The sequence below is a fragment of the Eleutherodactylus coqui genome, chromosome 4 (assembly GCF_035609145.1).
Source record: "Eleutherodactylus coqui strain aEleCoq1 chromosome 4, aEleCoq1.hap1, whole genome shotgun sequence".
NCBI lineage: Eukaryota > Metazoa > Chordata > Amphibia > Anura > Eleutherodactylidae > Eleutherodactylus > Eleutherodactylus coqui.
In genome coordinates this window covers 205,858,559-205,930,647 of record NC_089840.1, presented here as the reverse complement: position 1 = coordinate 205,930,647, position 72,089 = coordinate 205,858,559, and the positions used below count along the sequence as shown (strand labels likewise).

Genomic DNA, 72,089 nt, shown 5'->3' with positions numbered 1-72,089 from the left:
CGTCGGTCGTCTGCACTCTCAGTGAAAAACTGCCAGACCTTTGAGCACCTCGGCCTCTGCAGAGTGGCATGGCGCGAAGGGGCGCTTTCGGAAACAGTTGGTGGATTATTCGGTCTGGCCCTGCCTCTACCCCTGGCCCCCGCACTGCCTCTTCCAACCTGCCCTGCTGCTGCACTTGCCTCCCCCTCTGAAAACCTGTCATCAGTAGGCTTAGCAAACCAGGTGGGGTCAGTCACCTTGTTAAGGACCGCTAGGTCACATTAACCTTTCAAGTCTTGGGTTCCAAATCAATTCGTATCCGCTGCAGCACGGAGGCCAAGAACCACACAAGAGTCGGTTTCTAGTTCTCCTTAGATACGGAGAGAGAGCCACGGCAAGTATATAGCTCGCTCTGCTTAAGGCGTACGTACTCTGAGCGTTTATTGACTGAGTATAATTCTAAATACAGGAAAGCAATACGTCATCATTAGTCATGGGGTTAGAAAAAACATCAAGAATTGTGCTTTGTTCAACAATCAGCGCAGTGAGAATAAATATGTGAAATGTCCTTCAAATGATTACTCCTCCCGGACGTTATCCCATCCTCCCTTGTGGTGCTTGGATGATCGCAGCGTCTTATCAGCACGATTTGCTCCTTATCATAGCTCAGGACATTGGGGGAGTCTCCTTTGATAGCGACTGTACCAGGCAAATGTTCTCGGATGAATAGAAAAAAACAAATCATTAGACATTGCACCGAAAGCCATGCTCTGCAAGTTATCTCTGATCTAATCATTGTTTCACTACACACAAGCTCATCCACATCCTATAATGCTCCATTTTGTATCTAGCGGCCATTTTGAGACAGATTCTTTATTTTTTATGAACCTGTACTTTCTCAAATCTGCCTAGAAACTGTCTCAAAATAAACAATACCTTATAACTTCTACTGGGCGGGGTAAGGTTTGCTTTCCCTATCTCTAGTTTATGATCTATGCCCTACCTATCATTGTTGGTCAGCTGTCCAAGGGCTAATCCCTTCCCCGACAACTAATCCTAACTAACTAAACGCGAAGACCTAATAGACACAGAAGGGATCTACAACACACATGCTACTCTATTCTAATGGCTGGGAGACTAGAGTGGTCACCCCTGCTTCTGCTGAGACAGCTCCATAAGGGGACAAATCGCTCTGTTGTATTATAGGCATATAGCCATCGCCTGGGGTCTGTATATCTACGTATACGGGGGCGACAGGTACCATCTGATCTGTAAGCTTAGCACAGGAGCGTTTTATGCAGGGCACAATACAGACAGAAAGTAGCAGGAGTATGATAAGAGTAACCAGAATCCCTATACCTATCTGCACCAAGAATTGTTTCCATTGTCCGGTCCATACAAACCACTCATCCCAGGGGTTAGTTATCCCAGAATTACGCTTCAGCTCTTCTGACAATGTGGCCAATTTCTTTATTGCCATAGTCACTTTACCTGTGGGGCCTGTATTATCTGGAATATACGTACAGCAAGTTTTCAACAATCATTTTACAAACACCACCTTTCTCGGCTAGCATCATATCCAGAGCCACTCGGTTCCGGAAAGCCATGGTGGCCGTGGGGCCCAACTGATCAGCAAGCCCCTAAAGTGCATCTCTTGTATAGCTCACGAACCCCTGCTGGTTGTAATATATATACAAAAATTCTTATTGATGGTTACTATTCCAAACAGGGACTCAAATCCGGCCTTAACTTGATCCCTGGCCTCAAACCCATCCGGCACCCCCCTTGGCACTCCGATTGCATCTATATATATATACACATGTGGATCAAACCTGCCACCTGGTTTCAGATTGTGACGCTCGTCTGTAGGACCTGAGAGAGAAATAGAGACCACAGAATGCGTTATTGACAATTTCTTAGAGAGGCCTATGACAAAATTAACAAGAGAATCATTTCCCAAACTTGGCTACTGTGGCATGTATCCTCCGGAGAAAAAGAAAAACTAATGGAAGACACTCAATTCAAGATTTACCCGTTTCCTTCATTGCCCATGGATCTACTTTCCCACTACTCCGTGGACGGTAGGGTGTGTGAAAAGCCTGGAATATACCCAAAGCAGACATGATGTATTGCATTATTTCACCTGTGACATTTGTACCTTTGTTAGACTCAATCACTTCCGGAACCCCATATCTGCGGATTACCTCATTCATGAGCTTCTGTACGGTTACCTGCTTATTTACTTTGGTAACAGGGTAGGTCTCCAACCTGAAAAGAAATCAACAACACATCGTCCAGCTGCTCTTCCTCCGAATCCTCTGTGCGCTCCATCCTCGGACTTACTGCCCTTACTGCTCACTGATAGACAACTGTGTCTCATCATCATCGTCCTCCTCACCCACTGAAAGCTCTTGAGACAGTTGCCGGAAGTCCCCAGCCTCATCCCCCGGACCCCGGGAACTTTTCAAAGGTTGGGCATCGGTCACGATAAACTCCTCTGGTGGGAGAGGAACCATTGCTGTCCAATCTGGGCAGGGGCCCGAGAACAGTTCCTGGGAGTCTGCCTGCTCCTCAGAATGTGTCATTTTCATGGAGTGAGGAGGCTGGGAGGAAGGAGGAGCAGCAGCCAGAGGATTCAGAGTTGCAGCTGTGGACGGCGTAGAAGACTGGGTGGTCGATAGATTGTTGGATGCACTTTCTGCCATCCACGAAAGGACCTGCTCACACTGCTCATTTTCTAATAAAGGTCTCCCGCGTGGACCCATTAATTGTGAGATGAATCTGGGGATCCCTGAAACTTGCCTTTCTTCTAATCTTGCAGCAGTCGGCTGCGATACACCTGGATTAGGAGCTCGGCCTGTGCCCACACCCTGACTTGGGCCTCCGCGTCCTCGCCCGCGTCCACGTCCTCTAGGCCTACCCCTACCCCTCAGCATGGTGTATTACGAGTAGAGCAGAAACAAAACGCTGTAATTAAATGTGCCGCTCATTGGCCTGTGGTTGGAGGCTGACTTCGCTTACGGAACGCAAAGCAGAGCCAGGAAACAATTTTGCGCACGCCTGTAGTGAGACGTAGGTGCATATGACTGAGCTAGTGGAATTCACAGCGCAGAAGCAGTCAAGTGGCCAAAGGGCAGTGGTAGGCCTTAAGTATTTTGCTTCAATTTGTTTAAATGGTGAGCTGAAACACCAGACAGATACTGTATGCAGCGTATATTATGTATACTGTTTCCCTCTGGCGCTATGACGGCGGTGATGTAACGGGCAACGCAGAGCCAGGAAACAATTTTGCGCACGCCTGTAGTGAGACGTAGGTGCGTATGACTGAGCTAGTGGAATTCACAGTGCAGAAGCAGTCAAGTGGCCAAAGGGCAGTGGTAGGCCTTAACCCCTTGAGTGGCGGGTTTCCTACCACCCTGTCGTGCCCACCAGGGCAGGTTTTTTAAAATGGTCTAATCATTGAATTTCAACTAATTTTGCAGTTGCGTCTCAAGAGCCATAACTTTTTCATTTTTCCATTGACACGGCCATATAAGGGCTTGTTTTTTGCGGGACAAGTTGTGATTTTTTAAACAGGGGGGAGGAAAAAAAGAAATGGGGAAAAAAGAAAAAAAGGGGCCATGTCATTAAGGGGTTAAATAATGTATTAACTTCCTTCTCTGGGTCATTACGACGCATGGATACCACATGTGTGATTATATTTTTGATTTTTTTACAAAGTAAAGGGAGACAAGTGTTTTTATAATTTTTTACTTTTTTTTTTTTTTTTTTTCTTTTGTCCCTTTAGGGGACTTCCACAGGGACCCATCAGGACCCCCTGATCACATTCTGGGGGTCCGATGGTGACAGCCCTTTACATGCTGCAGTGACAGCCCTTTACATGCTGCAGTCACATAGACTGCAGCATGTAAAGGGTTAACACAGCAGAGATCGGAGGTTTTCTCTGATCTCTGCTGTAAGAGCTGGTACCTAGCTGTCCTCTGACAGCTAACAACCAGCTCTCCCTGCCACAGAGACCATCGGCTTGCTTCTGACAAGCCGATGGTCTCTATGGCAACCTGTAAACAAACCATTGCATGAGATTGCCGACATATCGGCAATATCTTCTGCTGGTTTTTCAAAGCCCTTGCACTGCTCTGTGTGGGTCTGTGCAGGCAGAGCACAATGTCACAGCTTGTGGCATTGTGCTCTGCAGCTCCCATAGTGATACATAGCCCGGAAATCTTCCGGGCTATGTTGCTATGAGCAGTGGAGCTCGTCCGGAAAATTTCCGGCCGTGCCACTCAAGGGGTTAAAGGGGTTGTCTCGTGCCGAAACGGGGGGTTTTTTTTTTCAATAGGCCCCCCTTTCGGCGCGAGACAAACCCAGGGGATGGGTTAAAAAAAAATAAAAAAAAATATATATAGTACTTACCCGAATCCCCGCTCTGCGACGACTTCTTTTTTCCTTCTTTAAGATGGCCGCCAGGATCTTCACCCACGATGCACCGCGGGTCTTCTCCCATGGTGCACCGTGGGCTCTGTGCGGTCCATTGCCGATTCCAGCCTCCTGATTGGCTGGAATCGGCACACGTGACGGGGCGGAGCTACGATGACAACGCGGGACCAGCTCTCCGGCACGAGCGGCCCCATTCACCAGGCAGAAGACCGGACTGCGCAAGCGCGTCTAAAAACGCCAGAAGACAGCGAATTTAGACGGATCCATGGTGACGGGGACGCTAACAACGGAGCAGGTAAGTGAATAACTTCTGTATGGCTCATATTTAATGCACGATGTATATTACAAAGTGCATTAATATGGCCATACAGAAGTGTATAGACCCACTTGCTGCCGCGAGACAACCCCTTTAAGTATTTTGCTTCAATTTGTTTAAATGGTGAGCTGAAACACCAGACAGATACTGTATGCAGCGTATATTATGTATACTGTTTCCCTCTGGCGCTATGACGGCGGTGATGTAACGGACACAGCAGAGCCAGGAAACAATTTTGCGCACGCCTGGAGTGAGACGTAGGTGCGTATGACTGAGCTAGTGGAATTCACAGCGCAGAAGCAGTCAAGTGGCCAAAGGGCAGTGGTAGGCCTTAAGTATTTTGCTTCAATTTGTTTAAATGGTGAGCTGAAACACCAGACAGATACTGTATGCAGCGTATATTATGTATACTGTTTCCCTCTGGTGCTATGACGGCGGTGATGTAACGGAGACAGCAGAGCCAGGAAACAATTTTGCACAAGCCTGCTGTAACGCTTAGCTGTGTATTAATTAGGACTACTACCCCAAGCAGACACGCAGTACACTGAAGACGGTCACAGGCAGCCGAAAGATAGTATTTTTCCCCAATTTTTTTGAAAAAGCCCACTGCGTATATAGCCTGTATATCTCTTTCCCTGCCTCACCAGTACTGCCCCTATACTCTGTACAATGACTGCAGACTGACGCAATGGTCTGCACGCCCGATATACAAAAAAAAAATAAATTGTGCAACACTGCTAAAAGCAGGCTCAACAGTACTGCACACGGTCAGATGTGGCCCTAAGAAGGACCGTTGGGGTTCTTGAAGCCTAAAATCACTCCTAACGCTCTCCCTATAGCAGCTCTGGCACCAGCAGCACTGTCCCTGATCTATGTCAGAATGCATCTGTGGCGAGCCGCGGGCGGGCAGATTTTAATACTCAGGTGTCACCTGATCTCCACAGCCACTCACTGCAGGGGTATAGGGCTGGAATGTCACAGGAGGAAGTTGTAATGCCTTCCATGTCTTTCTATTGGCCAGAAAAGCGCGCAAATGTCTCAGAGATGAAAGTGAAAGTAACTCGAACATCGCGTGGTGCTCGTCTCGAGTAACGAGCATCTCGAACACCCTAATACTCGAACGAGCATCAAGCTCAGACGAGTACGCTCGCTCATCTCTAGTTACTGTCCATCTAGGGTTAGTGTACATTTTTGTACGTTAGGGCGGTATATATATTATATATCTACATTAAGGCATTATGTTATTATCTATCTATTTCATAAGTTCCCTCAAGTTAGGGCATCTCATATTATTGTATATGTTTATCACCTAGTGTGCTGCATATTATATGCATTCACGCTCTGCAAAGCTTTTCATAGGCTTGCCTTGGAAAGCGCAGCGCCGGCGTCAACGAGTGGAGAATCATAGTGATTCTTCGCTTGCGGGATTGAAATTGCGGCATGCTGCAATTCTTCGCAGTTAACCCTCCTTGTCAGATAGGCTCATCTCAGACCTGTCAGGGCTCCCCTCTCCTCCCCCGCAGCAGAATATCGCTAGCGATAGTCCGCCTCAGCTGTGGACAGGGGGCTTTAGAGAAGACTTTATTTTTCTAATAATACATGTGGCCCAACCTTTCCCCTGCCCTACCCTTACCCTGTCTTCCTTCCCCCCATCCTAAGTTCTACAGTTTTATTTTATGTGTTATTATTTTTTAATGTAATAATAAGTGTTTGGCTTTCTTGTGGTACCAACAAGGTTTTATGGTAAAAGATGTATGATGTTCAGATGTGTATTATTGTCATCTATGCATTGACTGCCTTGTCAAAATATATATTTTTTAATGAAACTGAAGACCACCGGCTTTGCCATGAGTCTGAAGATGTCCAAAGACTAACAAAAAAACCCATTTTATTTGCTGAGTCATTTTGCTCAGCCAGTAAGACAAACTAACAGAAAAGATGCAGAGTGTGTAGCAAACACAGGAGACACAGTGGGTATTATCTTGACTCCACTGGAACTAGGGGGTGGAGACACGATGCACACCCACAATTAATGCCCCCAGCTGGATTGGCTGGCCAGGAGAATGGTTGGGCATCATCTCTCCAGCCTGCTCCTGTGAATGTGCCCTCCAGCGCTTGGGCTTAATGGGCTCCTGTCAATGTCCCCTCCGCCACTCTCCAGTCCGCTGCTGGCAATCCCCACTCTGGCACTCAGGCTTAATGGGCTCCTGTCCATGCCTCCTCCGCCGCTTGCCATTGTTCCCTTGAACTGGCCAAGGACACTGACAGCGGTTGAGCGACTGTGCTGGAGCTGGGAGGGGTGAAGGCAGAGCTGTGGCACCAGCCCCACTGACAGCTAAGGGCATGGAACTGTCAGGATTTTGACACTGCCGCCATTGGAAGCGGCGCACCCAGTGGAGAAGTCCGTGACATGAGCTCTGGCGGCCAGTGTTACAGCGGGGCAGGAAGCGGACAACATAGATCGACTGCGGGACGGAGGACCACGCTGCACACAGCCGTGGGGGTGAGTGTGAGTAGCAGACCACTTGGCAGCCGCAGCACCGCACACATCATCCACAGGACAACAATGAGGTGTACATAGCCAGATGTAATCGCTGTTGAACGGGAAGCAGGGACAATCACACACTGCAGCACTGTAGCACTCAGGGAAGCACTGTAAGGAGCGAGGGTGGGGACACTTACAAATGCCAGCTCCAGAGGTATCTCCACATACACGGCACATACACCACAGAGACATACATAGCAGGGCATCGGGGACAGCCAATCAAATCTGGGGGCGTCACCTGCATCTCACAGTAGAGGGGACATGGATAGGAGCCCATTAAGCCGGAGCGCTGGATGGCACATTCACAGGAGCAGGGGGGTGTTGGTTATGGGCGTGCATCTTGTCTCCATCCCCTAGTTCCAGTGGCGTCAAGATACAATAATACCGACACAGTGATTTCCTGCTGCTAATGCTCTAAGTGTCCCACAAAACCTGGCCTCCGCATCTTCCCATGTTTTGAGAGGTTCCACGCTCTTCCATATTGTTAAAAAAATCATTTTTATACAAATCCCATGAATTCCATTTTTTTTATTCACATAGTATTATAAAATCATATAATACTGTGCAAAATTGATACTTTTTGTTCTAGGCCCTGATACTTTCTGATAAGCAGCATATCACTAGGCATGACCAAAAATGATGGTTTAGCATGATGCATACTTTAAGTGTTACAAATTCAATTTTTTTCCATAATATAAACTTTCAAAATTTTCACTATTACCCATAGATGAATGCATTAAGGGGTCTACTCCTGCTACTGCTTTCATTCCGTGCCCTGCCATGTGTCCACATAGGATTATGGTGACAATAGGCATATTTCTAAATACAGGTGAAACAGGGATATCAGTTTTGGGTTGCATGTCTCTGTTTTCATGTGTGCTGTATGAAAAAATGACTTTAATATGACACATTTGCCAAAAAAATCAAAATCGTTATTTTTTTTCCAACTGCTTTGCATAAAATCAGTCTAAGGGTTTTCACGCCGGCCGATATACAGTGTCCCTCTCTGCAGGGGGAGGAGGCTGTAAGAGCCGGGAGCAGTGCTCTCAGCTCCCACCCCCTCTCTGCCTCCTCTCCACCCCCCTGCACTATTTTCAATGAGGAGAGGAGGGACAGGGGCGGAGCTAATTCCCAGAACTTAGCCCCACCCCCGTCCCGACTCCTCTCATTGCAAATAGTGCAGAGGGGCGGAGAAGGGGTGGAGAGGAGGCAGAGGGGGGACAGGAGCTCAGAGCATTGCTCCCGGCTCTTCCAGCCTCCTCCCCCTGCAGAGAGAGAGACGCCGTATATCGGCTGGCATGAATACCCCGCCGATATACGGTCATCTGAATGCGCACTAAAACAGTGGGGTCAAAATGCTCATTATTCCTCTAGATGAATGCGTAGGGTTGTCTAGTTTTCAAAATGGGTTCCTTTGCTGGGGGTTTCTCTTGCTTTAGCAGCGCGGTGCCTCTATGAGTGTGCAATGGGACCTGAAGGATTTACCAACAAAATTTGTGTTCTGATTGCCCCCGAGTGCTCCTTTCATTTCGGGCCCTGCCATGTGTCCCCACATAGGATTATGGCCACAGGGAGAAACAGGGGTAACAATGTTGTGGTGTATGCCTCAGTTTTCATGTGCTTTGTACAAAAAAAAACTGTCTTTAAAAAACCACATGAGGAAAAAATTCAATTTTAATATTTCTCGCATATTTGCATTAATTCCTGCAAAAAAAAAAAATGTGGGAAAAAAAATACCAACAACACCCCTCAATGAATACTTTAACCCCTTCTCACCACAAAACGTAAATGTACATCCTGGCAGGGGGGTACTTAATGTCTGGAGATCAGGAGAGATCCTGCGCTATCCAGCAGTGGGAACCTCCTGCTGCTACAGCGGAGTTGCATCGAGACAGCAACCCCCACTGTTAACCCCTTCCCTGCTGCGATCTATGTAGATCGTGGGATGTAAAGGGTTCACAGAAGGAGCGCGCTCCCTTTGTGACGTCATCGGACTCTCATAATGAAATCGCGGAAAGCCTGACAGTTTGCCATGGCCTCAGGACGCCACCTACAGGCATCCTGTATTACCAGTGCCTATAATCGCTATTACTAGCGATAAGGCATTGCAGGACTTCTATCCTGCAATGCTTTTATAATAGCAATTATAGTTGCTATTGTACAAGTCCCCCACAGGGACATAAATAGTGTAAAAAGAAAGATTAAAAAAATGTAAATAAAAGAAAAAATGTTAAAAAAAAGTTAGAAACCCTCTTTTTTGTGCTTTTCCCCATATTAGCATAAGTTTTTTTTTAAAATTAAATTCACACATATTTGGCATCGTCGTATCCGTAATGATGTGTACAACAAATTAAACATGATTTTTATCCTGCGCGGCAAAAAGCGTAAAAAGAAACCCTTACAAAAAAACGCAACAATGGCTTCTACGCACTAGTGTTTTTTTTAACGTTGCAATATCACAGCGTTTTTTTTCAATGGGACTTTCTCATACTAAAATCGCACCGCACAAAAATCGCAAGTTTGTGCTTTGAGATTTTTGTGCAATGCGATTTTAACATTAGAAAGTCCCATTGATAAAAACGCAGCGATGTCATAGTGTTAAAAAAAAACCGCTAGTGGGTAGAAGCCCTCAAAGTGATCAAAAAAACTATAGCACGCAAAGCCCTACACGGCCGTGTCGACGGAAAAATGAAAAAGTTATAGCTTTTGAAAGATGGAGATGAAAATCCACCAAAAATCATTGCGTCCTCATGCCCAAAATAGGCCATGTCCTTAAGGGGTTATGGGTTCTATTTTTCAAAATGGGGTCATATCTTGGGGTGACTATCAGTCTGACACCTATGAGCTTCTGCCAACTTGGGTTGGTGTATAAAAATAAAATGTACTTCAAAATGTTAATAATTACTGTTAGATTTGCAAATCTAAATTCGTCAAAAAAAAAATTTAAATATGCTTCCAAAATAAAGTAAACAGATGGGGATATATATTTAATTTAAAAATTGTACAGTATATATATTTATATGCATATGTGATATACAGCTGCTGAAAATAGAAAAACAACAATTTTTTAAAATTTTATGCAAATTTGGTACTTTCAATAAAAATATACAAATTGTATTGATCTACTTTTATCATGTAAATAAAGAACATGTGTCAGAAAAAAGACAATGTCAGAATTACTTGGATGTCCAAATCTCGTATAGAGTTATTCTTTGTTAACCCCTTAACGACCAGCCCATAGTGTTTTTACGTCCTCCCGAAGTGGGCTTTATTCTCTGAGGACGTAAAAACATGCTTCCTGCAGAGAATAGTGCCCCTCGGGCTGTGGACGTGACAGCTCCATGCTGTCGGTGTCCGCAGGTAGCTGACAGCATGGAGCTGTCATCCCGGACTGTTCGGACACCCCCCCGGCATTGCGATCGGCGCTATGCAATGGATAGCGCCGATCGCAAAAAAAGTAAATAAAAGTACACAAAAGTTAAAGATTCAGCTGCTCCGATGGATCGGATCCATCGGAGCAGCTGAAATTACTCACCCAGGTCCGGCACGCTGCTCCCCGCTCTCCTACCACTCCGGGGCCCGAAGCCGGTCTTCTGCGCATGCGCGCCAGGTGGCATTATGTCAGCCTGGCTCCCGGCTCCTGTAGGTAGCCGGAAGGCAGGAGATGTCAGCGGGGACTGCGGTGAGCGGTCCCCGGTACCGCGATCGTCGTTATCCAATGGATAGCGGCGATCGCGAAAAAGTTTTAAAAAAGTCAGTTTCACCTCCCCTCATGGATCGGATCCATGAGGGGAGGTGAAAATACTCACCCCCAGTCCTCAGCGGTGTCCCGATGTCGCGGGACCCGAATCCCCGTCTGCGCATGCGCGCCCGATGATTGACATCGGGCGCGTGCACAGACGGGCTCGAGCCCCGGGAAATTTAAAATCCCTCTGCTCCTGGCTGCCATGTGTAGCTAGGAGCAGAGAGATTATACCGGGGACATGATCACTGTCATCCAATGGATGACAGTGATCATGTAAAGTGAAAAAAAAGTGTAAAAAAGTAAAAAAAAAAAAAAAAGTAAAAAAAAGTTTTTAAAAGTTTAAAAAGCGTACGTTTCATATCCCCTCATGGATCATATCCGTGAGGGAGGATGAAAGTACGTACCTAAGGCCCCCAGATTTATCCGCGGACCTTACCACAGCTTCTGCACACGCGCCCGTCGCCAAAATGGCGGGCGCATGCGCAAAAGCTGTGGATTGCCAGGATAATTTAAATTCTCCCTGCTCCTGGCTACAAAACGTAGCCAAGAGCATGGAGATTTAATGGGGGGCCGCAGTGAGCGGTTCCTGGTCACGTGTTCGCCATTATCCAATAATGGCGATCACGTAAAAGTAAAAAAAAAAATTTGAATTTTCATCTCCCCTCACCGATGAGATCGGTGAGAGGAGATGAAACTTTTTACCGGAGGCCTGCGTATTTGAACCTCGACGCGATCTTCCTCCGTGGACCTTCCCGAATTCTGCACATGCGATTGCCGGCAAAAAGCCGGACACATGCGCAGCAGTCGGGGAGCCCAGGAAATTTAAAATCTCCTTGCTCCCAGCGACCAACAGTCACAGAGAGCCTGGAGCAGTGACGGGTGGCCTCGTTGAGCGGTCCCCGATCACGTGATAAAAAGGTAGCAATCTACCTTAGGCCGGTCTCACATGACCGCATAGGAATTACGGATTCTGCATGTGTCTGATCCACGGTATTACGCAGATCAATCGCATTGCTTTACACAATTCCGCTCACATTAGCGGGTCGGAATTGCGTAATCCACTCGCAGAAAAGAGAACGCAGCAGGTTCTATTTTACTGCGGATATTTGCAACGTAGAGCCCATTGTGCTCCATGGTCGTGGATATACCCGCTGCCCATACGCAACTACATTGTAAACGGGCTGCGGGTACCCCCGTCATCGCTAAGCGACGGTGCGGGAAATACAAAAAAAGGTGTACTGTGCATGACCGCCTGTGTGAGTAGGCAGTTATGCGCAGTACATTACGCAGCCGTACGCAGGGTCACAGCCGGGCTCACAGCTGGGACCCGCTGCAGGCCTCCGCAAGCAGATTCCGCCTGCACCCGCGTGAGCCCGGCGTTATTCAGACAGCTACCTGTGATACGTATTTTACAAGAAGCCCCAGGAACGCTCACCTTCCTGCAGTTCCAGGAGCACCTTGTTGAGCGCCTTCTGTGTGAGACCGCCGCACCTCATCAAGCATACGGAGGCTCATGGAACGCCACTTTTTACACCCCATACCCACCACTGAGGTCACGAAATACCCCCAAAAAGCATGAGAGGAGGGGGGGGGGGATACCCGGTTTTATTGCCCCATGGGCCCATTCCAACCAGCCTCCGTAATTACCCCTGTCTTCGGAAATACTACACAGTTCACATTTTTACTTTTATCTAAGATTTGCGAACGCCAAAAAGGGCGCGGAGGGGGGGGGGATTTTTAGGGAGTCAATCTTTATTCTGTACAAATAAGCAATGGGGCCTGGAATTTATTCAGTTGTGCCCTAAAATCCAACAGGTGTTCCGTCCTTTATTGGCCTTGCCATGCGTCCTGTAAGTAGATTAGGGCCACAATGGGTATGTTTCTGAACTCGGGACAAACGGGGGTATCCATTTTGGGGTGAACGTCTTCATTCTTATGTGCACTGTACAAAAAAAATGTTTTTAAATTGAAAAAATTGCCAAAAAAATTGAAAATCGTAACTTTTCCCTTCTGCTTTGCTTAGATTCATTCAAATACTGTGGGGTCAAAATACGCAGTACACCCCTAGATGAATTCGTTAAGGGCTCTAGTTTTCAAAATGGGGTCATTTGAGGGGGTTCTTTATAGTTTTGGCCGCTCAATGCCTCTATAAGTGGGCAATGGGGCCTGAAATTTATTCAGTGGTACCCTGAAATCCAACGGGTATTCCTTTCATTGTAGGCCTAGCCATGGGTCCTGTAAGTCTATTAGGGCCACAATGGGTATGTTTCTGAACACGGGACAAACAGGGGTATCCATTTTGGGGTGAAAGCCTTCATTTATATGTGTGCTGTACAAGAAAAACTGTTTTTAAATTGACACAATAGCCCAAAAAATGAAAATCCTATTTTTTTCCTTTTGCTTTGCTTGAATTTATTCAAAAACTGTGGGGTCAAAATATGCAGTACATCCCTAGATAAATTCGTTAAGGGGTCTAGTTTTCAAAATGGGGTCATTTGTGGGGGTTCTATATGGTTTTGGGCGCTCAAGAACTCTACAAGTGGGCAATGGGGCCTAAAAGGACTTCAAGCAAAATCTATGTTCTGAAAGCCACCGATTACTCCTTTCATTTTGGGCCCCGTTGTGCATGCGGACATAAGATTAGGGCCACAATGGGTATATTTCTGAAAACAGCACAAACAGGGGTATCCATTTTGGGGTGTAAGTCTTCCTTCATATGTGTGCTGTACAAAAAAAGCTGTTTTTAAAATGACAGAATTGCCAAAAAAACAATAATCCAAATTTTTTCCTTTTGCTTTGCTTGAATTTATTCAAAAACTGTGGGGTCAAAATACGCAGTACACCCCTAGATAAATTCGTTAAGGAGTCTAGTTTTCAAAATGGGGTCATTTGTGGGGGTTCTCTATGGTTTTGGGCGCTCAAGAACTCTACAAGTGGGCAATGGGGCCTAAAAGGACTTCAAGCAAAATTTGTGTTCCGAAAGCCACCGGTCGCTCCTTTCATTTTGGGCTCCGTTGTGTATCCAGACATAAGATTAGGGCCACAATGGGTATGTCTCTGAACACGGGACAAACAGGGGTATCCATTTTTGGGTGCAAGTCTTCCTTCATATGTGTGCTGTACAAAAAAAGCTGTTTTTAAAATGACAGAATTGCCGAAAAAACGAAAATCACAATTTTTTCCTTTTGCTTGGTTTGAATTCATTCAAAAACTGTGGGGTCAAAATATGCAGTACACCCCTAGATAAATTCCTTAAGGGGTCTAGGTTTCAAAATGGGGTCATTTGTGGGGGTTTTCTATGGTTTTGGGCGCTCAAGAACTCTACATGTGTGCTATGGGGCCTAAAAGGACTTCAAGCAAAATTTCTGTTTTGAAAGACACTGACTACTCCTTTCATTTTGGGCCCCGTTGTGGACTCAGATATAACAATAGGGCCACAATGGGTATATTTCTGAACACGGGAGAAATAGGGGTATCCATTTTGGGGTGTAAATCCTGATTTTCATGTAAACTATAGGAAACAAATATGTCTTTAAAATGACAGATTTGCAAAAATATGAAATTTTACTTTTTCTCCTCTAAATTGAATTAATTCCTGAAAAAAAACTGTGGGGTCAAAATACTCATGACACCCCTCAGTGAATACACTAAGGAGTGTAGTTTTTAAAATGAGGTCATTTGGGGGGGTATCTATTATTCTGAGCCTTTCCAATCTTGGCTTGGTATAGGAAAACAAAGTGTTCCTCAAAATGCTAAAAAGTAATGTTAAATTTGTACGTCTCCTAAATGGTTAAAAAAAAACGAAAGTTTTTCCAATGTGCGCCCAAAATAAAGTAAACGGGTGGAAATATAAATCTTAGCAAAAATTTCTATATTATGTTTGCACATATTTAAGATATTGCAGTTGGAAATGTGAAAAAAATGACGATTTTTTCAAAATTTTCCCAATTTTGGCGCTTTTAATAAATAAACACAATTTCTATCGGTCTATTTTTTCCGCCTAAATGAAGCACAACATGTGGCGAAAAAACAATGTCAGAATCGCTTGGATATGCAAAACCTTTCTGGTGTTTTTCCATGTTAAAGTGACACATGTCAGATTTGCAAAATTTGGCCTGGTCATTAAGGCGCAAACAGGCTTAGTCACTAAGGGGTTAAAGTAACACATTTCCAAAATTTGGCTTGGTCCTTAAGGTACAAACGGGATTGGTCTTAAAAGGTTAAAGACACCCATCTAGTTGGACCTCCTTTGGCCTTCGAAACCAAAGCAATTCAGTGTGGTATAGATTCCACTGGGTGATTCCGTGTCAGTTCAACCAACGCTCCCGGTCGACCATCTCAGATTTCAATGAAACTTTGCACAAAGATAGACCCTGACCCTAAACTAAGATAGCCAGAATATTAGGCTTCAAAGTGCTTTGGTTCACGAGCTACAGGTCTTAATCTAGGGGGTTGTCATGTGATTACAGCGCGCAACCTGAAAAAAGTGGCAATTTCAATCCATTGCCAAGCCAGTTCCAATGACTCTAGAGCAATGAAACTTCACACACTAGGAGAACTTTTGGTGCTGAATCCAGCTAAGCTCCTCAGACTGCCACTCTTATCATCATTCTGCAACCATTGCATGTCAAAGTAGCTGAAAAATTCTATCGCGCAAAATAAAACTCATATTTTAAGCAGTAATAACTCATAAGCAATGCAGTCCAACTCAGCTCTGAATTTATCAATGTGTACTCCATAGAAATGTTTCTCATTATTCACATTATGGACCCAAAAGGATGCATAGCTCTTAAGATACAATGAGTCAAAAATGGCAAAAAACACTTTTTTGCTAATTTTTCCCTTTTTCAAAGGCGAAAATCGGAATGTACTCCATTTTTATTTTTTTTCATTTTTGTTCTATTTGGAAGAGAATTTTTTTGCTCTACAAGATTCGATGTTTTTCATTTTGTTCCCAGACCTTCTAGATGGGAAAATATCAATGCCTGTGAAGGTCCTATGCACTCGCGGAGGTCAAATAATAAAATAAGTGTAGGTTTTGCATGGATGTATAATTAGTTTAGAAATCATGAGAAGGTAAATTATTTTTGGAATGAGACAACTTTTTGTGCTCAAGAAACTTATGTGGTCAAAAATTGCATGACGAGTTCAGGTGAGCCACAAGCTTTGGCTTAAGATGGTCAGAATATCATTGAGTGTTGCATAATGATTGTGGTATATTACAGTGATCACTGGGCTTATTTAGCACTCTATCCATATTGGATACTAAGATTATCTAAGGCTAGCATTTGTGTAATAAATAACTATAGTTCACAAGTGACTGATTGCGCACCAGCAAAGATGAAGTGAAAAATGAGCAGAAAGGAAGCGCAACAAGCCAGCTCCCCCACTACTGCACAATGCATCAGAATATTATTTGACAAACTTCAGCTCTGCTTTCTTCCTTCTCTTCATTGTCATCCTTAATGGTTCCAACCATGCTTCTTTCTTGCAAACTAGAATCATCCATCGCACATAAAATTCTAGTATAATTTCCTTAAAAAACAAACATATTAGACAATGGATAAACATGTCAACATTTGCCTCTGTAAAATGCTAGTACCTAAAGAATTTGAATCAAGCAGAATAAATATTTTACTCATTAAACATGTAAATGTTACCATGCAGGGCAGCGCAGGGTCCCGCGGTCAGCGTGCGCCACCGCGGCGTCGGCTCCGGCGTCCTGGAGCCCTGACGTCGGGGCTCTCCCGGCGACGTGGAATGGCTGGTGTGCTGCGGCGTGGGCGTGTCCGCCCGTACTCATCCACCTCTCTTGTGCAGTAGTGGGGGAGCTGGCTTGTTGCGCTTCCTTTCTGCTCATTTTTCACTTCATCTTTGCTGGTGCACAATCAGTCACTTGTAAACTATAGTTATTTATTACACAAATGCTAGCCTTAGATAATCTTAGTATCCAATATGGATAGTGCTAAATAAGCCCAGTGATCACTGTAATATACCACAATCATTATGCAACACTCAATGATATTCTGACCATCTTAGGCCAAAGCTTGTGGCTCACCTGAACTCGCCATGCAATTTTTGATCACATAAGTTTCTTCAGCACAAAAAGTTGTCTCATTCCAAAAATAATTTACCTTCTCATGATTTCTAAACTAATTATACATCCATGCAAAACCTACACTTATTTTATTATTTGACCTCCGCCAGTGCATAGGACCTTCACAGGCATTGATATTTTCCCATCTAGAAGGTCTGGGAACAAAATGAAAAACATCGAATCTTGTAGAGCAAAAAATTCTCTTCCAAATAGAACGAAAAAAAAAAAAAAAGAAAAAAAAATGGAGTACATTCCGATTTTCGCCTTTGAAAAAGGGAAAAATTTGCATAAAACTGTTTTTTGCCATTTTTGACTCATTGTATCTTAAGAGCTATGCATCCTTTTGGGTCCATAATGTGAATAATGAGAAACATTTCCATGGAGTACACATTGATAAATTCAGAGCTGAGTTGGACTGCATTGATTATGAGTTATTACTGCTTAAAATATGAGTTTTATTTTGCGCAATAGAATTTTTCAGCTACTTTGACATGCAATGGTGGCAAAATGATGATAAGAGTGGCAGTCTGAGTAGCTTAGCTGGATTCAGCACCAAAAGTTCTCCTAGTGTGTGAAGTTTCATTGCTCTAGAGTCATTGGAACTGGCTTGGCAATGGATTGAAATCGCCACTTTTTTCAGGTTGCGCGCTGTAATCACATGACAACCCCCTAGATTAAGACCTGTAGCTCGTGAACCAAAGCACTTTGAAGCCTAATATTCTGGCTATCTTAGTTTAGGGTCAGGGTCTATCTTTGTGCAAAGTTTCATTGAAATCTGAGATGGTCGACCGGGAGCGTTGGTTGAACTGACACGGAATGACCCCACTAGGTGTTAAAATCGTCCTGCAGGAATATCGGCACCTGCGGACAGTAAGCTTCTTGCAGTTGCCACAAATCAGATGGAGCTAATTACATGCTCTGAATAGGTGAAAGGAAGTGCTCATTAATTAATGCTGCTTGCGCCAAATTCATGGGGCAACAGAAATCTGGATTCATCTGTCCAGTCAATGTTTTTCCCCGCTCAGTAATGCAGGTTTTGTGCTCTCTTGCCCACTGGAGTTTTACCTTTCTGTTTCTCTAGGGACTTCCTCACATGGAAGTATTTGCATAGGTTTCTGTGCCTGCGAAATTTACATTCACAATACGCAGAGAATAAAACCCATTGATTTCAATGGGTTCATTCACATGCGTGTATTTATCCTGTGCATTTCAGTGCATACTGTACTTTTCTGTGCATTTGCCACTATTGCACCCATAGAAGTCTATGTGAGGTGCGTAAATGGATGCGGAGATATGCATTATGCTGCGCAATTCCTCTAGGGAAATAACACATTTGAAACTCATTAGACTAAATGTGCATTTAAATCGGGGAGTATTTGTTTGCCACTTGTAAATGAACATGTCCTGTGGGTGCAAAAAGTATAGTAAAATAACAGATTCACACTAAAACTGCCCCATGGAAAACTTATTCACTTGATTTTGTACTGCCCTCCAAGGTAACATGTCAAATTTCCACACAGGAAAACTCCAATCATCAGAGGACTGGTGTAAATAATACAGGGGCCATTCAGAGTACATATAGGTGTTCTACCATTGAGAATCCCAGAGAATCTATCAGCATTATTCTCTTGTGGCAATGTCTGCATGCGGGGGGTGGGGTCAGCGAGGACAAAGCGGCTCACTTAGTCCATGAAAAAGTCCGAATAAGGGCTCCCACACACTTGCGTTTTTTAACACTGCATTTTTTTTAAGGCAAATCTCAATGGGACTTTCTAATGTTAAAAACACATTGCGCAAAAATCGCAAACCACAAACTTGCGATGCATTTTTAACATTAGAAAAGTTCCATCGATATTTGCGTTAAAAAATGCAGCGTTAAAAAAATGCAAGTGTGTGGGAGCCCTAACTGTATTTTTTTTGAATATTCAGCAATAACACAGCAATCACGTGGAAACACAGCAGCCACTGGCAGCACTTACACTTTGTGCTGTAAACATAACAAACATTTGCCCTTTAAGGCAATTAACTAAGCAGTAGTTTCCTCACTCATTACTAACATAGTGGCCTAGTACTACTACACGTACCCAACCGGGTGTCAATCTGGGATCGTCCTTCCGTCAGACTTGTGGCTGTACCACAGTGTGGTCTTCCACAGAAGTCAGGCTTTCAGCATCCTCTTAGCCTCTCTTTCAGGGAGTAGCTCTGCAACGTGTGACAATCAGGAAGAGGCCTGCACTCTCAGCGCTTTCTAAGAAGTGGCTGAGGAGCTGTGTCACCGTGGCGATGAGTGCAGCACGCACTTTGTAATCTTGCGCACCATTGAAGGTATACAACATGATCTGGAAGATTAATGGAATTAGGTGATCGCGACGCTAGTGCCTGGATTAAAAGCACTTGATAGCGAAATAGAACGAACACACTTAAGTAAACAACAGGCACACCATTTACTTTCAGGCACGTGGCCATCTGTAATAATATTAAACCCCAGCAAATTACATATGCAACTTGCATATACATAGTTTAATACTTTTTGCACAGATAAACCAGCCTTAGGGAGGCAGCATCTGAGCTATATAGAGAGAGACTGATGATTACTTAAAGGGGTTGTCCCGCGCCGAAACGGGTTTTTGTTTTTTTCAATAGCCCCCCCGTTCGGCGCGAGACAAACCCGATGCATGTGTTGAAAAAAAAAACCGGATAGTACTTACCCGAATCCCCGCGCTCCGGTGACTTCTTACTTACCTTGCGAAGATGGCCGCCGGGATCTTCACCCTCGGTGGACCGCAGGTCTTCTGTGCGGTCCATTGCCGATTCCAGCCTCCTGATTGGCTGGAATCGGCACACGTGACGGGGCGGAGCTACGAGGAGCAGCTTTCCAGCACGAGCAGCCCCATTCAACACGGAGAAGACCGGACTGCGCAAGCGCGTCTAATCGGGCGATTAGACGCTGAAAATTAGACGGCACCATGGAGACGGGGACGCCAGCAACGGAACAGGTAAGTGAATAACTTCTGTATGGCTCATAATTAATGCACAATGTACATTACAAAGTGCATTAATATGGCCATACAGAAGTGTATACCCCAACTTTGTTTCGCGGGACAACCCCTTTAACATTAATCCCTTATCAACCCCACTACCAGTTTTGCCAACCTGAAACACTAGATTTTCTACTACTTGTCTGAAGCTTGTGTCTGTTTTGCTGTCCAGTAGAAAGCAGGTTTGGAAAAACAAACAGTTGCATCTGGGTTGATTTCTGAGCTGCTGCACCCAGGATGTCTTGAAGTTTACATAACGCATCTCTAAGTACAGCAAGACACAGTAGAAGGAAACCTAGCTGCCATTCCTTCCCCTGCTTCTCTCTCTACACCGACTGATCTCCTCACTGACTCACTCCATACTTCCCCTTCGCTTCCGTTTCCCCAGACTATTTCTTCATCTCAGGGGTAGAGGGTCTTGTAACAGCTTAGCTCCAACTATATGATTTACGATGGTCTTCACACACCTTTTAGATGTTCTCCTTAAGAAGCATCTGTGCTCTTCATGACCCACATCATAGCCTTCTTACCTAGCCGGCAACCTAGTACACAATGATGAGGGGCAAAAACGCTGAAACAGTCAGTCTGTACATGGTTAACTTTTCCTGCTGGTGTAGACTCTGGCTTTGGCTTATATTCTCAGTCATTGTTACAAGGCTTGTTAAAATGTCTGACATTAACCTGCAGGAATGCTGCCTTCCAATAAGTGGCCCTGTAGAGGAATTCTTCTATCTTCCCATTTGCAGAATTTTAGGCAACATTGAAACCCTGCAAGAAGTGCAATACAAAGAACGTAGCAAAACCGCAGGTATAACACACAGTAGGACAAATCTATGTACTATCTTCTGGCATTAAAATTCGCACATTTTTGTGAAAACAAGTACTTCAGAAAAATTTGCAACTCTCTTTCATTCTGCACTGGCCATGTCACTTTTTCAAGAAGTGTACTAGGCTTGTCAGGGAATGGCCATCTATACCCATAGATTTTTGTATAATTTATGCCAGAAACTGGCATAAATTATACAAGAAATGTATGTTAGGTCAGACCTGGCGTATATTTCTGTCTAAGCACACAAAGCTCTGAGGTCTGCGCTTATTCATGTACTCAGCACACCATGCGCCTAAGGAAAGTATACTAAGCCCAGCGCAGTAAATGCCCGGCTTTGTAAATTTCCCCCAATGTTTATGTTTTTTGTTTCCTATTTAAAGTTAGTGGAGAAAAAAAAAACACAACCTAAAAAATTATAAAGCAACTTATAGGGCATCATGTTCGCTAGAACTCCAGTAGAATGATGGACACCAACGTGTTGTATGAAACATTTCTCCATTAGACACAAAGCTGCCTATTGTTTATGATAGATGCAAATTGATCATTTTTGTACAAAACTGATTTCACCCAACAATAGAATATACATCTAGTTGTTAGTATCGCTTTGAATTTTAGCAGAAAATACTTGTGGAACTTATCAGGTAAGACCCTAAGGGCTAATGCTCATGGACGGATTTCTGGCGTAAATTCACGGCGGAATAACACAGCTAATAGGTTCCTTTGAGCCTAATAGCTTTTCTGCCTGTGATGTTCTAATTCACCGTGTTTTTCCGCAGCTGAGGTCTACATTAATATAATGTTAATGGAGACCGCTAGACAACGTACGTTTTTCCGTGATCACCAGTGGGGAGATTTTGTTTATCACCGCAGTACTCCTGCGGCGTAAATCCGCGGGCGTATCCTGCTTTGTCCGTGGGCATGAGCCCTAACACAATATTACATTTTGGAAATACTCCAGCAAATCCATATTTTTAAATATACCTGACATTTTTGTGTAATTGTTTAACAAACTCTATACCAAACACCTAAAAAGCACCATTTAATAAAGTCCAGGGTATGTGGCTCACAAACTACAGTTCTATATCAGTCAGATACAACTTCTTGATACAACCAGCAGATGTTTAAAGTGACCCTCCGGTTTCAGGACAATATTCTGCCTTGGCACAGGAGGGGGGGGGGGGTGTACATTACCTATAATCGTTCTTCTCTGCTTGCGCTCTGATCCACTGGTCCCAGGTCCCCTTTTTGGCTGTTCAAGATGGCCAATGCAATCTTCACACTACCTAATTCCCACAGTACATACTAAGGGCGCATTCAGACGACCATATATCGGCCGGGTATTCACGCCAGCCGATATACAGTGTCTCTCTGCAGGGGGAGGAGGCTGGAAGAGCCGGGAGCAGTGCTCCGAGCTCCCGTCCCCTCTCTGCCTCCTCTCCGCCCCTCTGCACCATTTGCAATGAGAGGAGGCGGGATGGGGGTGGGGCTAAGTTCCAGGAATTAGCTCCACTGCGTCCCGCCTCTCCTAATTGCAAATAGTGCAGGGGGGGGGGGGGAGAAGGAGGAAGAGAGAGGGCGGGAGCTCAGAGCACTGCTCCTGGCTCTTCCAGCCTCCTCCCCCTGCAGAGAGAGACGCCGTATAACAGCCGGCGTGAAAACCCAGCCGATATACGGTCGTCTGAATGCACCCTAATGCTAGACTACTAATGCACTAAAGCCCGCTCTCAGATTCGCCACGGCTACTCATGTGATCAGTGCTGGCCAATAAAAGGGCAGCGAACAGTGTGCAATAAGTAGTTAGAAAATTGTAGTGTCCATCTTGGGCAAGCAAAAAAGGGAACTGGTGGATTGGAGAGACAGAGGTGATATACCCCCTCCTGTCCCAAGCCAGAATTTTGTCTTCAAACCAGAGGGTTAGTTTAAAGAGTTTGTTCACCATGCTTGTGTTCCAAAAGTGTTTTCATACCCATATAAAATAAAAACTGCAGAGAAACTATGCTATTCTTTCAGGAGCACATCTCTGTAGGTGGGGCTGATTGTGTAGATTGCTCCAACCAGCCAATCACCTGGTGGTCTGTGCATATAAATACCAGACCCCCTTCAGGAGGATGCTTGTCATTGCACCTCATTATCTCCTAACTAGACCCTGATGATAAGATGCATGCTCTACAGATCTCTGTGTGCTCGTTGGAGTTTAGTTCTGTTTGTCTGATTTGTGGTCTGCATACATGTGGTTCTGCTTGTTTTCCTTTTACATCCTTAGGTATGAGGACTCTTGAATCTTCCTCCATCCATAGGTGTTTAGATGCCCGTGTCTGAACTATGTCCTGTTTGGTTAGGTTTGAATCCCTTCTGTCCTTAGTTGTTGGGACACCCGAATCCCATCCGTCCTTAGGTGTGCAGATGCCCGTGTCTGAACTATGTCTTGTCTTATTTGTTCCCTAGTCTGGGGGGTGGGTTGCTGTGTTACTGGTTTATGTTGCTCTATTTGCTGGAGTTTGCATTTTGTGTCATCTGTACCACTGCTCCCTACCACCTTTTAGGCTGAGTGAGTTCAGGTTCCTGACATCGTGGGGATGTTATTGGGATGATAACTCCATTTATAGGCAGATTTCCCCTCTTGGTGTGGGCCTGGGTCAGATGTCTCCTTGCTGAATGCTGATATAGTTGTATATTATATACTTGTCTAGTGTAATAAAGTTATCATGTGTTTTGTATATCTGAGTGGTATCTATTTATGTCCAGATACTTACTTTCCTGTTTGGACCTTAGGGGTTATTTCCAAGCAGATTATGGGCAGTTATTCTGCATGGCAATATTAGGCGGTCCATTGTGGACCTCATATGTATGTTCTCACAGGCAAGATGAACGTGAAACATGGCATCTTTCTTTTCATTATGACTTGCCCATTCACTCTCTAAGAAGGTAATTACTCACGCCAAACCTTCCCTTTACATATCCCCTTCTTCCTTCTAGGTACTGTACCCCACAGACGATGCAGCCAGCTGACCAGCGAGTCCATACAGCGTTCCCTTCTTGCACATTATATATATTTTATATATAATTTATTTATTTTATTGTGGGTTATTTGCCCGGGATCTCCTGCTTATTTTCTCCTGCCCAGGGGTGGCAGCACCACAATGATATCCAGAAACAGGGTCAAGTCCAAATGCTGGTTCCTCCAGCATTTATTTCAGCATATTCAGTATACATACAGTCCAGCATGTCATATACAACTTCACACTGTTGTCCGTCACAGTGCACAGAGCCACACGTACCGCTTCCTTCAGCAGACCTTCCAAGAAGGTGACTTTGCCCCGACAGGCGATAAGCGAGGGGCCGACTACCCCCTGTCCGCTCCGTGCTTCCAGGTACCTTACAGACCAGCACCAGGTCTACATAGACTTCAGGCCCCACAGGCTTCAAGGACCATGAGTTTGTGAGGGAGGGGAAATTTAAACTGTGCAGCCGCACCCTTGCAGGTGCAGGTTAACTAAACCAAACACAGTGACTATGCTCAGAGGCCCCCTACAGGCCACTCTTGCTACTGCACTGTTAGATATCCCCCTCCCCATGATAAAGACCATCAGTCTTTTCATAAACAACTTAGACCCACCAGGATCAAATACTTGCTGAGCTCTAATAAAGGGACCTATGCTGTCCCTCAACATTTTCTTTCATTTGTCTTATAAGCTGTCCATTCTTGTCTTCAGCCTTATCAAGTCTCTACACATTCCTCTAACACTGCGCCCTCACAGCTTGTGGGTTAACTTCCATGTGCCACTTGGCATTCCCTGGGACTGACAACTCATCCTCAAACTGCATCTTCACTTTTCCTTCTTGTACATTCAAGACTAGTGCTTTGCTTATGTTTTCAGGAGCCTCTGTTACAGCACCATACTCGTCAGCCATTTTTCTCTCCATCTGCTCCAGCAAGTCAGACTTTTCTGCATCTTCAGCAGACATGGCTTTCTTCTCCATCATCTGACGGCCATCACTCACAAGTTGCCAGCCCTCTCTGTTATTTTGCTCCGTAATCTCTTCCCCTGGCTCAGGCAGGGCCTCACCGGCTTGAATGGTGTCAGCTTCAATGTCTCTCTTACAGACAGACATACTTCTTTATTCCTTCAGCAGCTTTTACACCTTTGTGACCTCATACGATAAGGGAGAAGGTCAACGGAATGGAAGCTTAAATACTTCTGGTGTTGTCCAGGCCTGGAACACGTTTCCTCCAACATGCGAGTTTCTATAGTCACACTTAGCTCTTGAAGAAGTATTCTGCACAACTTTCTTGATGTCTTTTCACTCTCTGCAGATGATACATTCATTTCATTCTCAATCAGTCCCTTCAGCCACTGTTTATTTTTCTGATCAGTTGATGAACGGCCCGAGAACCCTTCAATGGCCTCTTTCTCACCTTCCCTGTGTATGTTCAGGAACTCTTGCTGGGTCTTCAGGTCATGTTCACACATTCATTGAGTGTAAGTCTTGCACAGCTTCTGTGTTTTCACTCTCCGCCAGGACTGCGTTTTGTATACAGAGCACTGTTCCCCTCTGAATGATCTCCATATACGAGATAGTAAGAACTGCTAACACTCTCCCAGTTACTTCATCTTCCTCTAGTTTTGCTGTGCTGGATTCTAACCATCCCTTTTCCTCCACAACTATAGCATCTTTACTTCTGCTACTTGCGGTCTCACCAGTGAGTTGATCTCTCTTCTCTTGAGCTTGTCTTCTGGCACACTCTGCCACTGCCAGCTCTTCCTGCATTTGGGTCATCTATACTTCCATCTGCTGGTTGGCCACCATCATGTCTGTCAGTTTTCTGTGCAACCTCTGAACTTCAGCCTCTTTACACTTCATCAAGCCCTGAGACTCTGCAAACTGTTTACTTGCTTCTTGCCAGGTCTCTTCCAACTGATTCTACTGCCGCCTCTCCTGCTCCAGAAGACTACATACTTCATGTAACTCTCTCTTTAACTCTTCAGTGTCAGAAAGTTTCTCCTTCAATACCATAATCTCCATTTCTTTTTCCTGCATTGCATCTGTGAATGTCTCACTCAATGTTCTGGATTCTTCTAGAACACGGTCTCTATCCTTTTGGACAGAACACATACTCTGAGTAAAGGCTGCAAACCTTTCTAGATTTTGATTTAATTTGCCTTGCAAGTCAACAACAGGCCCCTTAAGACCTTTGTTTTCTTGTTATAGAACCTGTATGTACTGCTGCAAATTCACTATTTGTTTCATCTGCTTCTGTTTAAGCTCCTGGACTTGAGCTTCATGTATTTTAGCTTCCGCATATAAGCTCTTTTGTAGCTGGGGTGCCTCATCCTGCCATTGCTTTCTCACTTTATCTTTGGCTTCCTGCCTAGCGTTCTCAGACACTGCCGCCGTAGCTTTGACGTTCTCCATCTCAGCTTGTACCTGTGACAGCTGGAGCTTCACCTGAGCTAGGTCTTCTTGCAATGCTTGGACGATCGCACACTGTCCCTTTAAGTCCTCTGACTTTCTCTCAAGCTCTGTTCCTCCATGTTCAGACTTGAACACAACTGCTTGTTGACTTTCTAACACAACTTTCACTTTGAAGGCCTCCTCCAGGGTGTGCTGCAAGGAGATCACTTTTTGGTTTCTTTCTCACAAACCTCTGCTTCCGCATGATCACATTCTTCTGCATATTTAACAGAGATGGTTTTCTCCTTACTAAGCAACTGATCAAACTTCTTCTGTTTCTTCTTCAAGTTGGACACAATCTGATGTTGGTGATCCAGATCCACACTGATATCTTCTAATTCTAAGTCTAGTGTAAGGACTCCCTCACACAGGGCGTTTTATCAGCGCTGGGCTGAAAAGGCAGCGCTAAACACTGTACAACACTCCTATTCATTACAATGGGGCTGCTCACACGGGGCTGAAAACGGAACGCCTTGCAATGCTGCGCTTTGACAGCGATGCAAGTTCTATTTTGGGGCGTTTTCAGCCCTGCGTCGCCCATTAAAATGAATGGGCAGCGGTTTTAGCACTGCTGAAAACGCGGCAACACTTGGTGCCGCGTTTTTGGCAGCGTTAACTGCTCGCCGATTTTCGGGGTGAGGGCTTGCAATAGAAGCCCTACCCCGAAAATCTGCCCCAGCTAGGTAGAGAGAAAAAAAGAAAGTTAATACTCACCTAGCCGCTGCAGTCCGGGTCACGGCCGCTGGTCTCTGCCACTGATCCGGGCTTCCCCTGCATTCACAAGTCTATTGCCCTAGGCCAGGTTTGAGAACCCCGCCTCCGGCAATAGAGTGCTGTGATTGGTTATCGGCTCGGTCGATGCCCAATCACAGCCCTTCACTGACTGTCTCAGCCAATCAGTGCCGGCAAGCTCTGATTGGCTGAGACAGTCAATGAAGGGCTGTGATTGGGCATCGAGCAAGCACCGACAACCAATCACAGCACTCTATTGCCGGAGCCGGGGTTCTCAAACCTGGCCTCCGGCAATAGACTTGGGAGTGCCGAGAAAGCTCAGATCAGTGGCAGAGACCAGCGGCCGCGACCCGGACTGCAGCGGCTACGTGAGTATTACTTTTTTTTTTCTTTTCAGCATTCTTGGCTGCGTTTTCAGACGAGCTGAAAACGCAGCCAAAACGCTGGCATAAAGTATGCCAGCGCTGCTGAAGCGGGGCGGAATCTGCAGTAACGCAGCGTTGAAAAACGCTGCGTTTCTGCAAACGCAGCGTTGAAAAATGCTGTGTTTCTGCAAACGCCCTGTGTGAGGGAGGCCTTAGCCTTCTCTAGTTTGTCATGAACAGCTGCTTTTTCTTCATACCGTTGATTTGCAGCTTCTAATTCCTTTTGAACTTTCTTCTTTTGCTCTTCAACAGAATCCAAGCATACAGCACTCTTCTTCATTTTCTTTTCCAGAACCAACACCTCAGCTTGAAGTGTTGCAATCTGCTCTGACAGGTCTCTCTTAGGGTGCATTCACACAAACGTATATCGGCTCGGTTTTCACGCCGAGCCGATATACGACGTCGTCGACTGCAGGGGGGGGGGGAAGTGGGGTCTGGAAGAGCCAGGAGCAGGAACTGAGCTCCCGCCCCCTCTCTGCCTCCTCTCTGCCCCTCTGCACTATTTGTAATGGGGAGAGGCGGGACGGGGGCTAATTCGCGGAACTTAGTCCCGCCCCATCCTGCCTCCTTTCAGCGCAAATAGTGTAGGGGGGGCAGAGAGGGGGTGGGAGCTCAGTTCCTGCTCCTGGCTCTTCCATCCTTCCCCCTCCCTGCAGATGAGGACGACGTATATCGGCTCGGCGTGAAAACCGAGCTGATATACCTTCGTGTGAATGCACCCTCAGTTTGTGTAGCTTCCTCTAACTGCTTGAGGAACACATTTCTCTCATCTTGGATTGTCTGTAGTTGGGTCAGCACTTGCTCATGACTACTTTTCAGCAGTGCAAATTCAGCTTCCCATTTCTGCTTTAGCCCAGCAGTCTGCTTCTCCCAGGTTTCTCTGGAAACCTCCATAGATTTCTGCCATACCGCATTCACACGAACAACCTCTTGTCCTAAGCGACTGTTTTTAGCATTTAATTCTTCCTCCAACAAGTTGATGCGTTCTCTTGCATTTGCTTCCACCATGTTGGATTTCTGTTTCTTTACTAATAACTCCTGCCTGAGTTGACTACACTGATCTTTCAATAAGGCAATTTCATTTCTAGCAGCAAAAAGTAACTTTTCTTCTTCCTGCAGCTGCACTGGTGTCAGAACCTGAAGGGTTAATTCCTTTAACTCTAGGTGTGCCACACAGCACCTTTTCATGGTTACTATCTAGTCTAACCATGCCTGAGCAATTCCCCACACATGCATTTTTAGACACCAATTCACATTTCACTCTATCGTCATAAGCATTTCTACTAAACATGTGTTTATATTGTGCAGATTTCCCTGCAACAAAGACATATTATGTACTTCATACGACTTTGAATTAAGTTTTCCTCCATCATGCAAGAAAACCACATCATCATAATGTTCCAGTCCATTTGGCCCCCTTTCACCAGTCCTCGGAGTGCTCTCCTCACTCCCCCGAGTTGATGTGTGGCACTGCAGCCGCTCCTCTGGGCACACAGGTGACAGTTCTTGACCCCTGTTCACACCTACAGATTTTGTATGAGACTGCAGTGAATCCTTTCCCTCCCACAGCTGAAAAAAATGGGGAAAGTCCATGCCCAACACAAACTCCACTTGCAGACTCTCGCATTTAGTCAAGTCCCATATCACACTACCATATGAAGTCTCAAAGGTTAGATTCACCACTTTGTCAGTCTCTGGATCGCAATGAAAGAATAGCAGAATTTCTGGCATAACTGCGGACCTGTCCTGCTGTGGATCCAATTCCACCAACAGTGGGATCCCCCCCCCCTATTAGCTGGCAGGTTCTCACCTCCACTTGCACTAGCCTCCTGGCCACTGGATTCTCTGGCGCACCACTGTCTGTATGGTCACACCTCAAGATACCATACATCCCTCTCCTGGCAATCGCCTCCCGCTGTCACCATCTTTTGCCCATGGCAATCACAGACTTCGGCCTCCTGGCCCTTTAATCACTGCCTGCAGCAGCAACCACAGATTCAGCCTCCTAGTCCTTTAAACCGCAGCTTTTGTTGCTCCACAGCAACCAGAGTTTTCAGCCTCCTGGCCCTTTTAAAACGCAGCCTGCTGGTTCTTTAGTTGCCTACACAGAACTTTACTTTTGATGGATATCACCGGTGTAAAAATTCATAAGGCCTCTCTTCTCCATATAGGGAGCCCAGTACTATGAATAAAGCATTATAGTTGGGGGCCCTGTTACAGGTTTTGCATTGGGGCCCAGAAGCTTCAGGTTATGTATATATACATATATATATATATATATATATATATATATATATATATATATAATGATAGTGCAGTAGCAAGAGTGGCCTGTTGGCCTGTAGGGGGCCTCTGAGCATAGTCACTGTGTTTGGTTTAGTTAACCTGCACCTGCAAGGGTGCGGCTGCACAGTTTAAATTTCCCCTCCCTCACAAACTCAGGGTCCTTGAAGCCTTTGGAGCTTAGGTCCAATTGAGGCCTGTGGGGCCTGAGGTCTATGTAGACCTGGTGCTGGTCTGTGAGGGACCTGGAAGCACGAATTGGACAGGGGGTAGTTGGCCCCTCGCTCATTCCCTGTCGGAGCGAAGTCACCTTCTTGGAAGGTCCATTGAAGGAAGCGGTACGTGTGGCTGTGTGCACTGTGATGGACAACAGTGTGAAGTTGTATATGACATGCTGGACTGTATGTATACTGAATACGCTGCTATGCTGAAATAAATGCTGGAGGAACCAGCACTTGGACTTTACCCTGTTTCTGGACATCATTGCGGTGCTGCCAAAATAAGCAGGAGATCCCGGGCAAGTAACTCCACCTTCAGGGGCGTAACTAAAGGCTCAGGGGCCCGGATGCAAAAGGTGATGCAAACTGCTGGGGTATGTTTACACATGGTGTAAATGCTGCAGATTGAAACAGCCCTGCCCATTTAAGAACGATGGGTGTAAAATCATACATTGTGATAAGCCCCACCTACTGAAATTTCTAAAAGGTTCGCCATTACTGATATATAGTTATGGAAATGCTTAATAGTATATAGGTGTAACTTTCCAGTGCATTTTCACCATTGTAATAGTTGAATAATTTCATTTGGTGATAATGTAATATATAATTATTCCTATATATTGTATAATGGTACTACATGTCTGATTTAAAAAAATGTATATAACTGTCATACATTTTGGCCATTTTATCCTTGTGTTTTGTTGGCGGATATAATTGTAGTAGGTTTGAGACCGATATATATAGATTATATATATATATAAAGATTATAATTAGAGATGAGCATGCACGCTTGTCCAAGCTTGATGCTCATTCGAGCATTAGCATACACGAGAGTACTCGTTACTAGAGCAAGCACCACGAGGTGCTCGAGAAATTTTCACCCTCTCCTCCCCACATGTCTTCAATGGAGCCGCGGCTGCTGCCGGTGGCTCCATTGAAGACGATTGTCTGCCAGCACCTCTGAATTGTTTATCATGGAAGGGCTTTACACATAAGTCCTTCCCTGAAAAACAATAATTTTGCCACTGCCGTATTCCCCGCGGGAATGCAGAACACATCTGCCGCGTGTGGCAGATGTTTCCTTCATCCCCGCTAGTAAAAAGAATTCCCTGCTGCTGCACCTGCCACATCTGTGACAGATGCAGCAGAGGAATGCTTCAATTCCCTACCGCAGCTGTCACACATGACAGCTGTGATAGAGGATCCTGCTGCCGGCACCCCATCATTGGTTTTCAGGGAAGGGCTTTAAACAGGTTATGCCTCTGTGCAGCATGGTTTAGGTATGGGTACGGGTACAGATACAGATAGAGGGGGGCCCCAGCTCACCTTTTGCATCCGGGCCCCTGAGCCTTTAGTTACGCCCCTGAAGGTGGAGTTACTTGCCCGGGATCTCCTGCTTATTTTGGCAGCACCGCAATGATGTCCAGAAACAGGGTAAAGTCCAAGTGCTGGTTCCTCCAGCATTTATTTCAGCATAGCAGTGTATTCAGTATACATACAGTCCAGCATGTCATATACAACTTCACACTGTTGTCCATCACAGTGCACACAGCCACACGTACCGCTTCCTTCAATGGACCTTCCAAGAAGGTGACTTCGCTCCGACAGGGAATGAGCGAGGGGCCAACTACCCCCTGTCCAATTCGTGCTTCCAGGTCCCTCACAGACCAGCACCAGGTCTACATAGACCTCAGGCCCCACAGGCCTCAATTGGACCTAAGCTGCAAAGGCTTCAAGGACCCTGAGTTTGTGAGGGAGGGGAAATTTAAACTGTGCAGCCGCACCCTTGCAGGTGCAGGTTAACTAAACCAAACACAGTGACTATGCTTAGAGGCCCCCTACAGGCCAACAGGCCACTCTTGCTACTGCACTATCATTATATATATATGTGTGTATATATATATATATATATATATATACTGTTCACGTGCGATATAAAAAGAAGACTTTTATAGAAGTGACTAAGTACTTTCTAGATAAACATTATCTCTTACCGGAAATATTCTATCTTCTCTCATCCTGTGATTTACCTCAAACTGTATCATTCAGGATATGCTCTTTCAATATTAATCCCATCACTCCATGGCCAGATTATCTGGTGACTGATATAACAGCACCATGAAGTTTGTATTTCTTATTCTAACCAACATTTGCTGCCATTCTATCTGCCATTACATGCTGGGATTTCTTTATTTATTCTTGTAAGAGATTACAATAATTAAAGTAAGCATTTATATTATACATTTGAACTCTCAAATAACAAACATACTGATATTTATCATAACTTCTTACTACGTTTTACTCAGAATTGTGTAAAAAAAATTAAACAGAATTCCTATTAATTATTACATAAGAGCCATATTATAAATTACGTGGTTAAGCACACAGCACTGTTCTATCTCCCATATAACAGCATAAGATAGGTTTCTCCTTAATCTAACAGGTAATCAATAACAGAATATAGTATACAGCAGTGGTGGTAAATTTACGTCATGTGTGCCAGAGGTGGTTCGCAGAATCCTCCCTGCCGGCATGCACAGACGTTGGCTGCTTTCCACGGTTGTGAATACCGGCAGGGGTGCCGTGGCTCCCCTGCCGGTATTTACTCAGCGGTGCTGATCCCAGCACACAGTGTGCCGTCTGTGTGCAGCTGGGATCCTCCTCCTCTGACATCTCTGTGGTTTCGCGAGAGCAGCGGAGGAAGCGTCCAGCAGTACACTGACATCACAGTGTGCAACTGGGATCAGCGCCAGCAGCAGCGCTGAGCAGAGAAGCAGCGGCGCTTCGACGAGGAGGAAGGGGTAAGTATATGGGTCTCAGGGGGCACTATCACTACTGGGGCTGATATAGGGTATACTATTAGTCCCCTATATCGGCCCCATTAGTAATAGCCTTACTACTGGGGCCACTGTAGGATGTCATTATTATTACTAGGGCCACTGTGGGTTGTCACCATTACTACTGGGGCTGCTGTGGGCTGTCACTATTACTACTGGCGCCGCTGTGGAATGTCATTATTACTACTGGCGCCGCTGTGGAATGTCATTATTACTACTGGGGCCGCTGTGGGATATCACTATTACTACTGGGGCCGCTGTGGGATATCCCTATTACTACTGGGGCCACTGTTGGATATCACTATTACTACTGGGGCCACTGTTGGATGTCACTATTACTACTGGGGATGCTGTGGAGGACATTATTACTGCTGGGGCCGCTGTGGAGGACAGTATTACCGCTGGGGCCACTGTGGGGGGTCATTTTTATGGCTGGGGCCTCTGTGGGGTCATTATTACAGCTGGGGCCGCTGTGGGGGGGGGGGGGGTTCTACTATTACCGCTGGGGCCGCTCTGGGGGTTACTATTACCACAGGGGATGTTCTGGGGATCACTATCACTGCTGGGGTATGTTTACACATGGTGTAAATGCTGCAGATTGAAACAGCCCTGCCCATTTAAGAACGACGGGTGTAAAATCATACATTGTGATAAGCCCTACCTACTGAAATTTCTAAAAGGTTCACCATTACTGATATATAGTTATGGAAATGCTTAATAGTATATAGGTGTAACTTTCCAGTGCATTTTCACCATTGTAATAGTTGAATAATTTCATTTGGTGATAATGTAATATATAATTATTCCTATATATTGTATAATGGTACTACATGTCTGATTTAAAAAATGTATATAACTGTTATACATTTTGGCCATTTTATCCTTGTGTTTTGTTGGCGGATATAATTGTAGTAGGTTTGAGACCGATATATATAGATTATATATATAAAGATTATAATTAGAGATGAGCATGCACGCTTGTCCAAGCTTGATGCTCGTTCGAGCATTAGCATACACGAGAGTACTCGTTACTAGAGCAAGCACCACGAGGTGCTCGAGAAATTTTCACCCTCTCCTCCCCACATGTCTTCAATGGAGCCGCGGCTGCTGCCGGTGGCTCCATTGAAGACGATTGTCTGCCAGCACCTCTGAATTGTTTATCATGGAAGGGCTTTACACATAAGTCCTTCCCTGAAAAACAATAATTTTGCCACTGCCGTATTCCCCGCGGGAATGCAGAACACATCTGCCGCGTGTGGCAGATGTTTCCTTCATCCCCGCTAGTAAAAAGAATTCCCTGCTGCTGCACCTGCCACATCTGTGACAGATGCAGCAGAGGAATGCTTCAATTCCCTACCGCAGCTGTCACACATGACAGCTGTGATAGAGGATCCTGCTGCCGGCACCCCATCATTGGTTTTCAGGGAAGGGCTTTAAACATAAGTCCTTTCCTGAAAAAACGAGATACTCACCTTCCTTCAGCTGCCAGGGCTCAGCCAATCACAGGCAGCTCTCACCAAATGAATGGCGGGTGAGTGTTGCCTGTGAGTGGCTGAGCACTTCAACCAATCACAATCAGCTCTTTCAGCAGGTGGGGATTTTAAATCCCTGCCTGCTCAATGAACAGGACCACAGAGCAAGGGACAGCACAGAGAAGACGAGGCTGAGCCCCTGCAGCTGAAGGCAGGTGAGTATCTATTTTTTTACACAACCTTTACTGTTTTTTCAGGGAAGGGCTTAAACTACCAATGGAGTCAAGGCAATGGAAGTCGGCTCCTTGTCCCCAAAGGAGCACAAGGAATTCCGGCTCACGAACTAATTATGCCTTTATTGTGGAGGTCCAGGTCATCGGGTCGCCAACTGCCCCAAGCAACAGCCATCAGAAAACTTTCACTCCTAGGCGATGTCTGGAGAGATCGCCTAGGAGCTCGGGTACTTCCGGAATGTTCTAAATTGTTAGTGCTTTTCTCTATTTCGTATACTGCTCATATCCTCAATGGTTGGGCCTTCATTGATTCGGGGACTGCCGCAAACTTTGTTAATTTTGAGTTCGTCAAGTCTATGTCTGCATGTCTTTTACCAGTGAATCCTCCCACCTGGATCTCGGGTATTGATTCCACTCCGTTGTCAGCGGGGTTAATCAGTAAGAGGACTCCTGAACTAGTTTTTTTCATAGGGGCGCTACATTCAGAGGTGTGTTCATTTCTGGTGATGGAGAGCCTTTCCGTTGATTTAGTCCTTGGGTTACCCTGGCTCCGGCAGCACAACCCCCAGTTTGATTGGTCCACCTCTGAACTAGTACAATGGGGGCAAGGTTGTGGTGAGCATTTGGTCTCCGTCCACGTGCATTCCACAGAGTGCAAGGTAAAGGGGTTACCTCCGTATATTGAGGACTTTTCTGATGTGTTTTCCAAACAACTTTCTGAGATGTTACCTCCACACTGGGAATGGTATTGCAAGATCAATCTTATTCCCAGGAGCAAGATCTCCAAGAGGGGGAATATATAATGCAACTGTCCCAAAACGCGAGGCAATGAAGAAGTATATTACTGAGAGTCTTGCCACGGGGCATATACGTCCTTCCGAATCACCCGCAGGGGCAGGGTTATTTTTCGTGGAGAAGAAGGATGGTGGCCTCTGGCCCTGTGTTGATTATAGAGCCTTGAATATGATAACCATTAGAGATGAGCGAGCACGCTCGTTTAAGGCTAATGCTCAAGCGAGCATCGGTCTTCTTGAGTAACTGACTACTTGTCCGAGCAAATGCGCAAGGAAGGGGGGGGGGGGGGGTGAGAGATGTGACTAAGTAGTTTCTAGATAAACATTATCTCTTACCAGAAATATTCTGTCTTCTCTCATCCTGTGATTTACCTCAAACTGTATCATACAGGATATGCTCTTTGAATAATAATCCCATCACTCCATGGCCAGATTATCCGGTGACTGATAACCGCAGCATGAGATTTGTATTTCTAATCCTAACCAACATTTGCTGCCATTATACCTACCATTATATGCTGGGACTGGTTCATTTTCCCTTTTAACAGATTAGAATAATTAAAGTAAGCATTTGTATTATATATTAGTTAAATGAACTCTCCAGTAACAAACATATCGATATTTATCATAACTTCTCGCTTAATAAGTTTTTGTCAGAATCAGGTCAAAAAAATTACCCAGAATTCCTATTTATTACATAAGAGCCACAATATAAATTACGCAGTTAAGTGCACCGCACCATTGTATCTCCGATATAACATCATAAGATGGTAGGTTTGTCCTTAATCTAATACATAATGAATAACAGAATATAGTATATAGTTATGATACTGCGGAACAGTATATGCAGGGTAAATTTCCAGGGCATTTTCAACATTGTAATAGTTGAAGAATTTAGTTTGGTTACATTGTATCTCTATTATTATTGTTATTATGTTTGTTGTTGCTCTTGTTATTTACAGTATATTGTGCCATCATCTTCTGTGGAGCTGTACAACTTAGGGGGAGATCCAGTCAAAATGATCTGCTGATACGTCTTGGATACATGCGAGACTTCTGTTACCTAAAACCAAATACAACATTATAAGTCAAATGATGTAAATTGACTTTGGCTTACAATGTTGGAGAATGGAAAAGAAAGAGCAGTGCTAAAGTTTAACCTATGTCACATCAGAAGATCATTCTGATGGGCTTTTCTCTTTCAAACAACATAAAAAAAGATGCAGAAAAGAGACGCAACAAATAATTAAAAGCATAATAGGATAAAGCTGATTCATTGTAAAGAGAAAACTATATATATTTTTTTGTTTTAATAGCCTTAAATTCCTGAGCTGATGAATTTTGTATTCATAATATACATTTATAGCAGTGGTAGCTTTGTTGTCACAATAGAATGTTGGCTACCTGAAGCCACCACTAGAGGGAGCTTAGGAAGTTACTGTATACTAATTATACTGTACACTGCACCAAATAAGTATGCAGTTAGCTCCCTATGGCACAATGGAGTCACCATACAATGATCAGATATAAGTTCTGCACTATGATAGTAATTGCAGTGCTTGCACATTTTATTACTAACCAATGCAAAAATGTAAGTAATTTCAAAAGGTTCTCTTACTTTTTTCTTGCAACAGTATTCTAAAAGCAGAGACGTGATAAGTCCTGGACACAAGAAAGTGGGAAGATGATTGGAGTAGAGGAGATCATGGGGTTTTTAAAGAAAAATGCACTATAAATATGGATTTCTCTGCAAGCGTAACCTGCTGTAAGGATGTTATAGTGAACATAAATGTAAACTTTCATCTTTTTCTATGTAACTTTCAGAAGTATCTTGTAGCTGTCATATTTTGCATTGCCGGCTTTGCCATTCTGTGCAATGCAGACGACAATTCTGCACAAGCTCAAGAGCAAATAGACAGTCAGACAACTGAAGGTAAGTAACAAATATTTCATCCACAGTGAAAGAAATTTAAGGCTATATTGTGATTTATGGTAATGTAGTAACACTGTCAAACCTGATTTCTCTGCATTATGGTCATACATATGACTCCACAGAGTTAGGCCTAAACATCACATAGATAAGATATATAGGTGAATAAAGGATTCCACTTTTTCATTATTTGCTGAATTGGAGAGCTTCTGTTTTACTTTTTCCCATTTTGTATCATGTGGTCAGTGTTTTAAGGATTGTACCCGTTCCACTGCAGTTAAACAGCGCTGCTTCTCTGTTTTTTCTAGACAATTAGATAGATTACCATTTCTTTAGTCTGTTGTGATAACTTCCAGGGTTGATAGCTCATCGGATTGTCATCTTTCCTCCACCAGATAGATGGTCGCCCACCAGTAAACCACGTTCAGGCCAGGATTTTGGAACAAATGTGATAAAACCGTCCTTTATTGTGGCAAATTAACAAACATCACAACAGTCTTCACATTGTTGACATTTGTCACAGTGTACATGAACATAGGCAATTCACTGCCCATCTAGCTGCTAAAAAACATATTTTGCACCTGTCTAACAAACAGGCCTAATGCCTCAAACATAGAGCATTGTCCATAACAGTGTACTTATTCAGGTTGTCATTCTAGGGGGCGTCCTCCCCTGTCAGACTTCTTTTATTCATCCATAGCAGCTTGGTCTCCACTAGACCTCTCAGGGACCACTCCCGTGGACCCCCACAGGGTCACTGATTGCAGCAGGGCTGGGGGGTGTTCTCTCCTCTCAGCCACACCCACACCTGTATCTGCTGATTTAATAGTAGAATACCTGTCCTCCAGTGGCCATTTCCAGCACTGCACTATGTCATACTGTATATGGAAGTAAGAATACTTGCCATATCTCTGGTTTATATACCGCTATAGCTTTAAAAACACAGACTAAGCAGTAATAACAACTCTGACAAAGACCAAATTGTGGTCACTAGACGACTGGGTTGGTGCATCTCCAAAATGGCAGTTCCGGTGGAGTGTTGACAGTATGCCATGATTAGTACCCATCAAAACTCATCCAAGGAAGGACAAGTGGTGAACTGGTGACAAGGCCATAGGTGTGCAAGGATCATAGATGCACATAGGGAGCAAAGCCTAGCTAATCAGATAAGAGGTAATGTAGCACAAATTGCTAAATGAGTTATGATAGAAATGTGTCAGAGAACATAATGCAGCACAGTTTGCTAATCATGGGGCTGTGCTCCCAAAGACAGCTGAGAGTGACTACACTAATCCCTGTCCACTGGCATCACACATGCCCGACTGCTACTCCACTTAATCTCCCTGAGGGAGATACACAATAGTAGACATGAGGTTTTAATGTCTTGGCGGATCAGAGTACAGTATATTACAAAAAGAAATACCAGCCGGATGAAGAAGGTGCTTGCCAGCGCTGGTGTGAGGGCACCTCAGAGAAGCCCCGCTTCCCTGCAAGACCTGCCGCAGGGAGCGAGCAGGTTTGGGAAGCACTGGAGAGCAGTGTGAGTGGTGGTCCCACCTCCTAGATGAAGCGCTGGGTGACGTAACTAGTGCATCACTGCCCAGAACAACACTCCCATGGTAAAAAGTAAATGGGGCTAGCCCCCACCTCAGCTGGCCCATTGTCTCAAACATTCAGGACTGTTTTAATGCATATAAAAAGGTTTAGAAACTATCACTGAGAGAATTCCAGAATGCAACAGTGGAAAAGAGCAGCAGAGGAAGCTGCTAAAGAGGCAGTGTCATAGCCCCAGGGAGAAAGCAGTGTACAGAGAGGCACAGGGGTTCTAGGGCAGCAGAGGACTGCAGAGACATGGTGACAGCAGTATAAGACAGGCAGTGCAGCAGGACGTATCCCCATGCTGCACCGACAGAGCCCTGATGATCCGGGGGCTGAAAATGTCAAGCTGCATGGAAGGAAAGCGAGTCTTTCTTTCCACAAGGGACTCAGGCCCTGAGGAAAATGCTGATAGCAACATGGATCCCAGAGAAGGACAGAGCAAGCTGCCGAGTATGTTAGTGTGCACACATTATGGACTATGACAGATGAGTATGGCCTGGGGAGTACCTTCCCAAAGGGAATGTAGTTATTGGGAAGTGCGATGTTATAAGAATTTGATATCTATTGATGTGACATGCATTAGTATATGTGTGACGGTTTGACTGCATGTGTAGCTGAGTAAGTGAAGCGATGCAATGTGTAGAGATGCGATATACAGTGACAGGAAAAAAGTGCTTCAGGGTAGCAGCGTTATGCGCCCGTAAGGGATGATGTAAGATGTAAGTGTACTGGAGATGACGTGTTCTACCTACCGTGCATTAACTCCACAGTGATGCAGAGCTCCTAAATTGGTGATCTATTCTGACACCTACAGTGAATGAGGCTGAGATGTTACCATGCCAGGGACCTTCAAGAATATAGTATGGAGTACAGTGTTGAGTATTGAGTGCTTTGAGGACAGCATTTAGTAACAAAAGGGTTCACAATGCCTTGTTCCGCCAAAGTGTTCACCTTATGTGGACATATAGCTAAATATTTTATGTGTGAATTCCGGTTGAAGCATATGTGACATTTAAATTACCAGTACGCTTCTATGGACATGAAGAGCATGCCTGTTTATGTATCAGTGATATACTGGTACTCTGTGCACATTCTCAGAAATGTACGCCTGGTCCGACCTGGCATACATTTCTGGCACACTTTATTCCAGTTACTGGCATAAACGATACATAAATCTGTCGGCCCAGCGGCCAAACCCAGTTTTCTGAAAATTGTAGAGGCTGGAGCAAAAAGAAAAAAAGTTGCTTGCGTGTGCAAAATTTTGTAACTTTCCTACGCAAGAATTCTGGTGTCAGTACATCAATGTCCCTAAGTATATGTATATGCATAAACATACTGTACAGAGGTAAGCTATTGGAGAAAATGTCATAGACGTCATTTTCTGTGACATCACCTGTCACAACAAACCCCGGCTCCGCAGCGGGCTGTAGCGCTGGATCACAGTGGCCATGGAGCGGTAAGTATATCTCTGTTTATTGTTTTCACACAAGTAGATCTATTGAAAAGGGTTGTTCAGTAATTACACAACTCCTTTAAGCTTATAGTTAGCTAAAATCCCCAAGTCCATTTCCATGTCAGCGTTCCCCACTGGTTTCCCATTTAGTATGTAATAGTGACATGTATTTTCCTGCCCATGTGCAGAACCTTACATTTATGTGTTAAACTCTAGGTTTATCCAGAACAATTTGCAACTGCATTCTGTCCTCTCTTGTATTAGTTACTTTACATAGTTTTGTATAATCTGCAAATATTGATTTTTTACTCTACAATTCTTCTATAAGGTCATTAATAAATATATTACAAAGAAGAGGGCCCAATACTGCCCCCTGTGGTACCTCACTAGTAATGGTGACACAATAATAGTACATATCATTAATTATTACCCTCTGCTCCTATCACTTACCAGTTACTTACCCACTAACACACATTCTCACCCAGACCAAGCATTCTCATTTTATATACCGTTTTATGTGGCACAGTATCAAATGCTTTGGAAAAGTGAAATTATATGAGATCCAATAACTCTCATAGAAGCTAATCATGTTGGATTGACCGGAGTGACCCCTCATAAACCCATGCTGATATGGTGTTATAAAGCTATTATCATTTTACTAACAATAGAAGTAAGTCTTGCCAGCCTGTAGTTTTCAGGTTCACTTTTTGAATATCCGCACCATGTCTACTATGCGCTAATCCAGTGGAACAGACCCCTCGTCACTATAGAGTCCTTAAATATAAAAAACAATGGTCTATCTATCACATTACTTAATTCGCTTAAAACTCGGGATGGGTGTTGACATCGGGAGCCAGCAATTGTCTATTTTAATCTTTTTAAGATGGCTCCACACTTCTTCCTGGGTTAGACTGGTGAGATTTAATGGAGGGTTTACTTAATCACTCTGCATTTCACCAAGCATTTCATTTTCCTGAGTGAATACACTGGTGAAAAAACTATTTAACGGATTTGCTTTCTCCTCATCACCCTCTGCAATTCTTCCTTCCTTACTTTTTAAATGGCCGACACTTTTTAAACAAATCTTTTTACTATTATGTTAGAGGAACAGTTTAGGGGAGGTTGTACTCTCTTTGGTAATAAGTCTCTCTGTCTCGACCTTTGCTGGTTTTCTTTCCATTTTATAGAATTTATTGTTCTTACAAGCTTTTTAGTGCTTCTTCGCTGCCTTCTTGTTGCAGTAGTTTAAATGTTTTCTTTTTGTTGTTTATTACCCCCTTTTTATTGTTATTGAGCCACATTGTTTTTCATATTTTCCTAACCCTTTTTTGCCTATAAGGTATGAACCTTTCACAGTAAGTATTTAAGATGGTTTTAAACATTTCCCATTTATTGTCTGTACTCTTATTTTTGTTCCAGTCAATAAAGTTAAGGGCATCACTAAGCTGATAGAACTTTGCCTTACAGAAGTTTTGTGTTTTTTTTTTTTTTACTTTTTTAAATTGGCATTTAAGAAGAACATACATGCAGGTCATAACAGTTACAGAAAATCTTGGTCACATAATACGCATTTTGATTACAATAGCGACTTCGGCATTAGATATCAAAGTAAGCTTTCCAGTTTAATGTTTTCCGAATATAACACATTACCTTGCCCATGCATATACCTTTCATTTTTTATTTCTCCCCATTATTCCCTCTCCCCTAGCCTCCAACAATCTTAATACCATATTGTAAAAATGATAACAAAATGTATAACTGTAGCATTTAAACTAACCCACAGTGCACCCCTCCCCCAGCGACCACCTCTTTTCCCAGTCCAGTTATGTAATCTTTAAGATTCCTAGTTGATTCATGTCGTCCTGACTGTAGTACCACGTTGTGTAAGTGAATTGGATCATACACTCCTTGATTTCATTAGGGCTAAGAATTTTTTCTATAAATTCCCTCCACTTTTTGAAAAATGTTGGGGCCTGGGACTCTACTCGTCTCTCTATTTCTATTCTCTCCACTTTTAGGAGATGATTTAATTGTTGTATAATATCCTTTGAACTCGGGGGTTTAGTCAACAGCCAGTTATTCAAGAGGCACCTTTTGCTGATCAACAGAATAGTGTGGATCATTTTGGTTTTTCTTGTCTGATCAGTTAGTTGGTGAAGAATAAACACTTGTGGTGTTCGCTGCAGGAGCTGTCCTCCCATACTCTGGAGCAGCTTTTGAGACCCTTTCCAATATTTTTGGATCTTAGAGCAGTACCATGTGTTGTGTAAAAAGTTGGAATTTGGTCGGGAGCATCTAAGACAAGCTTTACCCTAGCCGGACTATTGGGATTCTGTGGCTTGTCAGACCTGTATATAGCTCCATGAATTATCTTTAAGTAGGTTTCCCTCCATCTGTACTTTGACACTGCCTGCCTCACAGAAGTCCAACTCTCAATTATTCCCTCTGGTAACTCTGGATCTTGGAGCTCTCGTGCCCTTTTTAGAATAAGTTAGAGTTGTTTTTTGTCCCCCATCTCTCTCTAAATTTGGTATACAATTTTGAAATTGAGTGTTCATATGAGTAATCTTTTACTAAGATATCTATTAGGTTAAGTATTTCTTCCTTGGCTATGTCAGCTAGTCTTTCCCGGAGAAAGCTACAAACTTGTGCAAATGGTAGAAAGTGGGACGAAGGTAAATTGTATTCTTTGCACATTTCTCCAAAAGTCTTGTATCTGGAGCATTCTGGGTGAAGAGATGGTGATCTTTTGTAATCCCCTTATGCTGCCATAATTCAAACGTTTTGTTTTCCCTAGCCCTCCTTAAATTCTAGATGATGCTACAAGTCCATGTGTTTGGAGATTTTAAACGGCAGTCTGTGAGCCTTGCAAGCTATTTTCCAGGCTGCTATGGCGTCTTTTGCCATGATAGAGTGCTTACATTCTATTGGAAAGTTTTGTATTTTTATATTTCTCCCCCATAAAAACAGCTTATCGGTTAATATTCTGTCCAAAATTGCCATCTCTCTTGTTGAGTCCTATACAAGTTTGTAAGGACTCAGTAAGTGCTCCACGCATGGTAAAAATGCATGTGACCGGAGCTCCATGCCCATTGCTTTCAAGAGGCTGGCACTACTACAGTCGGCCCTATTGAAAGCAATGGAACGCATGCAACCCCCCGCAGTGATTTTTGGGGAAGGGCTTGAAATATAATCCCTTCCCTGAAAATTATCCCAGGCTGCTGTAAAAAATAAAAAATATATACATCACCTTCCGCTGCTGTCAGGGCTCCGGCGCATCTTGTCACTTGGTCCCTGGCACTGCTCTGAAGCAGTTTCTGCCCGCCCGGGATTAAAAAATCCCCACCTACAGAAAGTGCTGGTCTGATTGGCTGAGCACTCAGCCAATCACAGGCAGCGCTCAGCCATTCAATGAATGACAGCTAAGTGCTGCCTGTGATTGGTCACAGTGCTCAGCCAATCAGAGGCAGCACTTAGCTATTCATTGGCTGAGCACTGTGACCGATCAGAGGCAGCGCTCAGCCATTGAATAACAGCTAAGCGGTGCCTCTGATTGGTCACAGCGCTGAGCCAATCAGTGGCAGCGTTTTCTGGAGGTCGGGATTTTTAAATCCTCGGCCAAAAGAAAATGCTGAAGAACACTGCCATTGAGCCAGAGAGATGAGGCGCCGGAGCTTTGACAGCGGCGCTAGGTGATATATTATTAGTTTTTTATTTTTTCATTCAGCAAGGGCTTATTTTCCCCAAAAATCACTGCAGGGGTTGCCTGCACCCCATTGCTTTCAATGGAGCGGCAGCAGTGCCAGCCCCATTGAAAGCAATGGGAGAGCATTGCAGTCCTCTGCCAGAGCTGTGGCAGGGTATTCTTTCATCCCCGCGGGGAGTCCCATCATCGCTGAACACTGTAACAGTGCTGTCACAGTGTTTAGTGAGGAGAGGACTCCCCGCTGGGATTCTTTACGCGCAGCACGGATTTTACCAGCACATGCATGTCCCATCCTTTGCATGTGTGAGTGTTTTGTGCCTGTAGAAAATGGAAATCTGAACACATCGTAGGAAACCAATGGTTCTAATACATGTGCGCAAAAAAACGCTCATCTGACCTCGGCCTAACAGTTTCCTTATACATATCTCATTACTATTTCTGTTTTATCACACTAGAAGTGTTCAACCTTTCCTCATGCAGTTTTTACTCTTGCTGTTTTATTGTTTCCTCTTCCAGGTTGTGACTATGGTGGAAAGAAATATGACATTGGTCCTTTTTCTCCTAAACCTAAAATGGACTGTAACTGTCACCCAGATGGGGAGATGGAATGTGAAATGATGTAAGTTTTTCATAGGCCTACATTAAGTTAAAAATAATGTTGAAATTGATTTGCTAACTATTTTTAATATTTGAATCACATTGTCAGTTTTATGAAATGTTATGGGTGAAACAACTCTGTTCTCAAGATTATAGTGTCAAATTTCAAATAACTAGCAATGATTTGTGATCTGTGAACTGAGGTTTTAGAATTGTGTGATAGCTGTGAAGAACTTTACATTCTCTACTCTGCCTAGTATTCAGAATGGCGCAGTATTCAGGGACTGACTTATGATGGTGACTATCTGCTCTCCATATAGCCATCTATAGCTCATAGTAGAAATATGAGTGGATGGCCATTTTTAAAGACTACATGAATATAGCTAAAATAACAGCAAAAATGTTATGCTATGATTTTATTTAGTGTCTGTTACAATGAAGCTTCTGATTTTCTAGCTTGAAGAACATGATTTCCTATATTTCGCCAAACAGTGAAACCCAAAAGCGCAGATGCAAACACAGCCTTAGGTCTTATTTAGACGATCGTATATCGGCTTGGTTTTCACGCTGAGCTGATATACGGTTTCCTTGTCTGCAGGGGGGGGGGAGGATGGAGGAGCCAGGAGCAGGAACTGAGCTCCCGCCCCTTCCCCGCCCCTCGCCACTATTTGAAATGGGAGGGGCGGGGTGGGTCAGAGCTAAGCTCCGGGACTTAGCTCCCCCCCTGTCTCGACCCCTCCTATTTCAAATAGTGGCAAGGGGCGGAGAGGGGTCGGGAGCTCAGTTCCTGCTGCTGGCTCTTCCATCCTCCCCCCCTGCAGACAAGGACACCGTATATCACCTCAGCGTGAAAACCGAGCTGATATACGGTCGTCTAAATAAGCCCTTAAATATAATCTTTAATAAATATATTTTTTTTAAACATGCTAATATGTTGTATAATGCAATACAATAACCAGTGTTCACATTTAATAGTCTCACTCTATGTCCCACTGCATCCACACATCTGGTTATACAATTTGGATATTTTGCTTTTTGAGGTCCCTGAGGCGAAAAGTTAATCAGCAGAATTGCATAAGCTAAGAAAACGGCAGTTAATAGGATCTCAGGGTGAGTCAGTTAGGGAAGGTCACTCAGTAGGTGGGTGCTCTATGAATTGAGGGAATTAGAAAAGGTCTAGAGTGTCAGAGCTTCAGCGACCCATTGATTGGTGATGCTCCACTGTGTTAGCAGTAAGGATTGGTTAGAGTAAATATTTCTCTTTCACTGATTTGATACAATTTGAAGGCCTGTATTTATCAATGACTGGTTCTTTTTACCCCCTAATCAATGGCCTAATAATTTTTGTAAAGTAAGAAATAATCAGAACATGAACACATTGAATGGGTTTTCCAAGACTTAAAAAAAGTTTTGACAGCACTAGAATGGCTGAAAAAAAAAACATAGTCACCTACTTCAGTGGCTCTCTACCCACAGCTGAAGCCCCGACTCCAGACTCAGAACCTGCATAAAGCCTGTGCTGTTCATTGTGCCTGTGACTGCTCAGCCAATCACAGGCTTCAGAAGTGAATCCTTCATGACAGCCGAAGCCTCTGATTGGCTGAGCTGCCACAAGCACAATGATCGCAGTTGGCTTCTTCCGGATTATGAGCAGTGGTGACCAGGGCTTCAGTACTGGATGGAGATCCACTGGGATAGGTGAGCATGTCTTTTTTTCTTTATTTTGCACAATTCTATTGCTATCCAAGTTTTTTTAAGGCCTGGGAAATCCCTTTCATATACCGAGGTTTGCAAGAAATTGCATCACATGTGACATTTAGTGTTTGATACTGAAAACAATAAGGAAGGAGCATAAAACCTTTGTGAAGTGTTGTAAGTGTTTTTCTAAATTGGGTAAAAGGTAAAGTCCACTGATGCAAGCACTGAGTAGTGACCAACTCCTAGGCTGATGTCACATGATGACGTTTTCTTGGCAGACTGTTTTTGTGAGGTGGTTAGACCAGCTGTTGTGAGATAAGGGGATCCCCTTTTATTGATTTCAAGGGCTTCATTTTAATGTACTCACACTACCAAGCTGGGTAAAGAATGTCAACCCTACATAGTATGGTACCAACAGCTGACCAGAGACATATAAGAGATAGCTCATATGTCTAGCAACAAGATTTGTTAGTGGTATCTTCTCAGTAATTCTGACCAAATAGGTAGCTGTAAAGAATATTTATACAATAAAATAAATAGCAGGACCGCCAGCCCTGATGGCCGCCACTCCACCATCCGGGCTGGCGGTCCTGCTATTTATTTTATTTATCATTTACTTTTGACTTTTTGCAGCACTGGAGTTGGGGTTAGGGGATTGTCCAGGATCTTTTGCAGAAGAAAGGAAGTGAAACGATCTCCCTCTATGCACTTTAGATAGCCGCATTGTAGTAACTGGGGGCATTCTGATGTTTGCAGAGTGCTTGAGCATTGACTCTTTTTACCCTAGCTGCCCTTCTTACCATAGATAGACTGTATAAATATTCTTTACAACTACTTACTCGGTCAGAATTACTGAGAAGATACCACTAACAAATCTTCCAGTGGAGAACTTTGTGGGTGGCTCAATGTTGCTAGACATATGAGCTATTTCTTAAATGTGTCTGGTCATCCTGGACCCTCCCATAAAACAATTCTGTGTAGTCAGAATAATTCAGATATCGAGTAACCTAGTAGCAATTACTACCAGTTCTCTCACGAATAGACCATACAGGATCAGCTGTTGGTCTAACTTCTTCACAGCTCAGCATCAAATTAGACTGGGCTCTGTAATGAAGGTTTGGAGGTGGACCTGTTTTTCCCTCTAAATCGCTATACAACCTGACCACCTGGTTCCTGGAGAGTTGCTAGGTCCAACTAAAATGCATAGAACCACATAAATTTTATATTTAACAATAGGACAGTGGTATGCAGATTGGACTAGGAAGTGACTTATCAGATACGGATGAGTTCATCTGGTCCCAAATATTAAGTACCGTTGCATCAGGTTATTTTCAATTTTTTGAAGCCTTGCTGCAGAAGGCTATACCCTCCCCTGTATGGATTTCTTTTCTACTATTAAGACCATACTATGTAGGGTTGACATTCTTTACCCAGCTTGGTAGTGTGAGTACATTAAAAGGAGGCTCTTGAAATCAACTAAAAAGGGATCCCCTTATCTCACAACAGCTGTTCTAAGTTTCTAATTTTTGTTTTATGTTGTTGTCCTGTCTATATGGTCCTGTGTTCTAGGACTTGTTAATGAAATATTAATAAAGGTATCATTTTCTGTGAAAGGGGCGTAATTTAAAAAGTTTTCTCTGCCTCGGTGAATTTGTTTTTGTGAGGTGGTTTGCCATTGCCTTCCCCAGTCATCTTTACCCCCCCTTCCCCTCAAGCTGGGTACTCATTTTACCAACCTCGGAAAGATGAAAGGCTGAGTCCACCTTTAGCCGACTACCTTAACCACGAGGGGATTGAACCCGTAACCTTCAGGTCGTGAGTGAGAGCTTAGGACTGCATTCTACTGTCCTAACACTCTGTGCCATATGAGGCTCTAAATTAGGTTAAATTGATTTTTTTTTCCAGTACACAAAAGTTTTTGCAGCTTATTTACTACTGTTTCCAGTACTAACTGAAGCATTAATGGTCTAGGGGCCCTTGATGAGAACATTGTTCTTCTTCTTTGAGTCACTGGTTAGACTACACATAAAATATTGTGTACAGTTTTGGGCACTGCTACTCAAGAAGGGCATATTAGAGCTTGAGCAGGTATGAAGGCGGGCAACTAAAGTAATAAATGGAATGGTCGGACTACAATACCCAGAGAGGTTATTGAAATTGGGATTGTTTAGTTTAGGAAAAAGATGGTTGAGGGGCGCTCTAATAACTATGTATCTCTTTCCATCATATATTTGTACCCAGGATTGTCACTGTAACAAGGTTGTGACCTCTACGTCTAGAGGAAAGTAGGTTTAATAGAAGGAGGTTCTTTACTGTAAGAGTAGTGAGACTACCAAATAAGACTCTCTGCCAGAGGACATGATGGCAAACTCACTAAAAGAGTTCAAGAGTGGCCTGGATGTCTTTCTTGTGTGTAGCAATATTACATGTTATAGTCACTGATTACTTCAGTAGGGTCGGTGATCCAGAGATTATTCTAATTGCCAGATTAGGAAGGAATTTTTTCCCCTAAAATGAGGAAAATTGGTTTCTACCTCATTGGGTTTTTTTTTTGCCTTCCTCTGGATCAACATTGGGGAGTAATAGGCTGAACTAGATGAATGTAGATCTTTATTTCAGCCTTATACACTATGCTACATATGATGCAATTTTTTTGCACACCTGTATATTAGAAGCAATAATGATGTTGTGATTTGCTTCTTGTTTTTGTAACACACAATGTAATATTGATAAACAGTTAAACATTTGGGTATACTGAGATCATGTTGTGATATTGAACTCTCTTATTTTATTTTACAGTGGTGATGCAACGTTCTATGATCCGAGGTCCCACTTAGGAACACTTCTCTAATAAATAATTTTCTGATGAGTAATTATGAGCTTATCCCTAATAAAGATCCTGAGATGCAATGCACGTCTTATACAACAGTTGGTTGAATACTGGATCTGCAAGATACTCAAGATGAAGACGTTTGTATCACACATAAAATAATGAGTCTTAAATGTGTCTAAAGCATCTCTCTGCCTTAAGAATAAAAGCTTGCATGTATTCTTAGTCTACTCATTAATTCACTTGTTAACAAAGCTAAATACCAGCTGCCAGAAAGGTCAGGAAGTTGCCTAATTATCAGCCACTTTGAAAGCCATGAAGAGCCGATCTTGGTGAGCCCGTCACCCAGCATGCATACCGAAATAACTCTCTATCACTCTTCACTACTTCTCATCTCTCATGGTGTGCTAGTCTTATGTATTTGTGCTTCTATGGCTACTTAAATAGTACATTAAGCCTTACTTCACACGGGCGAGCATGATATGGGGCTGTTAACTGGAAAACAGCCAACAATGCAGTACCTGACAAGGTGCAGAGCAGGCACAATCACCATAAGGCTGGCACAATCACCATAGGGTAAGCACAATCGCCATAGACCCTAATAAGATGCAGTAAGCCAGACTATAGACTGGAGGAGCTAAATGTCCAGTGCAGACTATTATGCAGCCACCAACTCAACCCAGCTCAGATTGGGGAGGAGTGACTGCAGATGAACCTAGTCGGCAATGTGAACGATACCATAGAAGCTAGCCAATAGATGAGTGGGTCCCACCATACAGGATCACAACTCACACTGACATAGCAGTGGGTTGCCCTATATCTCAACAATGGGCCACACTGGCTGACATCTTGGGCTCCCCCAGATGTCTACAGCAAACTGCATAAAGGAAATACTGATACACACTAATAAAATGTGGGTGTTAGTTCTGCATTTTGGCCAAGACGCATAGGCTGGTGGCTGATGACAAGGCCACCATGGGTAGCTTGCAGTGAGGAGGACAAGGGACCCCTGTTCTTGAGTTCGGCAGTGAAAACTCCACCGATTAGCATGTTATCCCCTTTCCTGGATGGGATAACTTGTAGGGCTCAGTCACACGGGGCCGATCTGCCCGGGTTTCTGGACGATAAGATGGCCGCACTGCAGGTGCGGACGACTTTTTGCACCGGACGGAAAAAAGAACACATGGCTGGCAATAGAGCCAGTCATGCAGAGATTCGTCCGCACGAGGTAGGGCCGTCTTGTCGTCCAGAAACACAGGCGGATCAGCTCCCGTGTGACTGACCCCTTAAAGAGGATTTCCACTAAAGGGTAAAATACACAAAAAAAACCTTATTATCCTCTTCTGTCAACTGAATAGGAATTGTGTGTTAGTAATTTAAGTTTCAATGGAATTTATTAGGATATTTTCAAATGTGTTACAGGTGCATAACAGTCTTATGTCCCCACGCAGGGGGCTAATTATTGCCATCTTAACGTACACTAGTTTATAATATAACATCTTACTTCTAGTATGGAGCATTGGGAGGGGGTAACAAAGGGTATAAAACAGGGGGTTGTCAAGGATCCACATCCGCTCCCTGGTGTAGCATAATAAAAAACTGGTGCTGGTTTCCAATGGGTAATTTTAGGTAGTTGAGATAAAGTGATGCAGTCCTGGGACTTCGAGTTAGCCAATCCAGGGTTGCCACATACCTAGGAAATTTGTTAAAGGTATCTGTCCTAGTTACGTGGATCCTTTTGTATAGAATAATTGTGGATATTCTATTGATCACCTCAGGGAAAGAGAGGTTTGGGGATTTCCATCTAGAGGCGATTTGGATCCTTACGGCAATACAAATAAACTGTATGAGCTTATGGGCTCTAATTCTAAGCCTAGGAGGACGTTCCCCCAGAAGGAAGACTGTGGGTGATTTAGGTATCGGACCCACAAACAGCTGGTTTAGTAAGTTATGAACTTGTGTCCACAGTTTCTCCACCTCCGGACAAGACCACCAGGTGTGAAGCACCTCCCCAGAACCTGACAGCCTCGGAAACAAGGTGGAAAGTAGGATGGGAACAGGTGGTGCAGTATCTGTGGCACCAATTACATTCTGTGTAGGATTTTAACAAAGGTTTCTTGGGAAACCTGATGGCTGCCCCTAGTGATCGTGGTGCAACAGCATTGCCATCTTTCTAGGGACATCTTCTTCCCCAGGTCCTCCTCCCATCTAATCATGAACAGTAGTTTTTCCTCGGCTCCAGGTTTATTTAACATACTATAGATGTATGAAAGGGTCCCTCTCTGGGAGGGGTCACTTGCACAGAGCTTCTCGAATAGGGTGGGTAAGGGAGGTATGAAGGGCAAAGATAAGGAGTGGACAAAGTGAAATACCTGGTTGATCCAAAGATATTCCTGTGTAGATGGCTTGAATTTGGCTATACATTGCTGTATAGTAAAGATCTTTTACTGGTTGTAAAAGTAGTGAAGTGTGGTTATACAATTGCTTCTCCTCCATGTAAAAAGGGATAAATCCAGACTAGGAGTGAACTGCAGGTTAGGAATTATTGGTAGCATTGGGGAGATTTTAGATGATGGGTGCTTTTCCACAGTAAGAGAGAATAGTATAAAAGGGGGCTCATCTGTAGCAGTCCTGGGGAAAGGGGGTCCATGGACCAGATTAAGAATGGTAAAGAGTGTGAATTTATACGTCTTTTTTCTATGTCCACCCAAACTGGTCCATTTGCATAATCCAAGCAAAAAGCCCATTGGGCTATTCATGCTGATTTGCAGTATTTAACTAGATTGGCCAGCGAAAGGCTTCCCAGTCGGCAGTGATGGTGCATTAGAATGTGCTAAATTCTGGAGTGTTTTTTGACTGAGACAAATTTAAATATGGCGCATTGAAAATCGTGAAGAGTGGGCATAGAAATAGGGACTGGCAAACATCTGAAAAGATAAAATATCCGTGGTAATATAACTATTTTAATTGTATTTATTCTTCCCACCCAGGACAGGGTAGGGTTTATCCCATTTTGACAGATCTGTTGCAAGTTTCTTAATTAGGGAGTGTGTTGAGGTGGGTAAATTGATACAAACTTATGTTATGTAGTGCTATTTATGCTGGAATTGGAAATTGAGATTAATCAGTTTTTTAGGTGTTCTGGGGGTATTAATATAAGCTATGTCTGACTTATCTATATTTACTTGAAGCCCTGAGAGGGTAGCTCAGGTGTCTAGTCTAGACATTACGTTCAGCAGGGACATTAGGGGTTGGGATAAAGTCAATAAGAAGTAATCCACAAACAGGCTTACTTTAAATTCGCTATCTCCCATCTTCACCCCCCTCATGTTTGGATTGATGCGAATGGCCAGTACCAATGGTTCAATAGCCAGAGCAAACAGAGCTGGAGACAGGGGGCATCCCTGTCTGGTCCCTCTATTGATTCTAACAGGGGTTTCCCTTGTGGTGGAAAGTTTGAAGAGCATAGATGGTGTAGAGTAAAGAGCCACAATAGTGGACAGGAAGGGCCCCTGAATTCTGATGCATTGAAGAACTCATAAAAGGTAGCTCCATGACAATGCATCAACGGCCTTTTCCAGTTCTAGCGCCAGTAAGATGATCTGGGCATTTATTTTGGAAACATGGTCTATAATGCTTAGTACCTTACATATGTTATCTGAAGCTTATCTAGCCGGTATAAATTCCACTTGGTCTCTATGAACCAAGGCTGGAAGCAGGCGGTTCAGTCGCATAGCCAGAATGGAGGTAAAAATCTTGTAATCCAAGTTAAACAATATTATTATCCTGGGGCTTCTCCCTTTAGAATATTTTTTTCAGAGGCTATACTATGATAAATTTTTTGTAATAAAGGGTGGTGTATTCGTCAGGCCAGGGGCCTTTCCCAGCTTAAGATTTTTTATAGCGTCTAGAATTTCCTCCTCGGAAACAACAACATTCAGACAGTCTCTGTGGGAGCTGGATAGGCAGGGAAGTTTCAGTGCTCCTAGGAATGAGGTTTCGAGGGGTGTCGCGTTACCCACCTGGTCATTGTATAGTGTGTTATAGTAATTGTGAAAGGTGTTATATATTAAATCAGCATTAGACATTGATCTTCACTGGGCAGTATTCATTTTGAAGACACTATTGACTCTTGCTCTATTTCGGAGACTGGCTTCCAGAAGACAGTCTGGCTTATTAGCAAATTTATAGTAAATAGTTATAGTAAATCACCCCTGTCCACCAGAGAGCTTTTTCTACCTGCTGCAAGAGAATGTACATTGAAGAAATGCGTTGTTTATCGTCCTCCGCAATGTCATTGGTTTTTTGTTCCAGCTGGTCTGTTCTCTGGCGAAGATCTCTTATTTGGTCACAAATTCCTTTACTGCTGAGGAGATCAACTTCATTTGGATTAATAGCACTGCCTGTGGCCCTGTGAGAGCTAGATATGCTGGGTCTGGATTTTCTTGTGACATGGGGGTGTCGCAAACCTGTTTGGACGTGGCTGGACTTGGCGGTCCTGATCCTATGTGTGAATCGGCTTGAGATTGGGTCTCAAATAATTCTGGGAGAGTACCCCGTGGGGTAGGTTGAGAGTCCCGAGTGGTCTTTCCTTTAGTTCTAGTCATTATTAATATGGCATGAACTCAGCTACCTGAATTGTAAAGCCTATCTTGAGAAGTGCAAAGATCCAGTCCAAGCGTGATCAAGCGTCCTTGACAAAGACCCATGTAAAGGGTCGAAACGTTGCGTTTTGTATATGATACCTGAGGAATAAGGGAGGATTCTTATGGATGCATGAGTTTGCACCACAATCTGCTGCCATTATTGCTTTTATATTGTGATATTCTGGATTTGGATCAAATCTACTTTTGGCGTGCAGAAACCTGTTAAAGGAAAAGAACCTCCCCTTGGATGGACTTTGGTGAGTGCTGCTGATCCCTATTTGATTTCACGCTTGATCTAGTTGGACATCAGAACAGCCTTCTCAGACCATCCATGCATCACACACTGGCAGTGGGGGGTGGGCATAGTCTAAAACATATAGTAGATGGTAACAAAAGTCTGTATTGTAAGGCACCCAGGTGTGGCCGAGCCTTATGAAGTTGTAAGTGTTGGAGGTTAGCAATAACCACCTGGGTGGTGTCCAATGACCAGTGTTATATCTTCTAGTTCTCAGCTAGGTCACAACATATGTGCATCAATACAGAATAACTTTCTCTCTTCTAGGGTCCTGCGGCTCCAGGGGTCACTTTGGGTTAAAGGCGCTGGTCTCTCTTTTCCCCTTCTCTGTAATTCCCAGTGCTACAGTACAGTAGCTCTTCTGGCTATCAGGGGGTTCCTCCTGCTGTCAGTTCATTTTTAGCCTTCACTAGGTGCCTGGGACTCCCTGTAACTCCAGGCCAGGGATGTGTAGGCCTGAGTACACTGCATGGAGCAGCGGCGACCAGCGGCAGTGTAATGAGTCTATGCAACGTCCCATAGAGACACCCCTGGACTCTAGAATAGTGAGGAACTGAGGGGAATAAGTGTTCGGTTGCCACGGCGGCACTAACCAGCTCACATAGCCAAGGCCAGGGCAGGATTGCAGGCCACCGTCGATACCTCTATAATAGGGAATGCCAATAAACAGGAGGATGGGGGTAGTAGTAGTTGTCACACGTGATACCACTGTTTCCACACATCGATATATCACATGGCGGAGAATAAACACGGACACTGGTGTATAGTACCTCGGACCCCCAGGAATGGTTAGGGCTCAGTATAAACCTTACTTTAATAAACTTTGGCAAGACAATTATTTACAGCAGCAATTCAGGTACAATTTTTCACAGTGCAGGTAAAGAGAAGAGATAAGAGGTCAGGGAAGATACGCAGGATGAAAACTGGTCCTACAGTCTACGTTATCTGTATTGCACCACTCCTCGATTGGGAGAACTCCAGAGGAAGAAAGGGGGTAGCCGTCACTCCACAGACACTCTGCTAACAATTCAATTATTTTAGGACTTACACCCCACACCAGAAACGCATGGGTGTGACTTGTAGCGTACCTCTGTGCGGTGATCCTAACTTTGGACGGCCGCACAGGCAAAAACTTGTGTCTGAATTTGTACCTCTGCACTATATCTCACAAGGTCTCTCTTGTAGGCTTTGGCCTCACTCACATCAAAAATGGGATAGCTATGGGATATCTCTCCTTTTCCACCATCTTCACCACAAGGAAGCTGACGGTGCTTCCATGTGGCTCTGTGTTAGGTAGTAGCAGATGAAACTCCAGAAGATGGACTTCTTTTATACCTCCATACCACATGACATGACAAACTGATACATTTACATGCAGGCAATGATTTTATTGAAGTTAACTCTTCAAGCACAGCAGCTGTGCAACACACACACTGGGTATGACAAGACAGGCTTTGCACAGTGCATCTACATAAGACAAATGTGTATGACATTTATGGATGGGACCAGAATGATATTCTGGGACACTACACCCAGACCACTTGCTTCACCTGCCTCGGTTTCAAGGGGGCAGCACTTCTACTCCCAGGCATGACCAGATGGAGGTCACCGGCAACAAGAGGGCTCCCGGTAATGCCCCCCGCCACTGGGTCCTGCTCACCTGCTCTCTGTGTTTGTCTTTTGTGGTAATCAAGCTACTGTGTCCTAATAAATACTAGTCTTCATACTCACGAGGAACCTCTGACATCCTGACCATCTGCAACAAAACAGCTGATCCTGAAACTACCACCGATGTCCGCGACAGCTCCCTCCTCTGTGCTGCAGGACAGGCTGATAGCCGTCTGCTCCTTCTGTGGCATCAATTTCCAGACTAATCCACCTCAGGACGCCAGGCATCCACGGTTCTGCCGCTTCCGTCAGAGTGACAGGGAAGCTCCCCAACCAGTAAATTTCCAGATTAGCTTCCCCTCGTAATGCTACTGCTCTCTTGTGTCAGCCGAGCACTAGGCCCCGTCTCTTTTTCGGATCAAAGCCTAGCACCCAACGCTGAGCCTCACTGTTTCATAGGATTCCTCCCAGGCAGGTGTTGTATGAGAGACTCTGCCTGGAGGGTCCGCGGAAGGGCTGCACAGACGGCAGCAGGCTCTCAGCCTGAGCTCAGAGATCTCCTCAGCCTCCTGTCAGCTGTTCTCATCTGGTGCTTCTGCCCTTCAGGACCGCATACAGTAGCAGCAACAAGGAGATACTTGAGTGCAGAATGACATCCATGCTGTATGTATAAATCTCTTTCTCTTCCTTGTTTTCCTTCTTGACTCTCTTCTCCTGTGATTTCTGCAATTTTCCAGCCCTTCTCTCATTCTCTGTACATAAAAAAATTGCGCAGCAGCGAGTATATTATGAAACAATCTCGTCTGAAGAAGCCCGATTTCAACTTCCTTCAAAGTCTTCTATTTTCAGAGAAAGCAGCTGCCACCAAAATATGGTTGCCAATCTAAGTTTTTCATTCTCCTAGACAAGGTATCCAAAAATCACGGACAGCCATTGTGTTTTACAGACACACTGTAAAACTATTGTAGTGTCCCAGAACAACATCCTGGTCCCCTCCATAAATGTCATACATGTTCTGTCTCATGTGAATGCACTGCGCAAACCTGTCATGTCCATTTTCTGTATGTATGTTGCACAGCTGTGGCGTCTAAAGGGTTAACTCCTCTAAAATCATTGCCTGTCAGCTCTGCTGCTGAATGTATCTTTCCTACTGTATCATGTGGTACAAGTGAGGTTATAAAAGTGAGTGTCTGAGAGCGTGAGGGGTTGTTGATGATCATCCATCTACCCATGCTGTTGGAGGACCCACAGTGATGCAGGGAAGCACCTTAAGCTTCCTTGCATTGAAAATGGAGAAGAAGGAGAGGCTCCTTATGAGGAGCTGAGGAGGTTTCCTCTTCCCCAATCCGCTGGAGAAACCACAGGGGCACAGAAAGACACCTCTGGTTTCCTTGTTTCTAATATGGAGGAGAAAGAGAGACATCCCTGCTGCATGTGAAACGCATGGGAGAATAAGTGAGTTGCCAAATTCCCCAAAGTGAGAGCAACCCCCAAGTAATTCTGTATAGAGCGACCAATCATAACAGGTACCCATTCACACCACAGGCATTATTTTTCTTGGTCGCCGTCCACCATTAGGATCACCACACAGAGGTATGGAATTGTGACACTCACGCGGATAATGCACGGAGTGCATCTAGGCTAAGCCATTTTTTAAAGTAATTTCTGCCGCCAGGGTGTATGTGGAGTGATTCCTGTCTTTTATCTCCTCCGGAGTATACTTAATGTCTAGGACAGATGACATATAGATAACGTGAACTTTTTTTTTTCCTCCCAACCTCTGAGCTTCTGCCTGTAAATTTATACTACAAGTGAATAATGCCTGTAACTACCTGTGAAACCAAGTTTAATTCAAGTAAAGTTTCAACCGTTCCTAAGTCCCTGAGGTGCAATACACAAGTCCCTGTGTTGTAACTCCGCCGCATAGATTAACAGTGTGTAGGAACGGTGGCGTCACAACGTGATATCTACGAATACTACCTCTCTCATCCTGAGGACTACTAACACTATCCTCTGCTGCAGTAACTCCCTCCGGGACTAAGAGTTGGTAAGTTCCACCTAGTCAGGTCCACAAACTACACCCTCCCAACTCCAGCAGTATGCTTGGATAGAGAATCATTCCCTGCCACATCTCCCTCAGGGGTGTTGCAGAAACTGCAGCGATCCCACTTTCTTCAGTAACTTATATGGCTAACCCCTCTTTACCTTTCCCTCCCACCGTTGCACTATACTGAATAATAAATATTATAAGTGATCTGTATAAGTACAGAAACTAATATAAACTCATTACCAGCATTTACTGTGAGTTGTAAAATGATGATAATTAGAGTCTTAATAACCTGCCCAAGTAGCAGTGGACTCAAAAAATTCACGGACACACCAAAAAGTTTTCCCGAACATTGGAAAAAAGGCTATTTTTACAGACTGTTCAGAAATTTCTGGACAGTAGGCAACCCTGCACCAGATGTGTCCGACACTGGTTTGTCCCCTTCTCTCTATTCAGGACACTAGCATGCTCGGTGGATAGCTGTCCTCTGAACGAGCATTAGTCTGTCTGCTATCTATTGTCTAAATGATTGCTGCTGAATGTCTGCAGTGAAGCCAGCAGATAAAGCCACTAGTTGGACCCGCTATTATAAACTAATCACGAACCTCTACATGTTTGGACATGGCCTCAACAGGGGACTGAGGACGCTCGAGGATTCCTTACTATAAAAAATCCTAATATTTAACTCCTCCACATGCCTCAGTGCAAAATCAGAAGTACATGGAGGTGCTGCTCGGGCCTGTAGCAGGCTATGGGCAACAAATTGTGTATCTGTTCAAAACAGATCCATAATATAGCAATGGGAATGGTCCGTAGAAATCCATTTACATGAACAGATTTTCTGTCCAAAGCAAGCAATCGTTTAGCTGCATTTACTTGGAATAATCATTGGCACCGTATGTGATTGAATGATTATTAACGCAACCATTTGGGTGCATACAGTTTAATTATTGTCATCCTTAGTTATCAGGGTAATGTCCTGCTGACAACCTATAACATAGTATGTAACGCCGAAAAAAGTCATGTGTCCATCCAGTTAAATCTATTATTAGGGATGAGCGAGTATACTCGCTAAGGCACTACTCGCTCGAGTAATGTGCCTTAGCCGAGTATCTCCCTGCTCGTCCCGAAAGATTCGGGAGCCGCCGCAGCTGACAGGTGAGTTGCGGCGGGGAGCGGGGCAGAGCGGGCGGGAGAGAGGGAGAGAGAGATCTCCCCTCCGTTCCTCCCTGCTCTCCCCCGCAGCTCCCCGCCCAGCGGCGGCACCTGAATCTTTCGGGACGAGCAGGGAGATACTCGTCTAAGGCACATTACTCGAGCGAGTAGTGCCTTAGCGAGTATACTCGCTCACCCCTATCTATTACTCACCAATGTTGATCCAGGGGAAGGCAAATAAACCCCCAATGAGGTAGAAGCCAATTTTCCCCATTTAAGGGAAATAAATTCCTTCCTGGCTCCAATCTGGCAATCAGAATAATTGTTTAATTTATAATGATTATCATATGTAATATTGTATTGCTCAAGAAAGGCTCCCAGGTTCCTTTTGTACTCTGTGAGTTCACCGTCAACACCACATCCTCAGGCAGAAAGTTCCATAGTATCACTGCTCTTACAGTAAAGAACCCCCTTTTATGTTGTTTTAGAAACTTTCTTTACTCTAGACGTAGAAGGTGCCTGCTTATTGCAGTCACAGTCCTGGGTATAAATAGATGATGGGAGATCTCTGTATTGTCCCCTGATATATTTATACAGTTACAAGGTCGCCCCTCAGCCTTCTTTTTGCTAAACTAAATCATTGCAATTTTAATAACCCTTCTGTGAATTGTAGTCCGCCCATTCCATTTATTACTTTAGTTGCCCGCCTTTGTACCTGCTTAAGCTTTGATATGTCCTCCTTGAGTTTTGGTGCCCAAAACTGTCCATAATATTCCATGTGTGGTCTAAACAGTGACTTGTAAAGAGGAAGAACAATGTTTTTGTCATGTGACCCTAGACCTTTTTTTGATGCACCCCATAATCCTATTTGCCTTAGCAGCAGCTGCCTGACACTGGTTGCTCCAGTTAAGCTTATAGTGAACTAAAATCCCGAAGTCCTTTTCCGTGTTAGTGTTACCCACTGGTTTCTATTTAGTGTGTAATGGTGACATGTATTTCCTCTGCCTGTTGCAGAACTTTACATTTATCAGTGTTAAACCTCATATGCCACTTTCCTGCTCCAAACTTATCCAGATCCTCTTGCAATTGCCTCGCATCCTTTTTTGTTAAAATATTGCTGTTTTACTGTATAATCCTTCTGCTGGGTCATTAAAGGGGTTGTCCCGCGCCGAAACGGGTTTTTTTTTTTCAACCCCCCCCCCGTTCGGCGCGAGACAACCCCGATGCAGGGGTTAAAAAAGATCACCGGAGAGTGCTTACTTGAATCCCCGCGCTCCGGTGACTTCTTACTTACCTGATGAAGATGGCCGCGGGGATCTTCTCACTCGGTGGACCGCAGGGCTTCTGTGCGGTCCATTGCCGATTCCAGCCTCCTGATTGACTGGAATCGGCACGTGACGGGGCGGAGCTACACGGAGCTACACGGAGCCCCATTCAGAAAAGAAGAAGACCCGGACTGCGCAAGCGCGGCTAATTTGGCCATTAGACGGCGAAAATTAGTCGGCTCCATGGAAACGAGGACGCTAGCAGCGGAGCAGGTAAGTGAAAAACTTCTTATAACTTCTGTATGGCTCATAATTAATGCACAATGTACATTACAAAGTGCATTAATATGGCCATACAGAAGTGTATAGACCCACTTGCTGCCTCGGGACAACACCTTTAATAAATATATAAAAAAAAGATATGGTCCAAAAACGACTACTGTGGTATCCCACTAACAATGGATAAAGTAATCAGAGTATGTACCTTTCTATCACTGAGCCAGTTACTTACCCACTTACACACATTCTCGCTCAGACCAAGCATTCTCATTTTATACACCGACCTTTATTTTATGTTCTTCTATTTGCTTCAATAACAGATTTTTAGTGGCTTCTGTTATATTTGGCAGGCTACAGAAACCCCTATGAGGATTTTATTGTTGTTTTTCCCTCCATGTATATCCACCCATAGAGGCTGCACATGTCCATCTTCCTCACAAATATCTTCCCATAATGAAGGCTTTAAATAAAATTTTACATAAAGACGAATTCCTCCCACTTTCCAGTTTTTACGATCTTTTCTGAACAGACTGTAACCCTATAAGTTTATCACCCAGTCACAGCTTTCATCCAACTAGGTCTCCATTATTCCCGCTATGGCATGGTTTTCCTCATACATTATTACTTTTAGTTTGTCTACTTTATTGGTTATACTTCTAGCATTAGTCATCATACAATTTAGAAGGTTTTAGTTATTTTTGATTATGATTTTAAGCCCTTAAGGACAGACCCTTTTTTCATTTTTGTTTTTTCCTTTTCATTTAGAAAAATTCATAACTCTTTTACTAATGCATTAATGTAGCTGTCTGAGAGCATGCTTTTTGAGGGCCGAGTTGTATTTTTCAATTGTAAATATGAAATGTACCATATAATGTACTGAAAAACTTTGAAGTGGAGGGAAAAGGAATAAAAGCGCAATTCTGCTATCTTTGAAGGGTCTTGTTTCCACAGTGCACACTATAGCAAAATGTCATGACAACTTTATTCTATGAGTCAGTATGATTACTATGATACCAAATTTCTACAGTTTGTTTTGCTGTACTACTGATTTTTAAATATTTAGTCTTCATAGGGGACATTCATTTTCAATCGTTTGATTGCTCCTGTAGTATGATGTGAGGCCTCATTCACACAAGTGATTTTGTGCGGCTAAAATAGCTGCACAAATAAATCACAACCATCTGTACCATTGCTTTTCAATGTACAGATAGTCCCCTACTTACGAACATTCGTTTTACGAATTTCGCTAAATGCGAACAATCTGTTCTGCACAGTATGATATAATGCTATGGCATTACATCATACTGTGCAGGGACCGGGCAGGCTTCTATCAAGCCTGATAGAAGCCTGTCCGGTCAGATTGCTGGACACTGTGCGGGTTGCTAGGCAGCCAGGGGCCTTCTGAAAGGCCCTAGGGCTGTCTATGCAGAGCGCCTATCAAGCCGTGCGCTTGATAGGCACTCTGCCTAGGCAGCCCTGGGGCTTTTCAGGAGGTCCCCGGCTGCCTAGCAACCGCACAGCGTCCCACGATCTCATCGTGGGACGCTGTACGGGCCCCCTGAATGTCGGGTGCAGGCTGTTTCTTACAGCAGGCACCCGGCGGCAGCAGTTCCGACGAGCTGCGCCACTTGTCAGAACTGTTAACACTTTAAATACCGCTGTTAGCGCGGTATTTAAAGTGTTAACAGTTCCGACAATCGGCTCGTCGGAACTGCTGCCGCCGGGTGCCCTCTGTAAGAACAGCTGGCACCCGACGTTGTATGGAGCGGGATCCACCCACTACTTTTGGGTACACTAAGCCAATTGGATATGGCGAACCGGTGTATGCTTCTCCAACTGTATGCTGAAACGCACAAAAACTCTTCTCACCTCCAATCCGGTTTAATTGCAGTCCAGGACTTGTCGCTTCTTCAGCCCCTCCAAAGAGAAACTGGACTAGTTTGCGTTATCCTCTGACACTAAGGCCCATGGTGTCTGCTCCAGTTCCGTCAGTAGAGGACATCCACATAAAACCTGAACCACAAGTCTTTCTTACCTTTAAGCAATGCCGCCCAGCAAACCTGGGACGAGTTCATCAGGCCCTGGATTCAAAAGCCGCCTCAAAAAGCTTCAGAGGAAGAATCCCCGATGAAATGGGATTGAGATGAAAGGGTTTATTCCCATTGGAGGCCCTCGCAATTCTCATCTGAATGTGGCAGCTATGGTAATTTGGAACCACAGTAACTCCAACAGGGTATTTTACGGATATAGAACCCAAAGGGGAGGATGACCCGTATGTTCCGCTGGAACCCAATAGAGGAAGCGGCTGCTATTAAATTGATAGACTCCCGACAGGTTGAGCCATAATATGTGAATTATTGTTTATCTCTTTTTTTTCCCCAAAAAAATAGATTCCCACCTAGGTAGAGCGAAATGTACTTTCAAGAACTTTATGGACTCCTGTTGTAGAACCATTTCCTTATTTGCTTATTTAAAGGGGGAACACCCCCTGTAAAGATTGCCCTATGCTGAGATGATTTTGTTTGTCCTCAAGGGTGTTCCTTTCCTTTATTTCCTTGTTTCCCAGACTGGTGCAGACATATTATGTAAATATGGACTGTGTGACCTAAACTGCACCCAGGGATGAAGGTCAGAAACAAACAACCTTAATTTGTCTGGCAACATTTGCAGAAAAGACTTTTCAGGACTCTTTATAAATTGACTGTTTCAGTATTTAAAGGGCACTTATCCTAATGCTGCTAAAGTAGTCGGTAATTAATTTATTGCAACATTTAAAAAATGCTCAGGAGGATCAAAGTAATAAAAGTTAACCCATAAGTGACAGCCCCATTGCCTTTTTACATTCTAGCTAAGTGGGCTTTAATCCTCAGGGTCATAAAAACATGCTCGCTCTGAGGATTAAAGCCACATGGGCTGTGGACGTGACAGCTCCATGCTGTCAGTTCCCAGAAGTAAACGACAACCTGGAGCTGTCAGAAGGGGCCAGGATATCAGACCCCCGGTCATGTAATCGGCACTATCCAATGAATCATCCACGATCCACGATGGAAGGTCCATTGCGACCGAAACGTTGCCGAAATTTTTGTAATGGGGAAATAAATCTTGTATTTTTCTACATTGCTGAATGCTGCCAGTCACTATTTTCTTTATATGAATCATCCACGATGTCTCGCGATGATTTGGTCCAAAAAGGACCTTCTGCCGTCTTTTGCGCATGTGCGCCTAAGTAAAAATAGCGAAGCACGTGCAGCGTCCGAGGAGCAGGCCTGCAGCCGAGGAGACAGCAGAGTAGAGAAATACCTTGTCACGGGGCTCTACCATCACCTCCTGAAGGGTTGCTTGGGACGTGACCCTGTTACTGTTACTGGGGAGATCACGAAATGGGTAACCGTGGTTACCTGAAGTACTGTTTGCCACTCATGATGCCAACGTTCCATCCTCTGCAGTGGATCTCTCTGACCTAATCCTGGGGAATAAAGTAATCCACAGAGTGTGTTTTTCTGACCAAGAACCTGGAATATTCGGTTCTGCTCATTTACTTAACTCTTTGCAGGCAAATAACAATAAACAGTCTTATGTAGATAAACACAATTTAAAATAGTGCTGGATCACTGAGGATTCTTGGGGCATTGCTCAACCACAGTTCAAGTTATCTGTTGGTTTTCTCTCTCCCAGTAACTATGGCTGAATAAATGACAGGCGAGAGCTGACTGTGATTGGCTGAGGCGCTCAGCCAATCTCAAGCCGCTTTTTCAGCAGGCGGGGATTTTAATTCCCTGCTACTGAAAGAACTGTATTGGGGAGGCGGGGACAGCGCAAAGAGGACACAGCTGAGCCCCGACAGCTGAAGAAAGGTCAGTATGTAGTTTTTATTATTTTTAACACTACTTAGCCTTGTTTTTCTGAAAAAAATTACGGAGTGCCAGCAGCTAGATCCTCTAGCACAGCTGGCATCTGTGACAGCTGCAGTAGGGAGTTCTTTATTCCCCGCAGGGATTTAGAATTCCTTTGCCGTATCTGTCACAGATGTAACAGGTCCAGCAGGAAATTCTTTAATCCCCGCAGGAATGAAGAAAACATCTGCCACATACGGCAAATGTTTTCTTCATTCCCGCGGAGGACATCACAGCGGCAGACAGGTAAGTATATTTTTATTATTTTTCTTTTTTTTTTTACACTAAAATGGTTGTTTTTCAGGGATTATATTTAAATATCTTCCCTGAAAAACAATTAAGGGGTGCCAGCAGACCATTGACTTCAATGGAGCCTCCGGCAGCGGCCGTGGCTCCGTTGATGGCAAAGCGTGCATTTCCTATGGCGCATGCATGTCCTATCTTTACAGGCGCATGCCTATAAAACATGGGAAATGCATTGGATGTAATAGACGCGTGTTTTTGTGCGTGCGCATGCATGCACAAAAACACGCTCGTGTGAAGCCACCCTAATTGAATAAATTCCAGGCCCCACTGCTCTCTTATAAAACCATTAAACCGCCAAAACAATAAAACGCCTCCCATAAGTGACCCCATTTTGAAATCTAGACCCCTTAGCCAATTTATCTAGATGTGTACTTAGCATTCTGACTCCAGTAAGCAGATTGGGCCCCAATGGGTATGTTTCTGAACACAGGACAAACAGAAATTTTGATTTTTGGGGTGCAAGTCTTAATTCATATGTGTGCTGTACATAAACTTTTTTTTTAATGATACAATTGGCAAAAAATGAAAATTGAAATTTTTTCCTCCTGTTTTGCTTAGATTCATTAACAAACTGTAGGGTAAAAAATATGCAGTACACCTCTAGATGAATTCATACAGGGTCTAGTTTTTAAAAAGGAAGGTCATTTGTGGTTTTGGCAGCTCAAGGGCTCTGCAAGTGTGCTATGTGGCCTAAAAAGCCTTCAAGCAAAATTTCTGTTCTGAAAGCCATTGGTTGCTCTTTTCATTTTGGGCCCTGTTGTGAATCTAGACAGAAGATTAGACAAAAGACATACTTCTGAACACAGGACAAACAGGGGTATCCATTTTAGAGTGCAAATCCTCATTTTCATGTGCAGTATAGAAAAAAAAAACCCTGTCTTTAAAATGATATATTTGCAAAAATATGAAATGGTATTTCTTTTCTCTAAATTGCATTAACTCCTGAAAAGAAACTGTGGGGTCAAAATACTTATGACACCCCTCAGTGAATACAAGATGTTTATTTTTTTAAATGGGCTCATTTGTGGGTGTATCTATCATTCTGATACCTGGAAGCCTTTGCAATCAAAAACAAAATGTTTTTCAAAATGTTAAATTTGTACGTCTCCTTAATGGTTTAAAAAAAAACACACGATTTTCCAATTTGCTTCCAAAATAAAGTAAACAAATAGAAATATATATCTCATCAGAAATTTCAACCGCATGTTTGCACATATTTGAGATATTGTAGTTGAAAAGTGAAAAAATGTCAATTTTTTCAACATTTTCCCAAGTTTGGCACTTTTAATAAATATACACAGAATCACTTGGATATGCAAAACCTTCACGGAGTTATTCTATGTTAAAGTGTCACATGTCAGCTTTCCAAAATTTGGCTTTTTCCAATAAATGAATCAGTGTCCCCAAACATAATAGTTTCCCTATGCAGAGTGTCTAATCTTGTGTATCAAAAACAAAAAAAGTTAAAATTTGTATCCAAACTCATTCCCACATTGCACACTACAGGTCTCGACTAAGGGCTCAGTTAGGCGGGTGCCGATCCGCCTGTGTGGACCACTCTCTGCATGACCGGCTCCATTGTCGGCCATGTGTTCTCTCTTCCAGCTGGTGCAGAGAGTCAACCGGAGGGATAAAAAAACTTCAAAAGGGATTTATTAAACACCCTATGCACCCTCCAAGAACCCGGTAAATCTAACTCATAAGCGTTATGGCAAAGTAACCGATAAAACGCAGCATGAGCTTTACCGAGGGGAGCTTCAATTTTAAATTCTTCGTGGACAGATAGACCTTTTGACCCACCTTAAATGGCTCCAACACAGTGGACCTTTTACAACTACGTAGTTACATACGACCACTTGCTTACTCCAGATTCTTGTGCACACCATTCCAGACCTCCCGCAACTCACTAGTAACAACATCCACAGTAGGACAAACTGTAGGTACTTAAATGAAAGTCAGGAATCGGGGATGCCGACCGAACACACAGAAGAAAGGTGACACCCCGGTCGCAGAACTTATACAATTAATTATGGCAAATTCGTCCAAAGGTAAAAACTCTACCCACCGACTGACCCTCTCGCCCACAAAAAGACTCAAGTATTGTACCAAGTCTTAATTTTTTCCCAGTTTGCCCATTCGTCTGCGGATGAAACGCTGAGATGTTCCCAAGTTTTTACAGAAAGCCCTCCAAAATTGGCCCACGAATTGCACCCCCTGATCCGAAACTATATTGATCGGTATTCCGTGCAATCTTATAATCTCTCTAATAAAAATCTTCACTAATTCAGCGGCAGACGGTAATTTTTCTAAAGCAACAAAATTGTCTATTTTCAAGAATCTGTCAACAACTACTAAAATGGTGGAACAACCTTTTGACAAAGGCAGGTCCGTGACAAAGTCCATGGACATGTGCGACCATGGACTACCAGGTAATGACAATGGCATTAACGGTCTCTCAAGGCTCTTACGCCGACTCTTACCATGTGTACAAGCTGAACACCGATTTACGAACTCCTGGACCTCCTGTGCCATGCCGGGCCACCAGTAGAATCGGGAACATAGCTGAAGAGTCCCCTGGATCCCCGGATGCCCTCCAAAAATGGAGAAATGAGACTCCTCCAGAACCAACAACCGCAGAGACGTCGCTACAAATAACTTCCCTGCCGGAAGCCCCTCAGGAGCTTCTTGTTGGTATTCCTGAAGCTAAGCTGCAAGGTTGCCCGACACCAGGCGGGAGGATGCCTTCCGGAGAAGAGTACATAACCTCCGGAGTCCCGAAACTGCAGGAGAGGGCGTCAGCTTTCACATTTTTATCTCTCGGCAGGTACATGACTGTACTGTAAAATTGAACCTCAAGAAGAAAAGCGCACTCCTGGCTTGCCGCACATTGAGACGCTTAGCATTCTCAAGATACACTAAGTTGGCTGGTGTGTCACAGCAGGAAGTGGTAATGCCTTCCCCGCATGTCTATTGGCTAGAAAATGGCGCTAAAAATGCGGGGAAGAAAATGCAATTGACTCGAGTACTGCGTGGTGTTCGTCTCCAGTAAGGAGCATCTCGAGTACCCTAATGCACGAACGAGCATCAAGCTCGGACGAGTGTGCTCGCTTATCTCTAATCAAAATGCAATACCAAAATATTGCATTATATTGTATAAGCAATTAAATGATCGCAAGTTCAAGTCTCCTTTGTTGACTAATAAAAAGGTGATAATTTATGAAATAAAGATTTTTTAACTATTCTAAAAATTATTAAAACATTAAAAAAATCACTCGTTGCGTCAAAAAAAAAAAAGAAAGACAATTTAAAAATTGGTATTACTAATCCTGCATGGTTAACTTCATAAGATAAAAAAATAAATAAACAAATAAATTGCAATGCCGGAATTACACTTTTTTGGTCACTCAATGTCCCCAAAAAAAATGGAATAAAATGTTCCCCAAATAGGTTCGACACAAATTACAGATCACCCCACAAAAAAACGGACTCACAAAGCCACAGTAGTGGAAAAATAAATAAAAAAAATATGGTGGCAGAAAGCAATTTTTTTTTCTTTTTTTTAAAATGTATTTTAGTTTTTTTTTCTAAGTATTACTATATATATATATATATATATATATATATATATATATATATATATATATATATATATATATATATATATATATATATATTTATATATATATATATTTTTTTTCTTTTTTAATTGTATAAATTTGGTATCACTGTTACAGTACTGACCATACTGGCCATAAAAATTCTCTCCCATCCTTCAAAAAATTGTGCTTTCTTTTTTCTTTCCCATTTCACCCTGATTTTTAAAAGTCTTCCAATACATTATATGGTATGTTATGTGACCTGGATGCAGGCGTATCAGTAACCCTGACTAAACCCTGAAGTAAAACTGACTCTTTCACACAGGCTACAAAATCTCACTACAAAATCATTGCTACAAAACGCATGTATGTGAAGCCCATAGTTTCCAATTAGTTATTTCACATGATAGATGCTTTGTAGCCTGAAAGAACCCACTGGAAACCATGGGCTTCACATACATGAGTTTGTAGCGATGATTTTGTAGCCCGTGTGGATGTGGCCTCATTAAAGTATTTTGACACTTTATAGGGGTTGTGCCATGTATGAAGGGTAACCCCTATCCACAGGGGAATAATTGTCAGAACAGTGGGGGTCCAACCACCCGGCCCCCACTGAGCTAAAGAACAGGACATCCTGAAGTGGTGGTGGAATATGCACACCACTGCTCTGTTCAATGGGACCGCTGGAGATAGTTCTCTAGATAGGGGAGAACTTTCAAACTCGGCACAACTCCTTCAATTAAATAATAATCTGTATGGGAATTCTGTTAGAATTATGTTACAACTTTTGTGACCCTTGTTTTGAAAGATAAGAGGAAGGTAACTTTGGGTGTTAAAACAAGCTGAGGGTAAAGGAATGCAGTTCGGTGGCTAGAAGTTACATTTTGCTCTTTTATAAATTGTTTCTAGTAGATACGGGGAGCAATTATTCAGCCAGCAGAATACAAAGTTACCTTTATGCCGGCTTCACACGACCAGATTTCAATTGCAGAATCCGTGATCATCACCCTTGTGGTCGATACACGGTAATCTGCAAATATGGAAAACATAGGGGGGTCGCATTTCGGATAGTAATTGCGATTTCCACGAGTGGATTTAAAAGTGCAGTATGGTCTGTTTGTGCGCAATCCGCACGGACAGTCTCCATTGAAGTCAATGGCAGCCATCCGACCCCCAGCCTATCTGCAATTAACATTGCGGGTAGGCTATGGGTAGCTGCGTCATTGCCTAGCGATGTCAAAAAAACAAATACTTAAAAAAAAATCTGTATTGTGCATGACTGACGAGGGTCTGCGGTCATTCACAATACAAAAATGACAGGTACGCAGGGTCACCAGCTGGTTTTAGAGAGGGATTCTGCTGTGGGCTCCCGCATGCCGAATCTACCTCGTTCATGTGCAGACGGCCTTAACCTGGGTTTTAAACAAAAAAAATGGTTGTTGTTGGGGAGAAAATTTGTCCACCAAATTTTGTGTAAAAACAGCCGTAATCTGCAGTTAGACTGGAATTGCATACACAGAGGAACCTTATCATCCATTACTACATCCTGACTAAAATTACAAACTAGTTTAAGATGTATAAAAGTGGTTTAGCCGAGGAACACAGCAAAAAGTCAGGGTGTCTGCCTTTGTCCCGAGGAGGTGCTGGAGCATTGCGGCCTACTCACCACCAATAGCTGTGGGCTCTCCTCAGACGCTGGTCCCCGCGGGGCTTCACTTCTGGTCTGCGGGCTCCCGGTCGCATATATTTATTTTCAGCCCCATTTCAGCACTATTCAGCAAATCCAGCAACGGGAGAGAAGACTGACAGTGCTTCCACCTGCCGCTGGGAGGAGAGGACAGTCAGCACTTTCATCTGTTGCTGGGGAGAGAGTTCTGCCAGTGCGTCCACCTGCCACTGGGAGGAGAGGACTGTCAGCACTTTCATCAGCCGCTGGGGGGTCAGAGCATCCTACCAGGGACTCTGACACCAGCTGTTAAATCCCTGGCCTCCAGCAGAGCGTCCTGGTGCTGCAGCAGCCGCCATATTAGTCATCCCTGGCGGTAGGGAGAGACAGCAGAGCTCCCTACCTATAAGACCCAGCCTGCTTATAAGGTCCAGCCTTATGAGGTGGATTGAAGGCCCCATAAATTAACCCCCTCTGAATTTGGAGAACATCACCTGGGTCCTGTGAGGGAGAACTCACCAGCTTGCACAGATAAGAGTCTTCCCACTCACAGCCTGCAGCCCAGGGCCTCTTTATTGTCGCCACACAATAGACCTCTATAGCAATTCAGGTGCAAAAGAGAGTCTGCACCCCACAACTGAGAAAGCAAAGCATCTGCCAGACTTTGAATCCAGTGCTACTCCAAACGTCTACTAGTTTATGCAGAAACAGCAACACTTTCAACTCTGCCTCATGCAACTTTCACATTAATGACATCTAACTAGTTCACTCTTGCACCACCTAGTGGCTTAAAGTGAAAATTGCTGGTACTCAATATATTTTGACTTTTCACTGAGGATTTTTGCATATTTATCTTAACTTGTCATAAAGAGGATTTTTTTTTGCACTTACAAACAAGCCCACGACCAAAAATAGCAGCACTACAGTGACTAACTTACAATTTAGCCTATATTACTATTTGCTCCCCCATGATCCTTCTGCACTTTGGAAAACCATGCAAGATAATAACACACCAATTTGAACAAATAAGCCCTTCATTTCTCCCAGCGTAGTGACATTTGAAAGCAGACACAATGGGGAAGAACATCAAAATTGCCAACCCTGAGACAAACAAAAATACTAAGACCCCCAACAAATACCTGGAAAATAAAAAAGTCCCCAATTCCCCTCACCAGAGATTTCAAAACCGATGAGAACAAAGAACATTGTAGAGGAAGGCAGATCGTCATCCCTACTTGCTCAGCCCCTAATTTTGGATTCAGATAGTGATCTCGAAGAGGGTGCGCAAGCTCAGGAGGTCTCAGAATTAAGAGATTACATCAAAGCCTTGCCAACTAAGAATTGCATTAGAGACTTATTTAAAGAATTTACCCAGACAATCAAAGAGGAGATATCGGAGATGAGGAAGGATGTAAATCAAATATACACAAGAGTACAATCCCTGGAGGACACTTATGCCCAGGTCGTCAGCCACTCCGAGAGAGTGACAGAGATCCTCATGATAAACATAAGCAAGCTTATTTTCAAAAGTTGCAAATAGATGACCTTGAAAATCGTTCAAGGAGCAACAACATCCGAATCAATGGAATCCTTGAATCTGTCTCGGATAAAGAGATACCGCTGCCAATTTCAATGAACTCCTGGGTAAACCAAATGACCATGATCTGGGCCTTGAAAGGGCACATCGAGTCTTTAGACCCAGATCAATCAACACAGACAAACCGAGAGATATATTATGTTGCTTAAAAAGCTTCAAAGTCAAGGAGGAGATTCTATACAAAACTAGAATGGCTAAGAAGATAGAATATGTCAATAAAGAGATCTTAATCTTCCAAGCCCTATCCAAACTAACTCTGGATTTAAGAAGGTAGCTCCAACCCTTCACTAAAGTTCTGAGGGAAAAGGCTATACCCTACAAATGGTTGTTCCCCTTCGGCTTGGCTATATTTGGGCACAACAGAACCTGGACTATTAGAACTTCCCAAGATCTTACTATTGTCCTACCCAAATTAGACCTGGGTCATATCCAAATTCCCAATTGGACCACAGCTGAAGACGCTCTAAGTATACCTCCTCTTCCTAGGTG

General features: G+C 43.8%; 2 long non-coding RNA genes across 3 annotated transcripts; one reads left to right on the top strand and one right to left on the bottom strand.

The window, feature by feature from the left end:
* Positions 1 to 36,116: 36,116 nt before the first annotated feature.
* Positions 36,117 to 70,541, bottom strand: LOC136625965 (uncharacterized). 2 transcript variants are annotated; one of them, XR_010792606.1, is made up of 4 exons: positions 70,523 to 70,541; positions 70,004 to 70,161; positions 69,291 to 69,367; positions 36,117 to 36,497 (listed from the first exon to the last, which is right to left on the bottom strand). It is a non-coding gene; the product is annotated as an uncharacterized lncRNA (long non-coding RNA). The 2 variants fall into 2 exon arrangements; XR_010792605.1 differs by lacking the exon at positions 70,523 to 70,541 and having other exon boundaries at positions 70,004 to 70,223.
* On the top strand, positions 37,279 to 49,455 carry LOC136625964 (uncharacterized). The gene is made up of 3 exons (XR_010792604.1): positions 37,279 to 37,367; positions 44,639 to 44,741; positions 49,217 to 49,455. It is a non-coding gene; the product is annotated as an uncharacterized lncRNA (long non-coding RNA).
* Positions 70,542 to 72,089: the final 1,548 nt, after the last annotated feature.